The following is a 72,089-nucleotide window of genomic DNA, read 5'->3' as shown; positions in this document are numbered from 1 at the left end:
TTGGCAAAAGTTTTGGGACGCCTGCCTTTACATGCATATGAACTTTAATGGCATCCCATTCTTAATCTGTAGGGTTTAATATGGAGTTGGCCCAACTTTTGCAGCTATAACAGCTTCAACTCTTCTGGGAAGGCTTTCCGCAAGGTTTAGGAGTGTGTTTATGGGAATTTTTGACCATTCTTCTAGAAGCGCATTTGTGAGGTCAGGCAGTGATGTTGGACAAGAAGGTCTGGCTCGCAGTCTCCGCTCTAATTCATCCCAAAGGTGTTCTGTGGGGTTGAGGTCAGGACTCTGTGCAGGCCAGTCAAGTTCCTCCACACCAAAATCGCTCATCCATGTCTTTATGGACCTTGCTTTGTGCACTGGTGTGCAGTCATGTTGGAAGGGGCCATCCCCAAACGGGGATGAAACACTACTGGAGTGATCCTCTTGACCATAAAGGGTTAGTTCACCCCAAAATAAAAAAAATTGTCATCAATTGCTCACCCTCATTTCATTACATCTCTCCATTGACTGTCCATGCAACTACCACTTTGTCACTTCAAAGAGTTCATAAAGAGATCATAAAAGTAATCCATATATGAATCAAGCGGTTCAGTCCAAATTTTCTGAAGAGACACATTCGCTTTTTATGATGAACAGATTGAATTTAGGCTTTTACACACATATAAACACAACTGTACTTGCTTGACGCACGAGAACAAACCTCATTAGCTCTTGTGGAAGCTCAAATGTGCTGCGTAACACACAAGAATGAACCTCATTGGTTCTCATACATCAAGCAAGCATGCTTGAGCTTCTGTCAAATCTCATGTGTGCACTGATAAATGTTTATATGTGAATAAAAACCTAAACTCTTCTTGACTTTTTTTTTTTCTGAGGTGAGAGACTTTTTACTTTTAGGCCACGATCTACAAGTTGAGAAACACTGCACTATATAACTATATTATATCTTTACTTAACCTGTTCTTTAATATTTAATGTATGTTTGATTAAATGTTTTGAAACAAGATTTTAATGCAGACACAGTTTAAGCTATATAACATATTGGAATAATCAAATCACAAGCTGAATTCAAATCAAATCGTAATCATATCATAATTTTTATTAATATCATAATAGCAAAGAAATAAATACAATAATGTTAATAAAAAAATCTTGCTCAACTGCAAAGACAGAACAAACCTTTAAATAAATAATTGTCTCTATTTATTATCAGAATACTCAAACCTGGAGAGAGTTCTTCACACAAGCCTGGCTGGTCCCCCCTTTTCTTCATAAATCATGATAAACCTAAACCATTATATAACTTGAAATATACTGTGTCATCTTATGCACTGTAAAAACAGTGACATTAATTAAATGAAATGAGTTTGTATAATTTTGTATAAATATTATATACATATAATAATAATGAAAGTTTACTTCATAGAAAAAAGTTGCATGAACTTGAATTTGATTGTGTTAAAGGTGCCCTAGATTCAAAAATTGAATTTACCTCGGCATGATTGAATAACAAGAGTTCAGTACATGGAAAAGACATACACTGAGTTTCAAACCCCATTGTTTCCTCCTTCTTATATAAATCTTATTTGTTTAAAAGACTTCTGAAGAACATGCGAATCTCATAACACCGACTGTTACGTAACAATCGGGGTGTACTCCCCCAATATTTGCCTATGCCAGCCCTTGTTCCCAACATTATGAAAAGCATAATAGGAATCAACAGACTAGGTACGCAAGCAAGGAAAATAGCAAAAAATGTCAGATGGAGCAATAATAACTGACATGATCCATGATAACATGATATTTTTAGTGAAATTTGTAAACTGTTTTTCTAAATGTTTCGTTAGCATGTTGCTAATATACTGTTAAATGTGGTTAAAGTTACCATTATTTCTTACTGTATTCACGGAGACAAGAGCGGTCGCTATTTTCATTTTTTAAACACTTGCAGTCTGTATAATTCATAAACACAACTTCATTCTTTATAAATCTCTCCAACAGTGTAGCATTAGCCGTTAGCCATGGAGCACTATCAAACTCATTCAGAATCAAATGTAAACATCAAAATAAACACTGTACTTACGCGATTAGACATGCTGCATGACGAACACTTTGTAAAGATCCATTTTGAGGGTTATATTAGCAGTTTGAACTTTTTTTTATGTTGTTTAAGGCAAGCGCGAGCTCTTTGGGCATGGAGCACCAGATTTAAAGGGCCACACACCCTGAATCGGCTCATTTCTAATTATGCCCCAAAATAGGCAGTTAAAAAAATTAATTAAAAAAAAATCTATGGGGTATTTTGAGCTGAAACTTCACAGACACCTTAGACTTATATTACATATTTTTAAAAAAAAGTTCTAGGGCACCTTTAAGCTGAGCTTAATATGACTGAGTTGCAGCAGATTTTTAATTCCAGTATGCTTTGCGGCAGACTGTATAAGTAAAGTACATGTTACAATTAATGTTATTTTGTGTGTTTTTGCACAAGATTGACATAGGGAGACATAAGTTAGTGTTTAATTTTGTTATGTTGGGATTTACACTAAAAAACAAGTTGAATTTACTTAATTTTCCTTTTGCAGGTTTTTGCACGAATATTTTAAATTTAAAGTAAATTTAAAATATGGAATTAAGTAACTCTACTTAACTAAGCAAAGTAAAATTAACAACAAAATCTTGGCCAGTAAAAGGTTGAGTAATTTAAATTTTTTAACATAGTTAAATAACAAGATTTCAGTACATGGAAAAGACATACATTGAGTTTCAAACCCCATAGACCTTTTTCACACTTCCGGGTTTTTGGCTTCCGGAATGAGCCACGCAGTGTAAAAGATTTTCCGGTTACAGTGATAGATAGCCTCGATCAGAACCAGTTCGGGAATCAAAGTCGTTTTACAAATTAAATGTCTTGAAAATGTTTGAACGGTCTTGGTGAATTATTGGTGAGACTACAGAGCTCTCATTAAGAGCTAAATTTAATAAATAATTTGAAGTGATGGCGGTTAAACTGGTTATATTCTTCGTGTATGTTTGGCGCGGCTGTGCATTATCGCGCTCCATGTGCTGTAAAGACAGTATCTGTGTCTAAACGTGCATACTATGTGACATTATTAATATTCAGTACTATTTAGGGTGGATAGTATGCACATAATGAGATGTATAGAGTGTTTTTAGCGACGTGCTGGGGAAATGATCGACTGGTAGGTCCCTTATCACACAAGCCTGATCCTCTGATTCGTGAAGCAGGACTGCTCGCTCCATGATATTTCTGGATATAAACACTTCAGTCATCTCTCACTCATTTTCCTGTCATCATCATCTTAAAGTGTGTATTATGCGCAGCATTGTTGTGCTATTGCAACATGCAAAGACTGATAGTTGTGTACAGTGTGGTTTTGGAAATTATGTCTTAGTTTAATCATTTTAATCGATCAGGATTAATTATAACATATGCTTGAATGTGGGATGTGATGCTATATGAGACATGCTATATATTTTTTAAAACGTAGCTATTAAACTCACGACAATATTATGTATCTCACGACTTTATATCCCACATTAAAGTATATATTGGGAGTTAATTTTTTTAATTAATAAATTATAGAAATGTTCGTAGTACGTAATACGATCTGGGAAATTGCTGAATGCGTAGCTGCATAGCCTTTGCTGTATGACAGCTGGTGATATAAATCCATCTTCCGGTAAATTCGATCAACGGTCTGAGTGGCTGTATAAGCTACAAACAAGTAGAAAATAATTTATTTGTAGATTATACAAAAGCTATTTGGAAAACAGACAAAACAGAAAAGGTAAGAAGCGATATTTGAGAAAAGAGCATATCAATGTAATAGCCGTAGACGCATAGCGGAACTAACTTTACCCTGCGTCACGTGATTTCCGATTCTTGTGAAAAAGGTCTATTGCTTCCTCCTTCTTATGTAAATCTCATTTGTTTAAAAGACTGAAAGTGTGAACTTTGTAAATGCACTGTAGTATAGTCCAGAGCTCGTGTGGCGGGGAACAGGCGAATTAAAGGGGCGGCGCACTGCCAAAATCAGTGTATGGTTAATGATGCCCCAAAATAGGCAGTTAAAAAAATTAATTAAAGGTGCCCAAGAATGCTTTTTCACAAGATGTAATATAAGTCTAAAGTGTCTCCTGAACGTGTCTGTGAAGTTTCAGCCCAAAATACCCCATAGATTGTTTTTAATCATTTTTTTTTAACTACCTATTTTGGGGCATCATTAACTATACACTGATTTGATTCCCTTTAATTCGTCTGCTCCCTGCCACACGAGCTCTCGACTATATTACAGTGCATTTACAAAGTTCACACAGCTAATATAACCCTCAAATGGATCTTTACAAGATGTTCGTCATGCATGCTGTATGCATGCTTCGAATTATGTGAGTAAAGTATTTATTTTGATGTTTACGTTTGATTCTGAATGAGTTTGAGGCTATGCTCTGTGGCTAACGGCTAATGCTACACTGTTGGAGAGATTTATGAAGAATGAAGTTGTGTTTATGAATTATACAGACTGCACATGTTTAAAAATGAAAATAGTGACGGCTCTTGTCTCCGTGAATACAGTAAGAAACGATCGTAACTTTAACCTCATTTAACAGTACATTAGCAACATGCTAATGAAACATTTAGAAAGACAATTTACAAATATCACTAAAAATATCATGCTATCATGGATCATGTCAGTTATTATTGCTCCATCTGCCATTTTTTGCTGTTGTTCTTGCTGGCTTACCTTGTCTGTGCACAGATCCAGACCTTAATACTGCCTTTCCTTTTCTAATGCCTTGAACATGGGCTGGCATATATGCAAATATTGGGGTTATACATATTAATGATCCCGACTGTTATGTAACAGTCGGTGTTATGTTGAGATCCGCGTGTTTTCCGGAAGTCTTTTAAACAAATGAGATTTACATAAGAAGGAGGAAGCAATGGGGTTTGAAACTCAATGTCTTTTCCATGTACTGAACTCTTGTTATTTAACTATGCCGAGGTAAATTCAAATTTTTATTCTAAGGCACCTTTAAAAAAAAATCTATGGGATATTTTGAGCTGAAACTTCACAGACACGTTCAGGAGACACCTTAGACTTATATTACATCTTGTGAAAAAGCATTCTTGGGCACCTTTAAATACCCAGTCATACAAGTAATATTAAGAATACAAATTATTTCAGGAAAATAAAATATTTTGCCATATGCAATTCATATATGTGTACATTTATTCTTCTGTTACATCATTTTTGATATTCATACTGGCATTAAATGCCACAGTTAAACAGGTAAATGAATTTGAGTAATTCAACACACAGAGGCGCGCGCTATTTAGGCTTTTATATAAGCACGTAACAGCTACGTAACAGAAGCTTTCACTGAGTTTTGGCTACTTTATTTTTTACTAAACACCAGATGGCGCTGATTTCGACACTCTCGAAGCTTTGAATCTTTTACGGAAACAATGAAAGGAAAGCCTCAGTGCTTCAATAGGCTTTATTTGCATATCACTAATGTATATGTCAAGAAAAAATACTTATTAGTAACATTAAAATTACATTTCTTTGAGAGAGTGTGCCTTCGCTTCCTGGAAGTAGGGGTAGGAAGTTGACAGCCTCATGTGGCAGAAAGGAAGTGAATACTTTTTTGTTGTTGTTCTTGAAATCCTTTATTTGGATGTTTTCTTGCATGTCACTGAGAACATGGATAACATCTAGAAAAAATACTTACAAAAGGAAAATGACTATGAGGAAAACTATACACTGCAGCAGCAACTGCCGGTGGGCTGAAATGGGTTAATTGCGATAATTATTACGAGATCTGGCGTGAACTCAACGATCTGCTCCCCTAATCCAAATCAAACACACCTGAACAAGCTAATCAAAGTCTTCAAGATTAGGATAGAGAGTTAGATGCAGGTGAATTTCATCTGGGCTGGAGTTTGTCAGACCTCCTTGGATCTTTAAAAACGCGTTTCTTTTTGTTGCGGGATTCAGTAGCACGTTTTCTGTGCCTCGTTATTCCTCCTGACTCACTAATTCAGTGTGTTTTTTAGCAGAGTGCATTGTGAGCTCGCAGGTCGAGAGGATGGCAGTTCGAGTATTCTGCTCGTTGAGCGCTGTTTTGTTGTGTCTGTCTGCATATTTGAGCACAAAAGACGCTGGAGTCATAGGAGGTGAGAAGTTCTTTTAACTAGACTTCACAGCCTGAAGGAATGCGTGAATGAGTGCCTTTACTATAATATAATAATTTTATTTATATATATAATATAATATAATATAATATATAATATAATATAATATAATATAATATATACACATATATATTATATATATATATATATAATATAGTATAATATAATTAATATTAATATATAATTAAAATATATATATATATATATATATATATATAATTAATATAATATAATATTTTATATAATATAATATAATATAATATTATGTTATATATATATATATACACACACACACACACACACATACACATATATATATATATATATATATATAATTAATATAATATAATATTTTATATAATATAATATAATATAATATTATGTTATATTATATATATACACACACACACACACACACATACACATATATATATATATATATTATATAAATATAATATAATATAATATAATATTATATATACATATATATAATATACATATACATATATATAATAATATAATATAATTAATATAATATATATATATATATATATATATATATATATATATATATATATATATATATATATATATATATATATATATATATATATATATTATAAAAAGATTTTCAAAGCATCTCTACAGTGATAGCAGGAACATAACTTTGTTTGTACAGCAGCTCTAGAAGAAAATGGTGTCATTGTCCAGTGTTTGTGATGTATGCTTGACTAGAAGCAGATAAACGAACCCTTCCCCCTGCAAACAAACTATTACAGAACTCCCTGGTCTCCCCAATATCCTCTTGAGTTGAAGTGTCTGGTCAGTGTCCCAAATACTTGCGGTTATGCTGTCCTGTAAAGAATGTACTTCTGATAGAGCCTGCTCTGTCACTTCGACTGTGGGCCTGTGTGCGTGCTGCCTGTTTTCAGTGAGTTTCAACTAATGATGGAGGGTAGAGGACTTTCAAAAGAAACACACTGAAAATGGTGCATAAACAAGTTTTCACACATTTCTAGTAACTTTCACAAACTGCAAGGAAACAAGTAACTCATTGAAACAAACATGAAACTAGCAAAGGATGAAATGGTATGTTCTTGTAAAACCTACTTTAATATGCTTTGACAACTTCCAACCTTTTTTTTTTTTTTTTTTTTCCTCCAGTTTGTCCTCTTATAATTGTCATACTCTGACAAAAGTACCTGAATTCAGCCCATAATACAGTTTCAAGCAGTTTCCGGTGAACCCTGCCGCCGAGCCTCCCGTGAAGCCTCCGGTGAACCCTGCCGCCGAGCCTCCGGTGAAGCCTCCGGTGAAGCCTCCGGTGAAGCCTCCGGTGAAGCCTCCCGTGAAGCCTCCCGTGAAGCCTCCCGTGAAGCCTCCCGTGAAGCCTCCCGTGAAGCCTCCCGTGAACCCTGCCGCCGAGCCTCCCGTGAAGCCTCCCGTGAAGCCTCCGGTGAACCCTGCCGCCGAGCCTCCCGTGAAGCCTCCCATGAAGCCTCCTGTGAACCCTGCCGCCGAGCCTCCCGTGAAGCCTCCCATGAAGCCTCCGGTGAACCCTGCCGCCGAGCCTCCCGTGAAGCCTCCCGTGAAGCCTCCTGTGAACCCTGCCGCCGAGCCTCCCGTGAAGCCTCCCGTGGTTTTTATTTTTTTATTGTAAATTATTTTTAAAAATGAAACTTTCATATATTCTAGATTCCCTACATGTAAAGTAAAACATTTCAAAAGTTTTCAATTTAAATTTAATCAATTTGTTGATTAGAGTGTACAGCTAATGAAAGTCCAAATTCCAGTATCTCAAAATATTAGAATATTTATATTTGAGTTTCATTAAATGACCATCCCTACAGTATAAATTCTGGGTATCTCTTGTTCTTTGAAACCACACTAATGGGGAAGACTGCCTTCTTGGCAATGGTCCAGGAGACAATCATTGACTCCCTCCACAAAGAGAGAAAGTCACAGAAGGTCATTACTGAATGGGGTGGCTGTTTACAGAGTGATGTATCAAAGCATATTAAATGAAAAGTTGACTAGAAGGAAGAAATTGGGTAGGCAAAGGTGCACAAGCAACAGGGATGACCGCAAGCTTGAGAATACGGTCAAGTAAAGCCAATTCAAACACTTGGGAGAGCTCGACAATGATTCAAAAGTCAGCGCATCAAGAGTCACCACACTCAGACATCTTCAGGAAAAGGACTACCAAGCCACTCCTGAAACAGAAACGTTAGAAGAATCTTACCTGGGCTAAGGAGAAAAAGAACTGTACAGTGAACAGTGGTCGAAAGTCCTCTTTTCATATAAAAGTAAATTTTGCATTTCATGTTGAAATCATGGTCCCAGAGTCTGAAGGAAGAATGGAGAGGCACAGAATCCAAGCTGCATGAAGTCTAGTGGGAAGTTTCTGAAGTTAATGATTTGGGGGGCCGTGACATCTGCTGGTGTTGGTCCATTGTGTTTTATCAAGTGCAAAGTATGCAGCCATCTCCCAGGAGATTTTGGAGCACTTTATGCTTCTATCTGCTGACAAGCTTTATGGAGATGCTGATTTCCTTTTCCAGCAGGACTTTAGCACCTGCCCACAGTGCAAAAACCACTTCCAAGTGGTTTGCTGACCATGATATTACTGTGTTTTATTGGCCAGCCAACATGCCTGACCCCTGAATCTATGGGATATTTTCAAGAGAAAGATGAGAAACAGTTGATCCAACAATATACAGATGATCTGAAGGCTCAATAGTGCCTCAGCAGTGCCACAGGCTGATCACTTCACTGATGCTGTAATTTGTGCTAGGAGCAAGTCATTTGCTGTAATATGTGCTGCCGACCAAGTATTGAGTGTACAAATGAACATACTTTAAAGAACTTGAACTTTTCTGTTTTGAAAATCCATTTCTTTCCAATCTTAGGAAATAGTCTAATATTTTGAGATACTGGATTTTGGACTTTCATGAGCTGTATGCTCTAATCATCAAAATTAAAAAAAATTGAAATGTTTTACTTTACATGTAGGGAATCTAGAATATTTGAAAGTTTCATTTTTTAAAAAAAAATTTACAATAAAAAATGAACTTTTTCACGATATTCTAATTATATGACCAGCACCTGTAGTTTCTCTCTGTTGTAAGGCATATGATCCAGTGATGTCACTCATTCATGTGCACGCGCTCCACAAACTCAGGATCAAAGCCCGAGTTGACAGAGAAAGTTGATGATAAGCATCATGGTACCAACAAAGCCTGATTGGAGTGGTTTGGATTTGTCAACTCAAAACTAATCCTATAAACCTGAGTTTGTTCAACTACCATCATGGTACAGGGCCCCAGGGCCCGTATGTGTAAAGCTGCTCAGAGACAAATTTTAGTCTTAAAGTGTTGAAATTCAAAGTTGTAATTTACTCTTCCTAGACTTGGGATCCTTTTTATGAATCATACTTAAGTGTCAAGATTGGGTTTTAGCTGCTAAATTATTTTGGAAAGCTGGAGAGGTGTAACAAGATGGCAGCAAAGAACAGACACACGCTCTCCAATAAAGATATGAAGTATTGGCGTTAGATGATGACATGGAGTTGACAAAATAATATAAACTTAATTGTCATTTCTTTTTGTAACTGACCTAATAAGAAATGTAATAAATGTAATAAATATTAATGTTTAAAGTTGCTGTACGCGATTTCTCAAATTAGTTGTTGATATTTGAAATCAACCCCTCTCTTCATTGCTTTGCCTCCAAAACTCACACTCCAATCCTGACCACCCTACTCCATGTCGGTCTCGAACCCCGGCCCTATTGCTGCTGGCATGCGAGGCGAATGCACCACCAATGACAATAAACATCTCATTCTCTAGTGTTCATCAGTGTGCAGTGGTTTACCTACAAAACTCTCATTGTAAAACTGAGTGGCTTCTTGGTTTATGTGAATTTGCCGGTTGATGACAAATACACTACAGAGAATCCGGTAAGAGACTTTATCACAGATGGTCAGGTATGCGGGAATAACCCATTTATTGTCACCACATTTGTTGGCTGGCATGTATGTGTGTGGTTTTCTACAAAATAAAGATATAAGAAAAATATATTAGTAACAACAAATAACAGTGGTTACAATAAATATAATAGTACAATTTCTGTACAAAGAATACATTAAATACAGTGAACAATATAAATAGGAAAACAATGTGCCATTATATGAAAGATGCGCTGCTAGAAATTACTGATATTGAGCAGTTTAAATTTGACACCTCTCAGCACTGAGGACAAAGATGTAGCCGCTGTCTAAAATATTAGTGCGTATGCGCCAAAAGAGTGCTCTAACTGTCAGAATTGAAAGATATATATTAAATATATAAATTACATGTAAAGTAAAACATTTCAAAAGTTTTTAATTTAAATTGAATCAATTTGTTGATTAGAGTGTACAGCTAATGAAAGTCCAAATTCCAGTATCTCAAAATATTAGAATATTTATATTTGAGTTTCATTAAATGACCATCCCTACAGTATAAATTCTGGGTATCTCTTGTTCTTTGAAACCACACTAATGGGGAAGACTGCCTTCTTGGCAATGGTCCAGGAGACAATCATTGACTCCCTCCACAAAGAGAGAAAGTCACAGAAGGTCATTACTGAATGGGGTGGCTGTTTACAGAGTGATGTATCAAAGCATATTAAATGAAAAGTTGACTAGAAGGAAGAAATCGGGTAGGCAAAGGTGCACAAGCAACAGGGATGACCGCAAGCTTGAGAATACTGTCAAGTAAAGCCAATTCAAGCACTTGGGAGAGCTCGACAATGATTCAAAAGTCAGCGCATCAAGAGTCACCACACTCAGACATCTTCAGGAAAAGGACTACCAAGCCACTCCTGAAACAGAAACGTTAGAAGAATCTTACCTGGGCTAAGGAGAAAAAGAACTGTACAGTGAACAGTGGTCGAAAGTCCTCTTTTCATATAAAAGTAAATTTTGCATTTCATGTTGAAATCATGGTCCCAGAGTCTGAAGGAAGAATGGAGAGGCACAGAATCCAAGCTGCATGAAGTCTAGTGGGAAGTTTCTGAAGTTAATGATTTGGGGGGCCGTGACATCTGCTGGTGTTGGTCCATTGTGTTTTATCAAGTGCAAAGTATGCAGCCATCTTCCAGGAGATTTTGGAGCACTTTATGCTTCCATCTGCTGACAAGCTTTATGGAGATGCTGATTTCCTTTTCCAGCATGACTTTAGCACCTGCCCACAGTGCAAAAACCACTTCCAAGTGGTTTGCTGACCATGATATTACTGTGTTTTATTGGCCAGCCAACATGCCTGACCCCTGAATCTATGGGATATTTTCAAGAGAAAGATGAGAAACAGTTGATCCAACAATATACAGATGATCTGAAGGCTCAATAGTGCCTCAGCAGTGCCACAGGCTGATCACTTCACTGATGCTGTAATTTGTGCTAGGAGCAAGTCATTTGCTGTAATATGTGCTGCCGACCAAGTATTGAGTGTACAAATGAACATACTTTAAAGAACTTGAACTTTTCTGTTTTGAAAATCCATTTCTTTCCAATCTTAGGAAATAGTCTAATATTTTGAGATACTGGATTTTGGACTTTCATGAGCTGTATGCTCTAATCATCAAAATTAAAAAAATTGAAATGTTTTACTTTACATGTAGGGAATCTAGAATATTTGAAAGTTTCATTTTTTTTTTTAAATTTACAATAAAAAATGAACTTTTTCACGATATTCTAATTATATGACCAGCACCTGTAGTTTCTCTCTGTTGTAAGGCATATGATCCAGTGATGTCACTCATTCATGTGCACGCGCTCCACAAACTCAGGATCAAAGCCCGAGTTGACAGAGAAAGTTGATGATAAGCATCATGGTACCAACAAAGCCTGATTGGAGTGGTTTGGATTTGTCAACTCAAAACTAATCCTATAAACCTGAGTTTGTTCAACTACCATCATGGTACAGGGCCCCAGGGCCCGTATGTGTAAAGCTGCTCAGAGACAAATTTTAGTCTTAAAGTGTTGAAATTCAAAGTTGTAATTTACTCTTCCTAGACTTGGGATCCTTTTTATGAATCATACTTAAGTGTCAAGATTGGGTCTTAGCTGCTAAATTATTTTGGAAAGCTGGAGAGGTGTAACAAGATGGCAGCAAAGAACAGACACACGCTCTCCAATAAAGATATGAAGTATTGGCGTTAGATGATGACATGGAGTTGACAAAATAATATAAACTTAATTGTCATTTCTTTTTGTAACTGACCTAATAAGAAATGTAATAAATGTAATAAATATTAATGTTTAAAGTTGCTGTACGCGATTTCTCAAATTAGTTGTTGATATTTGAAATCAACCCCTCTCTTCATTGCTTTGCCTCCAAAACTCACACTCCAATCCTGACCACCCTACTCCATGTCGGTCTCGAACCCCGGCCCTATTGCTGCTGGCATGCGAGGCGAATGCACCACCAATGACAATAAACATCTCATTCTCTAGTGTTCATCAGTGTGCAGTGGTTTACCTACAAAACTCTCATTGTAAAACTGAGTGGCTTCTTGGTTTATGTGAATTTGCCGGTTGATGACAAATACACTACAGAGAATCCGGTAAGAGACTTTATCACAGATGGTCAGGTATGCGGGAATAACCCATTTATTGTCACCACATTTGTTGGCTGGCATGTATGTGTGTGGTTTTCTACAAAATAAAGATATAAGAAAAATATATTAGTAACAACAAATAACAGTGGTTACAATAATGTCACAGATCCCTTGTCTTCCTGGACTCCATATCCCATGATCCTCCTGTTTCCACACCTGCACTCACTTCCCTCGTCTGCTCCTCATCAGCACTCATCACCTGCACCTGGACTCTATTGTCAGCACTCCCCATATATTGCACTCACTCCCTGCACTCCTGGTCCGTTCTCTGTAGTGTTTAGTGTATGTTTGGTGTTCCTGCCCTTGTTTATATTAAAGTCTTTATACTTTGTGGAAATCCGTATCTGCCTCGTCTCTCTACACCAACATCCTTAACAGAAGAACGGACCATTACCGCTGGATATCCACAAAGGATAAGATGGGAATTTTCCTCATCCCCGAGGCTCCAACTCCTTCTCAGCCTCTCGCAACTACATCTGCGGCCGACCGGCTCATCGGGCTCTTCCAGGTTGGCCGTTCACTGGAGAGGTATGTGGAGGAGTTTGTAGAGCTTGCTTTCCTGACTAACTGGTCAGATGCACTTTTGAACGCCCTGTTTCTGGATGGACTGGACGATGACACTATCCGTTTGGATGAACCTGAAAATTCCTTTTCCTTGAGCGAAACCATTAATCTAATTTTGTATTTAAACGGATCTAATTTCTTTGTCGATGAGGTTCAGGATAAGTGTCAATCCCGTCCAGTCCCTCCAGAAACAGAGGTGGCCAGGCCAGTTGGTCAGACTCCTTCTTCCTCCACATATCCCTCCAGTGAGCTGACTTCCTGGACCACACGGAACCCACACTCCTCCACTGGGTCCCGTAAGCGGAGGAGGAGGAAGCAAGCCGCCCCGGTCTCTCCAGAACCCGCTCCGGTCTCTCCGGGGCCCGCTCCGGTCTCTCCAGAGTCCGCTCCAGTCCCCACAGAGCCAGCTCCAGTGCCTGTGGGGATCTTAATTGTATTTGAGGGAATGAACGAGCCCTCAGCTCCAGCCACCGCCTGCGAGCCCTCAGCTCCAGCCGCCGCCTGCGAGCCCTCAGCTCCAGCCGCCGCCTGCGAGCCCTCAGCTCCAGCCGCCGCCTGCGAGCCCTCAGCTCCAGCCGCCGCCTGCGAGCCCTCAGCTCCAGCCGCCGCCTGCGAGCCCTCAGCTCCAGCCGCCGCCTGCGAGCCCTCAGCTCCAGCCGCCGCCTGCGAGCCCTCAGCTCCAGCCGCCGCCTGCGAGCCCTCAGCTCCAGCCGCCGCCTGCGAGCCCTCAGCTCCAGCCGCCGCCTGCGAGCCCTCAGCTCCAGCCGCCGCCTGCGAGCCCTCAGCTCCAGCCGCCGCCTGCGAGCCCTCAGCTCCAGCCGCCGCCTGCGAGCCCTCAGCTCCAGCCGCCGCCTGCGAGCCCTCAGCTCCAGCCGCCGCCTGCGAGCCCTCAGCTCCAGCCGCCGCCTGCGAGCCCTCAGCTCCAGCCGCCGCCTGCGAGCCCTCAGCTCCAGCCGCCGCCTGCGAGCCCTCAGCTCCAGCCGCCGCCTGCGAGCCCTCAGCTCCAGCCGCCGCCTGCGAGCCCTCAGCTCCAGCCGCCGCCTGCGAGCCCTCAGCTCCAGCCGCCGCCTACGAGCCCGCCGCTCCAGCCGCCGCCTACGAGCCCGCCGCTCCAGCCGCCGCCTACGAGCCTGCCGCTCCAGCCGCCGCCGAGCCCAGTTCTCCAGTATCCGCCGCCATACCAGCTCCAGTATCCGCCGCCAAACCAGCTCCATGCTCCTCCACCCACACATTGACTTTATTCCTTGGACTCCTCAATATGATCCTAAACCTCTCCAAGTATTTTTTGGGGGGGGGGGCAAGTACCCGTGGGTGGGGGACATGTGGGCGCCACACATGTGGGTGGGCCTCTGACATGGCCTGCCAAGGCTCCTGACCCGCCGTGGCCTGCCAAGGCTCCTGACCCGCCGTGGCCTGCCAAGGCTCCTGACCCGCCGTGGCCTGCCAAGGCTCCTGACCCGCCATGGATCATGGATCCGCCCTGGAGACCTCCACTCCAGTCCACTCATCCCCCGGCACCTGCATGAGGTCTCCAGGGCGCCCGCCCCCCCTCCCGGTTATTCTATTTACGGCGCGAGGACGCGCCTACCGGGAGGGGGAGGTACTGTCACAGATCCCTTGTCTTCCTGGACTCCATATCCCATGATCCTCCTGTTTCCACACCTGCACTCACTTCCCTCGTCTGCTCCTCATCAGCACTCATCACCTGCACCTGGACTCTATTGTCAGCACTCCCCATATATTGCACTCACTCCCTGCACTCCTGGTCCGTTCTCTGTAGTGTTTAGTGTATGTTTGGTGTTCCTGCCCTTGTTTATATTAAAGTCTTTATACTTTGTGGAAATCCGTATCTGCCTCGTCTCTCTACACCAACATCCTTAACAAATAAATATAATAGTACAATTTCTGTACAAAGAATACATTAAATACAGTGAACAATATAAATAGGAAAACAATGTGCCATTATATGAAAGATGCGCTGCTAGAAATTACTGATATTGAGCAGTTTAAATTTGACACCTCTCAGCACTGAGGACAAAGATGTAGCCGCTGTCTAAAATATTAGTGCGTATGCACCAAAAGAGTGCTCTAACTGTCAGAATTGAAAGATATATATTAAATATATAAATTACATGTAAAGTAAAACATTTCAAAAGTTTTTAATTTAAATTTAATCAATTTGTTGATTAGAGTGTACAGCTAATGAAAGTCCAAATTCCAGTATCTCAAAATATTAGAATATTTATATTTGAGTTTCATTAAATGACCATCCCTACAGTATAAATTCTGGGTATCTCTTGTTCTTTGAAACCACACTAATGGGGAAGACTGCCTTCTTGGCAATGGTCCAGGAGACAATCATTGACTCCCTCCACAAAGAGAGAAAGTCACAGAAGGTCATTACTGAATGGGGTGGCTGTTTACAGAGTGATGTATCAAAGCATATTAAATGAAAAGTTGACTAGAAGGAAGAAATTGGGTAGGCAAAGGTGCACAAGCAACAGGGATGACTGCAAGCTTGAGAATACTGTCAAGTAAAGCCAATTCAAGCACTTGGGAGAGCTCGACAATGATTCAAAAGTCAGCGCATCAAGAGTCACCACACTCAGACATCTTCAGGAAAAGGACTACCAAGCCACTCCTGAAACAGAAACGTTAGAAGAATCTTACCTGGGCTAAGGAGAAAAAGAACTGTTACAGTGAACAGTGGTCGAAAGTCCTCTTTTCATATAAAAGTAAATTTTGCATTTCATGTTGAAATCATGGTCCCAGAGTCTGAAGGAAGAATGGAGAGGCACAGAATCCAAGCTGCATGAAGTCTAGTGGGAAGTTTCTGAAGTTAATGATTTGGGGGGCCGTGACATCTGCTGGTGTTGGTCCATTGTGTTTTATCAAGTGCAAAGTATGCAGCCATCTTCCAGGAGATTTTGGAGCACTTTATGCTTCCATCTGCTGACAAGCTTTATGGAGATGCTGATTTCCTTTTCCAGCATGACTTTAGCACCTGCCCACAGTGCAAAAACCACTTCCAAGTGGTTTGCTGACCATGATATTACTGTGTTTTATTGGCCAGCCAACATGCCTGACCCCTGAATCTATGGGATATTTTCAAGAGAAAGATGAGAAACAGTTGATCCAACAATATACAGATGATCTGAAGGCTCAATAGTGCCTCAGCAGTGCCACAGGCTGATCACTTCACTGATGCTGTAATTTGTGCTAGGAGCAAGTCATTTGCTGTAATATGTGCTGCCGACCAAGTATTGAGTGTACAAATGAACATACTTTAAAGAACTTGAACTTTTCTGTTTTGAAAATCCATTTCTTTCCAATCTTAGGAAATAGTCTAATATTTTGAGATACTGGATTTTGGACTTTCATGAGCTGTATGCTCTAATCATCAAAATTAAAAAAATTGAAATGTTTTACTTTACATGTAGGGAATCTAGAATATTTGAAAGTTTCATTTTTTTTTTTTAAATTTACAATAAAAAATGAACTTTTTCACGATATTCTAATTATATGACCAGCACCTGTAGTTTCTCTCTGTTGTAAGGCATATGATCCAGTGATGTCACTCATTCATGTGCACGCGCTCCACAAACTCAGGATCAAAGCCCGAGTTGACAGAGAAAGTTGATGATAAGCATCATGGTACCAACAAAGCCTGATTGGAGTGGTTTGGATTTGTCAACTCAAAACTAATCCTATAAACCTGAGTTTGTTCAACTACCATCATGGTACAGGGCCCCAGGGCCCGTATGTGTAAAGCTGCTCAGAGACAAATTTTAGTCTTAAAGTGTTGAAATTCAAAGTTGTAATTTACTCTTCCTAGACTTGGGATCCTTTTTATGAATCATACTTAAGTGTCAAGATTGGGTCTTAGCTGCTAAATTATTTTGGAAAGCTGGAGAGGTGTAACAAGATGGCAGCAAAGAACAGACACACGCTCTCCAATAAAGATATGAAGTATTGGCGTTAGATGATGACATGGAGTTGACAAAATAATATAAACTTAATTGTCATTTCTTTTTGTAACTGACCTAATAAGAAATGTAATAAATGTAATAAATATTAATGTTTAAAGTTGCTGTACGCGATTTCTCAAATTAGTTGTTGATATTTGAAATCAACCCTTCTCTTCATTGCTTTGCCTCCAAAACTCACACTCCACACTGCAAAAAATCAACATGAAAAAATAAGAAAATAAAACCTAAATTAAGAAAAAAAAACTTATATCAAGCAAAATTATCTGCCAATGGGGTGAGAAAATTTTACTTGATAAGACATCTTGAAACAAGACAAAAAAACTTGTGATAAAAGTTTCTTAAAATCTTAAAACAAGAAAAAAACTAAGTAAATTAAGATATTTTAACTAGATTCAAGCAGTACAAATTTCTAGAAACCAATGAAAAAATAGTAAAATCTAGCAATTTTTCTTGTTTTATTTGTGGTTAGTTTTGAAAACTCTTGCTAAAATTGTCTTGAAATAAGAATAAATATACACATTTTAAGAGTGTCAGGCTTATTTTGAGGGTAATATTTGATTTAAAATGTCTTGAAATAAGAATAAATATACACATTTTAAGAGTGTCAGGCTTATTTTGAGGGAAAGATTTGATTTAAAATGTCTTGAAATAAGAATAAATATACACATTTTAAGAGTGTCAGGCTTATTTTGAGGGAAAGATTTGATTTAAAATGTCTTGAAATAAGAATAAATATACACATTTTAAGAGTGTCAGGCTTGTTTTGAGGGAAAGATTTGATTTAAAATGTCTTGAAATAAGAATAAATATACACATTTTAAGAGTGTCAGGCTTATTTTGAGGGAAAGATTTGGTTTAAAACAAGTATTTAAAGTCTTAAAATAAGACTAGCTAATATGGATGTCCCCTCTCAAGACTAGTGCTAAAAACAAGCTCTGAAAAAGACATACAATCAAAAATCAGGTACATCAAACATGCTTTTCTGAGATGCTTTATTAACTCCAATTGCAAAAGGAAAACAAACTATTGTTTGAATTTGACTGCAACGCATCATATCACAGCAACTGGTAAGCCTTTAAAAATGTAGCTTGCCCAAGGTTACAGATACTGTACATCACTGAGACAGTGAAAAAAAAGAAAAGAAAAAAAAAAGAATGGAAAAAAAAAAAAAAGAGAACAAGAATAAAAAGAGCATTTTCATTCCGTATTAGAAATAAAGCAACTGCTGTCTCTAAGAACTTGATGAAAACAACTGCTGTGAACAATTAGTGATCAAAAGACCTAAGTCTGACTTGGTACTTTTTCACTACTCCCCAATGAACTTTTTCCACTCCGAGATAGCTTTTTTGTAGGAGGAAGTTGCATCACGACCATGGATTGCATCTGAAATCACTTCTGTCTGAAGCACAGACAGTAGAGTTGCAACACACTTCGGATACACAAGATGAAGTGCATAATAGTATGCCATTAGGTAGAGCACACCTTCATGAAGGTCTTCTCGTGGGAAAGTAGTAACAGGTGTAGTACCAATGGCTAACATGCAGTTGTCCTCTGACAAGATCAGGACGGGACTGAAGAGTTGTCTCCCCTTGAGGAACGAATCTGGGTTTTCTGTTGGCTAGAAATTCAAACACAAAAATGACTGAGCAAGTACATCTTGATATAAATTACAGCTCTATTTCTCTTGGTCTTGTAGAAATTTAAATAAGGTTATCTCTTACCTCTAGGATATGCAGGATTGCTTCACTTGCATGTCCTGTCTTTTTTGGTGGGGCTACAGGTGATGGGAACATCTCTGGAAGAGCCTTCATCATGGCTATGGAGTGTTTCACTATTGAGGAGGACAAACAGTCTTTTACATTTTAATTTAATTAGTTAGTTAGTTGAGCATGCATTCATAGTTCACCAAAAAATGAATATTTTTTCATTTACTCACCCTCAAGTTGTTCTAAACCTGTATGAGTTTCTTCTGTTTAACACAAATAAAGACAATTTCAATGGGGTCAAAACAGTTGATTGACCCCATTGACTTCCATAAAAAAAATGGTTACTAACATTATTCAAAACATCTTCTTTGTGTTCCACGGATGAAAGAAACTCATACAGGTTTAGAACAACTTGAGGGTGAGTAAATGATGACAGAATTTTCATTTTTGGTTAAACTATGCTTTAAGATTAAAAATCTTAAAGCTTTCTCTCTTTTTTTAAAATTTTAAAATACAATTTATTCCTGTGATCAAAGCTAAATTCTCAGCATCATTTCTCCAGTCTTCACTGTCACATGATCCTTCAGAAATAATTCTATGATTTGCTGCATATTAGAAACATTATTAACATTTATTTTTAATTTCAGTGTTGCAAACAGTTGTACCACTTTTTCAGGAATATTTGATGAATAGAAAAAGCTATTTAAAAGAACAGCATTTATTTAAATTAGAAAGCTTTTTAACATTATAAATGTCTATACTGTCACTTTTGATCAATTTAATGCATCTTTGCTGATTAAAAGTATATAATAATTAAAAAAGAATTCTTATTGAACCTAAACTTTTGAATGGTACAGTATAATGTTAAAGCTTTCTATTACAAATAAACCCTGCTCTTTTGAACTTTCTATTCATCACAAATTCCTGAAAAGAAAAATGGTACAAAACTGTTTTCAACATTGATGATAATCAGAAATGTTTTGGAGCAGCAAATTATCATATTAGAATGATTTGTGAAGGATCATGTGACACTTAAGACAGGAGTAATGATTCTGAAAATTCAGCTTTGATCACAATAATAAATTACTTTTTACTATATATGCACATGGAAACATTATTTTAAATTGTAATACAATTGCAATGTCACTGTTTTGCTGTAGTTTAGATCAAATAAATGCAACCTTAGTGAGCAGAATTTTATTTTTAAATGTACCTTTCTGAAACTTTGCTACTGAACTTCAAATGTGAAAAATATAACAATAGTTATAAGGCAGGTAGTTTACCTCCATCTAGTGTCATTGGTGGCTTCAAAACCTTTTTGTAAACCCCATAGAATTGAGCTTTGCTGTAGAAGCTCTCCCAACGGGCCTTTAGTTTTGAGATGAATCTAGGGTTTCCTTTGTCAAGAATCCGGCCAAGTTCATCCATCACCTGCAATTATCCCACACATACACATTTGTAAAAACAAATTACAAATCACTAGGAAGTCACCCAGGAACTAGAATATATTATCAGATATATTACTTACATGATGTAGTTCTCTGAAACAGGGGTATGCTTGCAATATCTTTGAAGGTCTGTCCTGCTCTTTGAAACAGTCAGACTTGATGAAGGCTCTCCGAGCATCAAACTCAAGGTCAAGTAGTTGAGCAACTGCTTCCTTGTTAGGCTTTGGTCTTTTATAGATCTCTTGGAGGGTGTGATAATGTCTGGCCTGGCTTTGTTGACTATCAGTGTCAGAATCTTCATCTCTTCTACTGTCAGTCTGACTGAATGGTATGTCTTGTTCTGCTGTTCCTCCTTTTAAAAAAAGAAAAAAGAAACCAGTATAATCCCAATATGCAATTTTTAGATTAAAAGGCAACTAATACATGTCCAAACACAGCTCTAATGTCTAGGCTAAAACAAGGCAAAATTTTGGCTTTGAAAATGTAATAGATGTCTAAACCATAGCCCAAGAATAGACAGGTCAATTAGGTAACATATTAAAGAAATGAAACCAAACACCTTGTAATGACTGGTGACTTTGCTTACATAATGAAATACCAAACATCTCGCAAATTATTTTAGCAAAAATGATATGAAACCAAATTCAAAGTTATTCTGGCCAGAAGTAGGTTACTCATAACTGGACTAAACTGGATCTATAGTTAAAGCGGAGCTAAGTAAGATTTGCGAAGCTCCCTCTACAGTTTTCTTCAGTAAATCACACATAATGAGTGAATCACTCATAAATACTCCAAGCCCAGCTCTGGACTACAATGCTCACCAGCGCAGTAGTTTTGCAAATACAGTACAAGAAAGAGGAGGTGGATAATTTGCAAATACAGTACACTCGATGGAGGTGGGTAATTTTCGAAATTGTCTTATAAAGTCATAATATATACATTGTTTTTGAATTACCGTAAAGCATTTTGTCACTCTTGCATGAACATGAGGCGAGATTGTATCGGGTTGGCGCAGCTCAAGTTGCAAGCTCTGTATTCTGGCGTAAACGTGCCAGAGGGGGTTAGTGCTCGCCTCAAACACACCACTACAAGTCAATTAACCAAGTCCATTAACTAAGGACTTAGATAACTATTTATGAAGGTAAAAAAAGTTACTTAGTTCTGCTTTAACTGAGATGGTGAAATGATGTCTATTGCTTGCTGGGAACCTTTTGGTCTACAAAATTTTTTGTAGTATGTTCTGAACGGTATACTTACCAGCAAGTGATTTTGTGCTCACTGATGGTGGTGTGCTGCTCTCTCCTGTGTCCAGTATTACAGTTGAAGCATTGCTGCTTTCTGCTGAATCTAACGTGCAAGAGCTCGAATCACCATCATAGTCCTCAAAATCCAAACGCCTTTTCTTGCTTCGTTGTGGTGTTGGACCCTGTTTCTTCTTTGGGGTTCTTATGTTGTGGAGTCTCTTCATTAATTGCTTGAAGATGGAATCCTGTTTAAAGATGATGTTAAAGGTTGTACAACCAGATGCATTCAAATGAATAAATCATATGGATTAATTCTCAATGCTTTCATTATCAGTTCTTATTAAAGGTGCCCTAGAATGCTTTTTCACAAGATGTAATATAAGTCTAAGGTGTCTCCTGAATGTGTCTGTGAAGTTCAGCTCAAAATACCCCAGATTTTTTTAAATTAATTTTTTAACTGCCTATTTTGGGTCATCATTAACTATACACTGATTTACGCTGCACGCCACCCCTTTAAATCGCATGCTCCCTGCCACACAAGCTCTCGACTATATTACAGCACATTTACAAAGTTCACACAGCTAATATAACCCTTAAATGGATCTTTACAAGATGTTCGTCATGCATGCTTCGAATTATGTGAGTGAAGTATTTATTTTGATGTTTATTTGATTCTGAATGAGTTTGAAGCTATGCTCTGTGGCTAAAGCTAACATTACACACTGTGGGAGAGGTTTATAAAGAATGAAGTTGTGTTTATGAATTATACAGACTGCAAGTGTTTAAAAATGAAAATAGCGACGGCTCTTGTCTCCGTGAATACAGTAATAAACGATGGTAACTTTAACCACATTTAACAGTACATTAACAACATGCTAACAAAACATTTAGAAAGACAATTTACAAATATCACTAAAAATATCATGCTATCATGGATCATGTCAGTTATTATTGCTCCATCTGCCATTTTTTGCTATTGTTCTTACTTGCTTACCCTGTCTGTGCACAGATCCAGACCTTAATACTGCCTTTCCTTGTCTAATGCTTGAACATGGGTTGGCATTATGCAAATATTGGGGTCGTACATATTAATGATCCCGACTGTTATGTAACAGTCGGTGTTATGTTGAGATCCGAGTGTTTTCCGGAAGTCTTTTAAACAAATGAGATTTACATAAGAAAGAGGAAACAATGGAGTTTGAAACTCACTGTATGTCTTTTCCATATACTGAACTTCAACTATGCCAAGGTAAATTCAAATTTTGATTCTAGGGCACCTTTAAGGACCTCCTAAATGTACACACAATGTATGAGTTATGTTATTTTTGAATACCAAGCTCTTAAACACTTACCGAAGTATGTTTGCAGTTCACAGAGTCATCTCGAAGCATGGGATAGTAGTCTACCAGTCGCTTTGCCATTGCAAATACATCATTTTTGGATGGATACATAAAGTCAGTGCTTGATGCTCTCATGATAGACACCATGTTAGTCACTGTGTTCCTCACTAGTCGACAACGAAGTTCTTTGGAAAGTCTGCAACCTCTTTCTTGTCCAACTCGCTGCAGATCAAAATACTCCTTTCTAACATGTTCTAACTCGCTGTCAGTGTAAACAACATATTCAGGGTTGGGCAACTGCAAGGTTCTTGGAGGATCCAATGTATTATGACCCCTGGGCTCTTCAAAGATACTGCGCCTTGTCGCTGGGATTTCAGACTGAGTTTGAGCAGAAGCCAAACCAATGTCATCCTGCTCCTTGTTTTGATTAGAGCATCCTGCCTCATGTCCCTGCTGAATTCAGGTGAAAATTATTACAGTTTACATAATAAAACTGTTAGAACACCCATGAATAATAATTAACAGTCACTGGTTTAAGAGTGGAGCATATTAAGTTACTTACATTAGGAAACTAAGTGTTACCACTGATTTATATAACTGGATTGCTCATGTCGTCATAAAAAGTGAAGCTACTGCACCACCATATTGTTATTACCTAGTAAGCTTACAAGTTCCATTGAATTAATAGGAAATTATACGACTTTACTAAGAAAACATTGCCTTAACGAGACACCATTTTTATATCTGAAGTCTATCTGTACATTCTTACGACGCAAATGTCCTAAGCATGTGAATGATTTAATTGTTTAATGTTGGCAATTTCCCCTGGTTATTAAAAAAATATGTTCATATACAATACAGTAGTGAACATTCAATTCCAAGATGATGCATGGTAAACTTTGAATTTTAATACAATATAGCAACAGATGTTTTTATTAATATTTATTGTACTGGCTATTCGAATCAATTTCTGCAACTAAACACAGATATATGTTCATGTATATTTTTGACAGAAGAGTGCAATAGACACACCCACATTAACAATTTCAATATATGACTTATCCTTTCCGAAAAGACCATAAACATTACAGATAACACCTTAAGTAACAATTAATTTACATAAATATATCATAAAACTAATCGCGTGAGACTGAGATGCTGCAGATCGGGTGATTGTATGTCAATATTTTGGCGGTGAGTCAATGATGGCCTCTGTCGGTAGGGAATAGTAGGATGGCCACTCAAACACTTACGGAAGCTTCACTACCTGATGCCAGTTAAAGGGTTAGTTCACCCAAAAATGAAAATTCTGTCATTTATTACTCACCCTCATGTCATTCCACACCCGTAAGACCTTTGTTGATCTTCAGAACACAAATTAAGATATTTTAGTTCAAATCCGATGGCTCCGTGAGGCCTGCATAGGAAGTAATGGCATTTCCTCTCTCAAGATCCATAAAGGTACTAAAAACACATCTAAATCAGTTCATGTGAGTACAGTGGTTCAATATTAATATTATAAAGCCACAAGAATATTTTTGGTGCACCAAAAAAACAAAATAACGACTTATATAGTGATGGCCGATTTCAAAACACTGCTTCATGAAGATTCGGAGCATTATGAATCAGTGTATCGAATCATGAATCGGATCGCATGTCAAACTGCCAAATGGCTGAAATCACGTGACTTTGGCGCTCTGAACTGCAGATTCGACACACACTGCTTCAGAAAGCATCGGAGCATTGTGAATAAGTGTTTTGAAAACGGACATCACTAAAGTCGTTATTTTTTTTTTTTTTGGTGCACCAAAAATATTCTCATCGCTTTATAATATTAATATTGAACCACTGTACTCACATGAACTGATTTAAATATGTTTTTAGTACATTAATGGATCTTGAGAGAGGAAATGTCATTGCTCCCTATGAAGGCCTCATGGAGCCATCGGATTTCAACTAAAATATCTTAATAGGTCTTACGGGTGTGAAACGGCATGAGGGTGAGTAATAAATAACAACATTTTCATTTTTGGGTGAACTAATTCTTTAAGAACGCAATGAGCAATCCAATCATTATATAGATCAGTGACTGTTATTCAAACAACCCTTTATAAATTAAGATATTTAGTGTTTGGTTGTAAATTACCTAAATATTGCTGTACATAATCTTAACTTAAGTATATAATTGAAATTAATACTGTTCTTTGGAAAAATGGAATAAAGGTCTACCTCCTTGTCAGAATGAAACGTCTCCCATATGGTTTTTCGTCGTAAAAAGTTTTCTGGTCCGGGGAAAAGATCACGAATGTCATCACGTGACAAAGTTGGTAAAACTGCTGTGCTGATATTTGCAGCTAGGATGATTGAAAAACATAGTGATATTATAGATCGATTTTTCATTGCAGAGTAAAATGAACATGTGAAAAACAGAAACTGTTTTAGGACAGTTATTTATATAGCTTCCATAAATGTGTCAGTTTGGTTTGAAATAGGCCTATCTCTTTACATTTCATTAATTTTGGTATTCAGTGATCATTTTTCTATGCACAAGGAATCATAACAGATGATATGAAAGCTGCAGTTCCTGTTTTGGTTTTCTAGTGGTTAATACCAAACCATTCAATACCATTCGCTGTGTCGTGTTAGTGGATTCATTATGTCGGACTCACCGCAGGTAACTCATAATCTGCAGTTATTATTCCTGACAAATACATTGCATGCGGCGCCTGTGGAGTGTGGAAAGTGACTGGAGCGTGCAGCCGTGCACGTCTCTCACAAGGAACGTCACGGCAGTGATTGACAAGCCAGAGGGCCAATCGTTTACGCGATGATCACACAAACGATTGGCTGATGTTTTTAAGGCCCTACCTCGTGCACAGATGATGTATATTGATATTATTCCTTTCAGTGCACCTAATAAATAGTTTTTTTATCAGTTAGTAAAGACATTCTCTATAAACATTCTCTATAGCACCTTTAATACACAGAACTGCATGCGTCTTGCGGAAGAACATTGTAGCCATACTTCTCTCTGCTAATACATGATGAGTCACGCAGGTACTGTGCAACTCCGCAGATCCGAACCAGACTAAAATAGTTCGAATATAATCACTTACTATATACCATAGTGATTTAGGATAACACAAACACACGGTTTGAAAAAACAGATTCATATACCCGCTCATTATTTAAATGTTGAACACAAAAAAAATGTCGGACTGCAGCTTTAATCATCATCGGCTGAGTGTGGGTTTTAATGAAACTGAAAAAAAAATGACTGACTAAATCCACAAGAACTGTGACGTTATAACCCTAAAATCGCAAAAACTATTTGATAAAGCTAACATTACCTTGGATTATTACAATTAACAGCAAAATGACAGTTTGAAAATATATAACGTTAAACGTGTCTGGCACGTGAAAGCATTTTGACGTTAGATAAAAACCCTAATATGCCTAAGAATATGTGCACTAAGCTATGCAAATATAGCCGAGTCTGACATTAAAAACGTAACGTTACCTTGTAAAGTGGACCGTGTCACAGAATCAAGCTGCTCCATAGTAAATGCCATCTGAATGGAATTTAGAAAAGACTGTTTATGACATCAATTATCAAAGAGAATGAAATTATTGTATTAACCTGTAATTTTCTAATAACTAAGATTTACAAAGTCATATTTCCAACGCACTATTTATATACACTCATTATTAGAAAGTGTATCTTTCTTTCTTACATCCATTCAAACATTTATTTGATAAACATGAAATTCAATTTTACAAAAATGTTTAGTCTCACTTACCTCCAAGTGCACTAAATGGTGAAACCGCGAAACTGGCAGAAGTGTTAACGGTCGTTCGTTCCAGTGACGTAAACGGCCGTCTCCATTACGCTACATCCTTAGGGTTTTGTATAAAAGTTATTTAAATTATAATATTTGTAACATTTCACATTGTCATATATTAAAATGTAGTATTGTTTCTTCTAAATGCTGTACTTTACCTGAGTAATGTAGAAAATTAAAACACTCTTAAGGAATAATACTTTATGATTTCACCTATTTCATATCCAATGGAATATTCCGCTACCTTGATTGGATTAAAAGTTTGAATCACGTCATTTCTTCTGATTGCTTTCGGCGGGATAACACGTATGGAGAACAGAATGGAGTAAAAATATGAATTATTTAACTAAATGTTCAGATTTTTCCACTTAACATGATTTGGCGTTGTATTATTTGCTGCCTCTTTGTGGCGTTGTCATTAAGGGCTCTGCTGAGTCACATAAACACTGTGCATAGTTCCAGCCCGGATTTTCATGTGATCTGTGGGATTGATGGTTGCGTTCAGGAATACCGAGTGTACAACTCATTTTACTATCATGTCAAACGGAGGCATTATTCGCATTTCATCAGTCACAAATCGAGGTCAAGTGGAAGTCAAAATGCAGATAATGTTAAAGCTAAAGGGAACAATTCCCGTGCGTGTGCATCTGCAGATGCTGGAATCCAAGTGGAAGAGAGACTTTTCGAGAATTTCGGTATCCCACTTCAGCCAGAATTTCTGCCAAATGAACATGATGTGTCAGGCGATGCAAACTACGAGGAAGATTTTAACTCTAGCGGTGGCCAAGAACCAGACATCGCCGATTCCTCCAGCTCTGCTGATGGCGCTGCGTTTACGCCGTTGACTGAAACAGAACAAGAGGCAATGCACGTAAGTTGACACAAATTTACTAATATAACCTGACTTTCATGAGTGTATCAGAATACTGACACGTAACTTGGCCACTGTCTTGGTCCCAGGAGAAAAGTACCATTTATTTTATTAATGGGGAATTTTAATGGCGACTCGTAGCTTTACTGCTTTTTTTGTTTAGTTTCAGATATCTTAAAGTATGTTTATAACTGGAAACGGAAAGCTTTGTATTGTTTTGCCGTCGATTGACACGACAACGGCGTTTTGGGGGCCTGCAAACGGGTTTGAAAGTGCAAGGCTTTGAAAACTATGCCTTTACCGTCTCCGCGTTAACAACAAAAACGCGTGACGCCATCTGCTTGTGTATTACGTATTCGCGGGGTGTTACTCGACAAAGTGACATCTCCAACTACTGGCATCGCATGCGTAATACAGCCTTTTTAGTCAAATTTGCAGATCCTTGTGAAGGGGGATCAACGTTTACGTCAGTTTTTAGTACCTCGTTGTTGTGTAAATATACTCTTTAGTGAAGAACTACTTGTCATGTATCTCCCATAGATGTTGCAAGTAACGTCCGAACCCAGAGCAATTCGTCACTTTTTTTTTTTTTTTTTTTTAAAAATCGGTACAACATACAGTCTTCCAAACAATAAACAAGTTGTTACATAATAAGAGAAATTATATAAAGTTGTCTAACCTATTAAACACATTTTCGAAGAAGAAAGAAAAAATTAAAGAGAGGGCACAAAAATGAAGATATTAAGCAAGAATATTAAGAATAAGCAAGATAAATAAAGCCTGTGGTAAACATAACTTATTGATTATTTGATGCATAAACTGCACAAACTCACAACTGTATTTAGATACCACTTGTAGTACACTATGGGTTCAAAGGTACTACAAGTAGTAACTATTAACTAAATATATTTTTTAAATACAGAGATAGTATATTAAAAGCACATTTTAGTTCATATTTCATGCTGTCTCAGAATATCACAGTTGAGTACACTTAGATGTTCTTAAGATGATCTTAAGAAGTACTAAAGAAGTATTTTTAGTATATGAAGTACAAAATTAGTGTGTGAAAATAGAGCACTTTAAGTACATTATAGAACTTTACTTTTTTCACTTGGGTTAACTTAATTGTCACTCCGTTAATGTTAGGTTATTAGGTTATTTGAATTTTAAAGTCTTGATATGTTTTTTTTTTTTTTTTTTTTTTTTTCCAGCAAGAGGAAAGTGTCATGAATGATGAGCCTGAAGTTGATGAACTGAGAAAGCATGCTTCTGCATTTGTACTGTCTTCAAGAGTGAAACACTGCCTTTCACAGGTAAGACACTGAAGTTAATTATGTGAAATTACAGTAAAAACTATATTCTTACATTCTGTTCCTTGTGCATGAATTGCTATTTTCTAAATTATTGCTTTTCCTTCAGCGAGCGGTCAGTGACATCATTTCCCGGGTGCAGCAGTATCAAGCCTCACTGTTGGACTGCCTTCGAAACCAAATTACAGATGTTATTCAGAGACAATCTGGAGTCACAGATCAACTGATGAGTGAAGTTATGGATGTTTTTAATAATTTTGAAGACCCCTTTGACTCTGTTTCCACTACATATATGCAAGAATCAAATCTAAAAAAGCAGTTCATGGTAGTTGAAGCAGAAGAAATTGAAATTTCCCAGACTGCAACCTTGAGGAAAAGGGGAGCCTCACAAGCTCTAGCAATAAGAACAAGATGTTTTTACTATATTCCTTTAATCCAAAGTTTGGAACAACTACTTTCACATCCAATGATTCTAGCAATGTTTGACAGTGGACCAAGCCAAAGCAAGGCTGGCTTTATCAATGACATTATTGATGGGGATATTTTGAAGTCACACCCGCTATTCTCTGTGAGACCCAATGCTCTGCAGCTTATCCTGTATACTGATGAGATAGAACTTTGCAATCCTCTGGGGTCTCATGCCTCAAAAAACAAACTCCTAATGGTGTACTATACTTTGGGCAATATAAATCCTAAACAGAGGTCTAAGTTAGATGCCATCCGTCTACTCGCCATTGCAAAATCAAGTGACCTCTCTCAGTGTGGTGTAGATGTAATTTTGCAGAGAATACAAGATGATTTGAATTTGTTGTATAATGGAGTGAACATCAAATCTGCACACGGAGAGAGAACAATATACGGTGCAGTAGTTTCTCTCTGTGGTGATACCCTGGCTCAGCATGAGCTAACAGGCTTTAAAGAGGGAGTTGGATTTGCATTTTGCAAATGCAGACACTGTGAGTGTAGTTTTGAGGATATGCAAGTTTACTTTGATGCAGAAAACTTTGTCAAACGGTCTTTAGATAGACATGTCAGACAGTGTAATGCAATTGAGAGGGCCGCCACAGACTTTTTGAGAAGCAGTTTGAAAACCACCTATGGAATTAATAGGAAAAGCAAACTGATTGATTTTCCAGCCTTTGATCTCATCAGGCAAACACCTCAGGATATTATGCATGTGATATTAGAAGGTGTGGCACCACTGGAAGTAAAAACTGTACTAAAACATCTAGTGCTATCAGGGCAACTGGAATTGGACAAATTTAACAGTGCTATTCTAGGATACCCATACTCAACTGATGTCCGAGACAAACCTTGCCCTATTACTGTCACCACATTATCATCAAATGATAACAGACTAAAGCAATCAGCTGGGCAAATGCTTGTCCTACTGAAGATCCTACCATTCATATTAGACAGCTGTGAAAGAAATGAATACTTTCAAGTGATTATTGGGTTAATAGAGATTGTTCAGATCCTATTTGCACCAGTTATTTCTTTGGCCACTGTAGCAAAGCTTAAGTTGCTTATTAAGCAACATTTGAGCAATATGAAACGGTTATTTCCTGAGAACAACATAACACCAAAGCAACATTATTTGATACATATTCCTGAACAGATTAAAGATTTAGGTCCAATGATCAGACACATGTGTATGAGATTTGAATCTAAACACTGTTTTTTCAAACAGTGGTCTTCCAAGCTAAATTTCAAGAATGTTTGCAAGTCCTTGGTTAAACACAATCAGATGTTTGAGAGTTGTCAAAATATCAGCCGTGTGAATCACCCAATTTTTTCAAAAGACATTCTATTGGGTCCTGCATCTGAAGTGGAAAATATAAAGTATGTGCAGGATAAAATGAGAGATTTTTTGGGTGTAGAAAATGTGCAACATGTGGTATCAGTAAAATGGCTTGAGCTATGTGGCAACAAGTACTTGTGTCAGAAGTCAGTGATTGTAATAAGTGTAACTGAAGATGTTCCTGTATTCGGGCTCATAAAGAACATATACATTGCAAATTCCTCATTGTATTGCTTTGAATGCCAGGTCTATAACACAGTGGGTTTCAGTCATGAGTTTGCTTCTTATGAAATCGATGTCCCAAACCTTGCTCAAGCCACTGAGATAGTGGAGGCAGACACAATTGTAGATTATACATCATATTATGCACTCAGTTTTAAGAACCGTACTTATATTCCTCTGAAGTATTATCTCGGAGATGTGTGTGCAATGTACAAGTGCACCAGTGACTGCTAAAATGAGAACAAAGAAAAGTGAAAAAGCACAGTCAGTTTCCTCTTTTATTTATTTTTTAAATTTTTTTTATTCCCATTTTGCTTACTGACTGTAGAGATTTAAAGATAAGACATTGTTAAAATGAAATGTGTTCAGCACCTTATGTGTACTTGGCTACTGTTAAAAAAAAACTCTGCATGTTGAATTTATGAGATACTTTTTGCTGTACAAGACATCTCAAAATAAATTCACATTGTTGTCTGCACAGAATAAAATATGCTTCTCTGATTTGCTATTTTCTTGTTTCTCATTTGGTTCAAATGAAGTTAAACAATGTATAGTATAATTAAAAAAAAATCTTTGTGTCAGATTATCATAACATTGTTTTCTAAAAATAAGAAATATCATGCTCTTAAAATAAGAAAGTATGGCTTGAAATTTCTGGTTTCAGGATGGACTATGTCAAAATATACTATACACTTTACAAAAATACTTAATTCATTTAAATAAATCACCAGAATTAGCCATTTTTTCTTAGTAAGAAAATTTAAGTTACATTTGCTCAAAACAAGCAAATTAATCTTTTACTTTTAATTCTAGGCTAGTTTATTTATCTTAGAAGACAAAAAACAAGATTTATTGGCTTATTTCAAGATATTTTGACTCATCAAGATTTCATTTTTTGCAGTGCAATCCTGACCACCCTACTCCATGTCGGTCTCGAACCCCGGCCCTATTGCTGCTGGCATGCGAGGCGAATGCACCACCAATGACAATAAACATCTCATTCTCTAGTGTTCATCAGTGTGCAGTGGTTTACCTACAAAACTCTCATTGTAAAACTGAGTGGCTTCTTGGTTTATGTGAATTTGCCGGTTGATGACAAATACACTACAGAGAATCCGGTAAGAGACTTTATCACAGATGGTCAGGTATGCGGGAATAACCCATTTATTGTCACCACATTTGTTGGCTGGCATGTATGTGTGTGGTTTTCTACAAAATAAAGATGTAAGAAAAATATATTAGTAACAACAAATAACAGTGGTTACAATAAATATAATAGTACAATTTCTGTACAAAGAATACATTAAATACAGTGAACAATATAAATAGGAAAACAATGTGCCATTATATGAAAGATGCGCTGCTAGAAATTACTGATATTGAGCAGTTTAAATTTGACACCTCTCAGCACTGAGGACAAAGATGTAGCCGCTGTCTAAAATATTAGTGCGTATGCGCCAAAAGAGTCAGAATTGAAAGATATATATTAAATATATAAATTAAATAAACCAAATGATGATCAAATGGCATATAGCATTTGTCTTATAACATTGATATATGTGAGGAAACTAGTATGTAAATATACACACAAACATCTTTACACGCTAGTTCGTCTTTGTCACTCACATACATTAACTTATAAACACTTGGGCGGTTAAATGTTCACAAACAATGTATGAACAGACCGTTACTCACTTTATAGTCACACACACAACTTTAGCAAAGATATAAATCGCTAGCTAGCATCCGTTCCAGACTGTTATGACTCAGTTCAGTGGGCAGGACCGCTGATCTGCAAATCCTACCCGGAGCGGTGATCAGCTCGCTGGATGGATGCTGCGTGTGAGTTAACTTTAGTGTATCGCAAGGGGAACTAATGTAAGTGAATATAACCTGTGTGCGGCCTGTTTTACATATTATGTGGCCACTGTTAAACACGTAATGCGTGGATGTCTGTTTATCACAGCTGACATGCAACAAAATGCTTCATGAAAGATAAAGTGCAGATGATGAGCGAACGACAAGGAAGCACAAAAAAATGAAAGTTCAGTACACAAGAGTAAATACAAACAAGAGGTTTTTTGTTAATCACCAACCGAACAGCAGCTCCAGACCATCAAAACCCACTGTTACTTACATGATAAGGAATCAAAGCAGCCTCTTCATCTGTTTTCAGGCCTTCCTGCTTAGCTCTCTCCAGTGCTGGAGTGCTTACCCAGTCATAAACCTTCATTCCGGTGAAATTCTTTTGAGCTCTTTTGTATTGTGTAAACTTACCACACCAAACACAGTGGCCAAAATTGATGTGCAAAGGTTTTTTTTTTTTTAAATTACCCTACAATTTTGCTTAAACCATCAAAATATGAGCAAAAAAATATTTTTAATTTTATGTTTATATTATTTAAATGTTTTAAAATATGACTTTGACTAACATAATCCGTTTTTAATATTTCATTGGTTCTCTCTTATTTTTGCATGTTCATAATTTCTTTGCATGACATCCTGGCCAGAAATAATTTGAAATTTAATTTAATTATCACACATAAAACAATTGACTCCAAAAACAGCTACACAATATGCTTACATCTTTTACAATATTTGAATTAAGGTTGAAGATGTCCATTTTCATATGGCTGCATATCACATTTGGCCACTACTCTATGGCAGTTCATTGAATTTCCAACTGACAATCAAACCATATGGCAAAAGCAAGGCACTTTTATGTTGATAGCGGGCTTCCCTGGAGTTGTCTGATGAAACTCGTGTTCACATCAATGCTCTGTAAACTGTAAATGAGGAGACATATATCAATAGAAAAAGATTCCACACTAATTTGTCATTATTTTTGCACAATGCAAAGTAAATTAAAATATTAAAACGGTTCAGTGTCTTTTTTAGTTTTTTTTATAATAACATTAAATTATTGGCGTTGTGCTGCTGTGAGTTCACCCTTGCAGGCTTATATACAGATAATAAGAACACTACTTCACCTCTCAGATTCATGATGAATTAAAAGCAAATCACATACAGTATGCTGAGAATATTCTGCAGTTTCTTCTCTTTCCACAGACATGTCCATACCAGTGGCGTGCAGTGGTGTTCTGAAATGAGGAGGCACAATTTTTTATTTATTTATGAATCAATATAAATTCAAATTTGATTTTGACATAAAGCAGCGATATCTAACTGGGTGATCTGTTTACTTACTTTTTGATTAGTCTTCCCATTGACGCCATCATTTGTTCATGCAAACTGATGCACGGAACGCACCCGTCAACAAGAGGTGGGATTTAATCGCAGAAACCAATCAAATCCAATCATAACCAATTACATCCAATCATAGCGTGATGGAGACATTGCCTCCTCTCACATGACTTTCCCCAATTCATTCTCAATTACCCCCCAAAAAACCCACTTCACGCCGAGGGTCTGATGATTTTCTATGGTTTCCTTTGAGAGCAAAGGGAGGCATGACTCCTACTGAAACTTTACCTGCAGGTGTTGCTGTTGGGCAGTGTTCCTTTTGAAATACGTGCTCTTTTTAATGTCATAATTTGTAATATTTGTGTTGTTTTATATGTAATATGGGTTATTTTCTCATCTTATTTTTTTTTTAAGGGGAGACACTGCCTCCCTTTCCTCCTCGGAGGAAACGCCCATGGTCCATACTGTATACTTGGAGCCGTTCACGTCCTCAGATTCGGATTTACTTACAGTATTATACTTTTCTTTTGCACTATTACCTCGAAAAACAAATTTACAGCGGTCAAGTCGTAGCTTTCAGAAATTTCTGGCCTGCATCCCAATGTGCATATTATCCACCCGTTCCGCCATAAATGGTATTGAAAATTACTAATGTCACATACTATTTAGTATGGATAGTATGCACATTAAGACGCAGACTAGTTCTAAGATCAAATAAATGCTTTTACATGTCAGAATTATGGTAATTAGGACATGACATGAACGCAACCCAACTTCGATTTGTAAAACGTGATCACTGTACCACCTGACCACTGCAAATGAATTTAGGTGTTAATATTGTTGCCATAGAAACACTCGATCATATCTTAACCCATTTGTGCCCAAATTTTTCTCAATGGTTTCATGCATATAGTTGTGTTAAAAGTGTCCCATGTAAACATGTTCTGCATTTATTTTCCCCAGGTTTTTTTCTTTTTCTTAGAAATCGTATTTGAATGTGCAAATATGGGGAAAGCCTCAGTGCTTCATGAGACTTCATTTGCAGAAAAGTTGAGTAGTTTTACTTAATTTTATAATGTTCATATTTACGCTTTAATTTCTACAAGCTTAAATTGAGTACTATTATAGAATTTACTTTGTTTTTTAAATTATTGCCTGAACTAACTTTTTCATGTAGTATTTACTTCATCATAAAATATTTTTTACAGTGCAGAGGGTTCTGTTATGTTAGTTTTGTAGGGTTGCCATTGTAGAGTGCCATAAAGCCATAAAGAGAGTAGAGAATGATGCTGAGAATGATGCTGGTGATGATGATGAGAATGATGCTGTGAAGCTGTGTGATTGTTAATGAGAGTCACCTGTGTAACAGACTGGCCTTGCTCCGCTTCCACAGCTCTCGGCCCCGTCCCACTTGTTACAAAAATTTTAAGTTCGATAAACTTAACGTTAGTTTGTTAGTTGTGCTTAAAGTTAGTTTGCTTAAATTTTTAGAGTATTCTGATCTTATTGAGTTTTACAGTGCTCCTGTTCTGTCATCATTTTGTGCCAATGTTAGGTTTCGCTTAGTCTTATGTAACTTTATTACTTTGAGTTTGATGAACTTAAACCATTTACGGCAATCGGTTTCCTCAAACCATTTAAGTAACGATATGATTGTTAAGACTCAGATTTGTTTCCTGAATTCAAACTAAATTAATAAAATAAACTTAAAATCTTTGTTGCTACTCTAATGATTGACTAAACCAACACTAAAATATAAGTTTAACTCAATGTATATGAGTTTACGGTACTCATACTTATTGGTTTTAAAACTTTAATGATTTACGGTAATCGGTTTCCTCAAATGGCTTGAGTTACTGTAATTTTTCGGGTTTTACAGTGTGTAGATTCCTTTGCTTAACATAATATATATTTCACTTCCTTCCTATTAGTTGGCTTTTTCTTTCCTTATTTTACTTCATTTATCTATACTGTGTCATTGTGTTTTGTTTCTTTTCTGTGGTGTTCTGAACCAACTCCCTAGTTTAACGTCTGCTAGGTAACAATGAGGTACAAGCTGTCATGCATTAAAATATAAAAGGCAGGACATCAGTCATACATGTGTTAAACTGAATGAGAGGAACATCTCAGAATCTCTTGTATGTTATTTTATTATTCACTGATTAGAAATTCTAATATTTTTATAGATCTCAGGAGGAACACCTATAAAGAATAAGACTAGAAATGATTCTATTCATATTTATTATTTATAATGATTGAAACTCTTTTTGTATTTCTTCTGAAACTATACTTCAACATTCACAGTTTTCAACACCTTGCAGATATAGACGCTGTCTGCATCTTTCTGCCATTTTCCTTCATGGGAGCATTTTTTCTGTGCATATATGAGTACATCAAGACTTTAATTGATTTTGACTTGTCACCCTTTATATAGTGTTATATATACTTGCATCTTTTTGCATCTTTTTGCTTAGCAGTGGACTGAAAATGGCAAATTACACTGTAAAAAATGTAGACAGCTTTATAATCACTGGATTTGATCACCTGCAGAACCAAAAGCTCCTCGGATTCCTCATCTTAATAACCTACATGCTCATATTGCTTGGGAACGGCATCAATCTGTGTATCATCATGACTGACAGACATTTACACAAACCAATGTACATATTAATTTGTAATCTAGCTGTTGTTGACATAATGTTCTCCTCTACCTGCAGCACAACTATGATCTCAGTGCTGCTGGCTGAGATTAAAACTGTCTCATACTACTCTTGTATCTCAAGGATGTTCTTCTATCATGTTGGGGATTTCACAGAGTGTATGGCCCTGACATTAATGGCAATTGACAGACTTCTTGCAATTAGGCTTCCTTTGAGGTATCACAGCATTGTAACAAATTCACAAACATTTGGGCTTATAATACTGACTTGGCTCATTGCTTTCACTCTAATGGTTGTTTTGACATTAGTGGTAGACAGTGTCCCATACTGTCAGCCTGTTATCAGATATGTGTTCTGTGATTATCCTTCCATGATCAGAGCTGCTTGTGTCAATCCTGAACTATATTTTTTCTTGCCTGCGATGATTAATCTTTGGTGGTTCTGTGGACTGTTTCCCTTTGTTATGTGCACTTATGCTGTTCTGGCATATAGTGTGACCAAACTTTCCAGTAACTCAAGCAGAAAGCAAATGATCAACACTTGTTTGAGTCACCTCATTGTCCTGCTCAGTTTTTATGCACCAAAGCTAGTCTCTAACTTACTAACTCGAATAGGAGTTGTGCTTACTTTAACTGAGAGAAATGCAATATTGATAATTGCCTCTCTAATTCCTCCATTAATAAACCCCACTGTTTACTGCACCAGGACTAAAGAGATCAGGAAACGATTAGCAGACGTATTTTTGCACAAAAAAATTGTACCGAGTCATTTAAAGATTTTATCGTGATGGATTATTCTGTTTATTTTCATGGATAACTGTAATGATGTTGGTTGTTTGATAATGTGTTTTTGGTGCTCTCGCTCATCTTCGAGACTAGACCAAAGCATAAACATGTTGATATGTTGTATGTTCAATTTGTTTTCAAAATGTCAGTATTCTACAAAAATAATGCTACAATGTACAAAGCTTAGAATATTGCTAATCTCTTTAAAAAATGATTTAGAACTGTCAATCTTAATTATATTTGAACTTTTTTTGATCTTTAAAAAATAATGGTAAGGGTAAAGGTTATAGACAAATTTGGTTTGATTGATGTGTGTCAATATAAACGACAATATATCACACCTGTTTGATAATTTTCTCAGGTTTCCTATCCTTATAATCTTCAGGGTCTGTCTAGTGACTCCAGAGAACAAATTAAGTGCATGTAGCAAGTATGTTGACACTCCTCAGACAAACAATGTTACATGGAAACCCTTGACATCTGATCTCTAATGCCTTACTCACTGAGGACCTCTCCTCTCAAAACAGATAATAATCAAACTGTATTAAAAGATTATGTAAGATGTAAATTATGAAAGAATATAGGCTAGTGTTTCTACAAGCTTAATCATTCATTACATCAGCTCTTGCATATTGATTTGCGATTTGCCAGATTATTGTCCTATACCAATTTTTAAAAGTTCTTGAGTTTGAATGCATGACTAATTGTGTTGCAAGGTAATCAGACTTTAAAAAAATGTCTAAATTAACTTAGATTACATAAACTGTACATTAAGGTATATTAAAATTTCGGAATGTTAAGAAATTTGTAATAGTGTAAAAGTAAACAATTAGCTTCTGCTCACTGTGATTGCTTTGCTTAGGCCACAATGCTTCCACCTTATTAATATACACAAGAGCCCTCCTAATGATCCATTAATAGCAGAGCAGATAATGTTCCCTGTTGAGATCCCATTACACAAATGTTTTAATAAAATCGTAAGTGATATCACTGCTGGGACCCAGGGACAACTTTGTTAATATTCTTATTATTCTATATGACTCCTCTTTACATGTCAGTGAGTCAAGTATGACAATTTTTAAAATGGTTCCTCCTAGGTCCCTCTAATATCTAATGTAACCTTTAATTCTAGGAGGTCCAGCAAAGTAAAGACTTTTTCACCATAAATGGCGAAATCAAAGAGAACAAATTATAATCAGATTATAATCAGCAATATGATTCACAGACAGTAAAGGCCCCGATACACTTCAAGCAAAATCGAAGAATGAACCGGTGTGACGTCATTTCGAAAAAAATCAGGCCAAAACAAAGTTCGTTTGGTGTTAGAAACGACTTGCCAAAGCTGTTCAAAGGTGTTTACCAGCCAGAGTGAACTTTTCCGGCAAAGTTCGCTCCAGCTGATAAACAACTCCAAACAACCATTGGTCTGTGGCATAATCTTCCCCAGTTAATTTCTTCTGTTCAGTCTGTCAAGGTCAGACATCGAGATGTGAGTAAAAACGTGAATACACTGGATAGCCACTTTATAGAACAAATTCTACTTGAAAGAGATACTGACTCTGTTTTTCATGGTAAATACTGTAAAGCTGCTTGATTTTAAGCAATCTATTGTATAAGTGAAGTTCACAACGTAATTTCGGGAGGAGTGAACCCATCTAATCTTTAAATTAGTGAAACTCAAACATAATCTCAAGAGGAGGGAACCCTAATCTTTCAATTACATCCAGAGCATATAAGCAGCTACTCACCCTGCTCTGGCATCAGTTGTTTCGATATCCCTCCACCTCCCCAACTCCACCACATAAATTAAGCATCTCATCTATCGTACTCCTCTTTCATGCAATAGTAGTCCCTGAGGGGTATATGCAAGCTCGAGTTGAAGCTGCTTCCTCGAGCCCCTCCACAGCGGACAGCAAGCCAAATACGCTTAACCTTATTAGCTTAAAGATTTTAGAGGAAACGAACTTCTGAAAGTGCTATTTAAATAAATGTGACGTGTGACTTGACTGGAGTGCTGAATTGCAGAGCTTGTGCAAATATATTCACATCGCTATGATCTGATGCTTTCTTAACTGCTGTTTTCTCGCTGCTGTTATTTTTGTTGTGTGTTCATTTTGTTATTGAGAGGAAAGCACATATTTCCATATTCATATAAATGCCACTCTCAGCAATGTGGACAGCGTTGTGATGTTTTCTAACAGTATACCGCTGCTCACATATTTCGAACTTCTTTTAACCACAAAGCAAAGAACTAAAAACAACTTCGACATGAGTATATCGGGCCTTAAAGTTATGCCGTTCTTTTATTGATGAACTCAACATGTCTGTGCTTCTTCAGACTTGAAAAGCAAACATATTTGCACTGGTCACTCATTAGACAGCCTCAAGCAAATGTTGAAACAATCAATGTTACAAATGATAAAATAAAAACAAATCAAAATAAAACACTTACTAAAAAAAGATTATATAAATTTTTTTCCCTATATGTGACCACCGACATCAGTGAACATGCAAATGCGTTGTTAAATCACTATAATATTAACTTAAAATCTCAGGGCTACTTGCTTCTTGTTTCAAAGGATTCCATGTAGCAAAGTCTAAACTTTACACTGTTAAAATCAATAAACATTTTGTCATCATTTACATTTACAAACACATTATTTATTATTTTATTTTTTTAGCAGGGACAATTAAGGCAAAACATGACAACGTGGCATAAAATTGTCATAAACAATCCATTCATGCTTCATATTACAAGTATTTAAAAACCATATCTGTGTTTTTTTGCGTTTAAACTGCAAGGCTTAATGCACAGATCCTAACTTTTGACCATACAAATTAACTTAAGACACAGCTCATATCTGATATTGGTGTTTATATTAAACTTTCGCCCAAAGTGAATTCTATTTTGCCACAATTGATAAGTAGTGGGTACAAAATTTTCACTTCAACAAGAGAAGCTTTTTGTGTGTGTGTGTGTGTGTGTGTGTGTGTGTGTGTGTGTGTGTGTGTGTGTGTGTGTGTGTGTGTGTGTGTGTGTGTGTGTGTGTAGTTTATTTTAATTCAGGACTCCATAGTCCAGGTTTTATTCATCTGTACTTAATCTGTGTTTCAGAAAGCCATTTTTTAAGCCACAATTAACTATTCTAGATTAAGGCCTATCCTGGCTTAATTTAAACCCTGTATGGGAAACCTCCCCTAGATGTCACAGGCTGATGGGTCTTAATGGGTATTTGCTCCCACTAGGTTCAATAATCAGGAAGCATGGCATGCCTTTCCACTTTTATGTAGATGATAGCCAGATTTATGTGCCTCTTAAAAGGAACGACACTGTCAGACCGTGTCATGATCGCCCTGGTTAGCCATTAGAGGGCACTCCAACATGGACTATTGTTCACCTCACTTGGACTTCAATTCCCATAACCCACTTCCCAGACTCATTATCCCGTTCATTGCACCCAGCTGTTTTGTGTTTCATCATTAGTGTCTGTCTATTTATTCCTGGTTTGTTTCTGCTTTTGTTATTGTGGTTTCATTTATGGTCACTGGCTTCTCTGTTTGTTTTGTTTTGTTTTGTTTGTTTTGTATGGACTGTTTCTCTGGATTTTGACCATTGCCTGTTTGGATTACGTTTTTGGATTACCCCATTAAAGCTGCATTTGGATGTTACCTTGTTTGAATCTGGCAGTTATGTGACGTCGCTGAACGTTCAAAATCCCATATGTGGGACCGTACGCCCAGGGGCACTGAAATAAAAATCCCATATGTGGGACCGTACCGCTCAAAGGGTTAAGTGACAGAAACCACAATCATGCCTAGATCCAGCAGCGGAAGGAGCCGGCCATCTGCTGGGGTTGCGGAGGTCAGGCCTATTTGATTACACTTCGCCAGAGGAGAATGGAGGTGAGGGCCTTCACCCAGAAGTTCTGGTCACGGGCGGAGAGGTTTAATCTCCCTGATGTGGTCCTCAAGGACATATTCAACAATTGTCTCGATGATCCTCTGCCGCAGTGGGAGATGGAGCTGGTTGGGAGGTTAAATTTCTGGAATTTTGCCAATTACCTGTATCTGCGTAAGAATGGGAAGATTCGGATACCCCCAGCACAAAGGCACAAAGTCACCGCCTCACCCGCGTAAAAGGAGGAAGAGGAGGAGGAAGGCTTCCTTCATCTCTCAAGACCTGGAGGCCTTCCCAGAGCCCGCTCCAGCTCGTGAGTCCGCTCCAGAGTCGCACGCTTTTCCTGTCAGACCTGCCATGGCCAAGAAGGCTGCCTTCACCTTCTATGTTTTGGTTGTCCTGCATGCCTGGAGGATGCATTCAGGCTCCTTTGACCATGGACCAGTCTGCCAGCCCAAGCCCGCTGGTGTTCCGGAGCAGCCCGAGCCCGCTGCCATCTTAGAGCAGTCCACTGTCGTCCCAGAGCAGCCTGCTCTCCGTGTCAGTCCGGTCATGGCCAAGAGGGCTGTCTTAACCTTCTACGTTTTGGCGGTCTTGCATGCCTGGAAGATGCACTCAAGTTTTTTTGACTCTGGACCAGTCTGCCAGCCCGAGCCCGCTGCCGTCCCAGAGCTGCCCGCTCTCCTGATACGGCCACGGAGGCCGTCACCAAGCAGCCAGCTCTCCATGATACGGCCTAGGAGTCCGCCAACAAGCAGCCCGCTATTTTTGATAGGTTCTCTGAGCTCCCTTGGTCCGCCCTCTCGCCGTTGTCCAGGCCGTCTGCCCTGCTGCCGCTGGCGCCTTCCAGGCCATCCGACCTGCTGAAGCCCTCCTGGTCAGTTCCTCCAGCACCGCCCTTGCACTCAGCCAGGACTCCAGACCTGCTGGCACCCGCCTGGTCAGTTCCTCTCAGTATTGGCAGTAGCAAGTTCCTGTACTTGCTCTGCAGCAGCAGCAATAATTAGCAGCAGCAATAATCTACAACAATAGAAATAATCTACAGAAGCAGATTTGTCTTGGCAGAATAGCAAATCTGTTCCGCCATGACCACATACATTAGCATTGTCATATACATTACCATGCTTAACAATCTTCAGAGAGTTTTCATGAGATATATAATATAATATAATATAATATAATATAATATAATATAATATAATATAATATAATATAATATAATATAAATAAAAATTACAAAACAATCTTAGGTATATGTTGAACTATGGCTTGCCTATTATCAGTCTGGAACTGTTTTGAAAAATATTGTTTTGAACAAATTCCCATGTTTAATCATGGCTGCTAAGAAACCATGAAGTATCTGTCACACAATGAAAATATAAAAGGCAAGACATCAGTATGTGCTGGATGAGAAGAACATCTCAGGATCTCTTGCATGCTATTTTAATATTCACTGATTAGAAATTCTAATTTTTTTAAGGATCTAAAGAAGAACGCCTAAAGAACAATAAGCCTAAAATGTTTTACATTATTCATATTTACTCTTTAACATGACTGAAACTCTTTTTGTATTTCTTTTGAAACTATACTTCAGCTTTTACAGTTTTCATCATCTTGCTGTTACAGACGCTGTCTGCATCTTTTCATTCACAGGAGTTTTTTTTCTGTGCATATATGAATACATCAAGACTTTAATTGATTTTGTCTTGTCCCTTGTAGATAGTGTATTTTAACATTACATAGATAGTTTGTCTGTTTTAGCAGTGGACTGAAAATGGCAAATTACACTGTAAGCAATGTAGACAGCTTTATAATCACTGGATTTGATCACCTGCAGAACCAAAAGCTCCTCGGATTCCTCATCTTAATAACCTACATGCTCATATTGCTTGGGAACGGCATCAATCTGTGTATCATCATGACTGACAGACATTTACATAAACCAATGTACATATTAATCTGTAATCTAGCTGTTGTTGACATAATGTTCTCCTCTACCTGCAGCACAACTATGATCTCAGTGCTGCTGGCTGAGATTAAAACTGTCTCATACTACTCTTGTATCTCAAGGACGTTCTTCTATCATCTTGGCGATTTCACAGTGTGTATGGCTCTGACATTAATGGCAATTGACCGACTTATTGCGATTAGGCTTCCTTTAAGGTATCACAGCATTGTAACAAATTCACGAACATTTTTGTTTATTTTTCTGACCTGGCTCATTACTATTACTCTAATGGGTGTTTTGACTTCTGTGGTAGACAGTGTCCCATACTGTCAGCCTGTTATCAGATATGTGTTCTGTGATTATCCTTCCATGATCAGAGCTGCTTGTGTCAATCCTGAACCATATTTTTTCTTGCCTGCAATGATTAATCTGTGGTGGTTCTGTGGACAGTTTCCTTTTATTATGTGCACCTATGGTGTTCTGGCATATAGTGTGACTAAACTCTCTAATAATGCAAGCAGAAAGCAAATGATCAACACTTGTTTGAGTCACCTCATTGTCTTGTTTAGCTATTATGCACCAAAAATGGTTTCTGGATTATTAACTCGAGTAGGAGTTGTGCTTACTTTAACAGAGAGAAATGCTATATTAATAATTTCCTCGTTAATTCCTCCCTTAATAAACCCCACTGTTTATTGCACCAGGACTAAAGAGATCAGGAAACGATTAGCAGATGTATTTTTGCATAAAAAAGTTAAACCAAATCATTTAAAGGTTTTATCATAATAGATTATTTTCATTCTCATGGCTGATTGTGATCATGTTGCTTTTTAATGTCTTTTGTAATGCCCTTGTTCATGTTAGAGATTAAGCCAAAGCATACATGTGTTGATACATTGTAGTGTAATTGACAGTATTTGATGAAATTAATGATGTAAAGTTTTTTTTTTTTTAGAGGATATTGCTCTGTACAGTAGCTGCCACATTAAAAAAAACTTTGTTACATACTTGTACTTTGTCCCACATCTTAAATATTATTGAAAAAATATCATAATTATAATAATAGCAACTTTACTTTTTAACTATACAGTATACTATGTCAGATTTGTTGTGTCATGTATGTTACAATAATACAATAAATCTAAAGCCCAGATACTGCAGTTAAATTACATTGTCAGTTCACCCTTTTAGTGCTCAATCCTGTTGTGCACACACAGTTCAGTGATCTATTAATAGTTTTAAAAACCTTTTAAAGTCATCTCTGACTGAACAGTGCAATTGTTTTTAATTAGGTAATTTATACAATTGTATGTTTGTATTTGCTGACGTTTTTGTGTGTGTATAATGTAATTTATGTTCTGTCTTTTATGTATTGAAACTTTTGGCCGCTTGTCTTGGCTAGGACTCCCTGGGAGAAGAGTTATTGTAACTCAATGGGACCTTTCCTGGTTAAATAAAGGTTAAATAAATTTACAGGAGTGACAACCACATTGTACAACCAAATTTACTCCTGATAAATGCAGGTAGTGACAATCGCAATCGCATACAAAAATTCTATGCATGTGTGTACCGAACCGAACTGAACAACATTTATAATGCTGTACTTTGTGTTATATTACCATGGTAACAAATTACAAAACACAAATTAACACTGCTGCAAGTGTGCTTCTAATACACCGGCTGAGGGAGTGACAGCTAATTTGACATTTGACATTCTCTCTATATTTTTCTCTATTTTGGAAAGTCAAAAATGCTATCATGGATTTTTTTCTTTTCATATTTGAGCAAATGGGAATACAAAAATTTGTTGTCCTCTCCCATTCACATTTACCAAACTATGATGCCTTCCGCTTCTGAGAAACCCTGGAAATGTGAAAAAGAGACATTAAGAGATGGCACTCGTGATGTTCTCGGAGCTTTCACAGAGCTTTCACATCCTCAGACTTTGATTTATGCATTTCTATAGCAACACTATCAACGGTGAAATGAATCTGCAGCAGTCAGGAGGAAGTAAGGTGGAATCTTCAGGAAGTCAGAGCTCTTTAAGATATTTATGTTCATTATTGTTGCAATGTCATGTGCTTTGAGCGGCACTGGTTCCAGAAGTATTTTTTCCATTCATTTTTCCTATAGGCATTTTTTTTTTAAGAAGACAAAGGTACAAGACTGTGTGCTTAACGGCTTTACAGGGGGAAAGAACTTCAATCCCGTGAAGCATTGCGAACAGCATAAGCTGACGCATGTTCATGTGAGCAGCACAAGGTATGTGTGTGATGCTGATGCAGGAGCCAGCCAATAATGAGCAAATGTTCTGACGTAAACACTGAAACGCAGCACTGCGGCAACTGTGTAACAGATTGACAGGAAAGAAGAAAAAATGTTGAATAAAGTCATTATTTTTGTTTCGATTTTGTGCACAAAAAGTATTTTTTGTCACTTTTTTAACATTATGGTTGAACCACTGTAGTCACATTGACTATTTTAATTATGTTATTACTACTTTTCTGGACACTGAATGTGGTAATATCGTTGCTTTCAATGGAGGATAAAAAAACGTTTTAAAGGGTTAGTTCACCCAAAAATGAAAATTCTGTCATTAATTACTCACCTTCATGTCATTCCACACCCGTAAGACCTTCGTTCATTTTCGGAACACAATATTAAGATATTTTTGATGAAATTCGATGGCTCAGTGAGGCCTCCATTGACATCAAGTTAATTTACACTTTCAAATGCCCAGAAAGGTACTACAGACATATTTAAAACAGTTCATGTGACTACAGTGGTTCAACCTTAATGTTATGAAGCAACGAGAATACTTTTTGTGCACCTAAAAAACAACTTTATTCAAAAACATCTAGTGATGGGCAATTTTAAAACACTGCTTCATGTATTTTAATACTTCTTTGTCTTATAAAAAAGTGAAAGACTACCAGCCTGAAAACAAGATTTCACATATAAAGGAAGCTGCAAGTATAATAATGAGAAAGAGTCAAAGGTCGTTACCCATGAAGGCTGCCTGGTCATGATTTTATGAGAAATGTGCCATACAATTATCATAAATGTAATCCATTCAATTTGTGCATTATATTCCAAGTTTTCAAAGATGAGTAAAAAAGACCTAGGGCTGAGCGAACTATCGCATGCAATTGTCACGCGCATTTCGTCAGTAAAGCCGGTTCCCTGATTACCGCTAAATCGCCATCACCTGCTTTCAAATGAAGCGGCATTTAATAGACAGAGCTGTAGTTCACTGACAAGCTACGCAATATCGCGTTCATTATCGAAGGCGATTCATCTGCGATAATGAACATGATATTGCGTGGCTTGTCAGTGATCTACGGTTCTGTCTATTAAATGCCACGCCATTTGAAAGCAGGTGATGGCGATTTAGCCCTAAAAAGACCAAATGTTACTTTCATTTAAAAATTCAAAAACATCCACCTCAAGGGTTTCAACACAGGTTCAACGTCTGCAACGACAAACATTATTTGCTGTTACTTGTCTTGTCAAAACAAATCATACTGAATGACATGTTATAATGTGAAAATAGGTAAATAAATATGATATGATTTAATTAAATACATTTCATGAAATACATACAATCAAATTAGCTTATTAGTTCTATGAAATTAATATATGACCATAAATTAACCAAACATTTATGCATCTCTAAAGTTGCTCATCACTAAAATGCTTTCCTTGATGTTGTCAATATATTAATAATGTATGTCTCAATGTCTATTCACAATATGAAAGCTGTTAATAAAAAAATAAAACATTTGTCAATCATAGGTTGATTCAATTTGATGAACTAAAGTTTGTGTATTATCAACCTTGAACTGTTATAGGAAAGACTTTGGTGTTCTGAACGAACTCCCAAGTTAAATCACAGCTGCTAAGAAACTGCGACATATCAGCCAGACTATAAAAATAAAAAAGGTAGGACATTAGTCACACATCTGTTAAACTGAATGAGAAGAACATCGCAACCTCTTGCATGCTATTTTAATATTCACTCATTAGACATTATGGTAACATTTTACAATAAGGTCCTATTAGTTAACATTAGTTAATGCATTAATTAACTACCTAACAATGAACAATACATTGTTGCAGTATTTATTCATCTTTGTTAATGTTAATAAAAATACAACTGTTCGTTTTTAGTTCATGTTAACTAATTTCAGTTAAGGGGGTTACCAAAGTTCGAATAATTCTTAGGGTCTAAAGAGGTATGGCGAAAGAAGAATAAGACAAGAAAATGTTTTAAATATTATTTATATTTATTCTTTATAATGACTGAAACTCTTTTTGTATGTCTTCTAAAACTATACTTTAACTTTTACAGTTTTAATCACCTTGCAGTTACAGACGCTGTCTGCATCTTTCTGCCATTTTCCTTCACAGGAGCTTTTTTTCTGTGCATATATGAGTACATCAATGATCTAATTGATTTTGACTTTTTATTTGTATATAGAGTATTTTAATGTGCTTGCATCTGTTTGTTTTAGCAGTGGACTGAAAATGGCAAATTACACTGTGAGCAATGTAGACAGCTTTATAATCACTGGATTTGATCACCTGCAGAACCAAAAGCTCCTCGGATTCTTCATCTTAATAACCTACATGCTCATATTGCTTGGGAACGGCATCAATCTGTGTATCATCATGACTGACAGACATTTACACAAACCAATGTACATATTAATCTGTAATCTAGCTGTTGTTGACATAATGTTCTCCTCTACCTGCAGCACAACTATGATCTCAGTGCTGCTGGCTGAGATTAAAACTGTCTCATACTACTCTTGTATCTCAAGGACATTCTTCTATCATCTTGGCGATTTCACAGAGTTCATGGCTCTGACATTAATGGCAATAGACCGACTTATTGCGATTAGGCTTCCTTTAAGGTATCACAGCATTGTAACAAATTCACGAACATTTTTGTTTATTTTTCTGACCTGGCTCATTACTATTACTCTAATGGGTGTTTTGACTTCTGTGGTAGACAGTGTCCCATACTGTCAGCCTGTTATCAGATATGTGTTCTGTGATTATCCTTCCATGATCAGAGCTGCTTGTGTCAATCCTGAACCATATTTTTTCTTGCCTGCAATGATTAATCTGTGGTGGTTCTGTGGACAGTTTCCTTTTATTATGTGCACCTATGGTGTTCTGGCATATAGTGTGACTAAACTATCCAATAATTCAAGCAGAAAGCAAATGATTAACACTTGTTTGAGTCACCTCATTGTCTTGTTTAGCTATTTTGCACCAAAACTGGTCTCTGCATTATTAACTCGAGTAGGAGTTGTGCTGAATTTGACAGAGAGAAATGCATTATTAATAATTTCCTCGTTAATTCCTCCCTTAGTAAACCCCACTGTTTATTGCACCAGGACTAAGGAGATCAGGAAACGATTAGCACATGTATTTTTGCACAAAAAAGTTGCACCAAATCATTTAAATGTTTTATCATAATAGATTATTTTGTTCATTCTCATGTCTGATGGTTTTGATGTTGCTGTCGCATTTAATAATATATTTTGTGATGCTTTTGATCATGTTAGAAGATAAGCCAAAGCATAGATGTGGTATTGGACAGTATTTGAAGAACTTGATGTAATGTACAAGAAAAACAATTTCACATACTTAAATAATGATGAAAATATTTTTTTACTTTACTTTGTAACTATACATATACTTTGTCAGATTTGTTGTGTAATGTTATGATTCAGTCATATTTAATACACTGATATTCATAATGATTCAAATGCTACCAACAAGAATGAACACATAACCATATGTACAAGAGTATATTTTAATTACAATATTGGAAATGCTTATCCAAAATGTGTTTTTTGTGGGTTTTTCCTCACTCAAGGTTTATTTGTATTTTCATGAGAACAGATGTCTAAAGAAATTGAAAGGGCAAACACATAATACAGTTTTTGCTTGTTTATAAATCACTCAATGGCCTAGGACCTCAATACATTGCAGATATGCTCATAGAATATAAACCTAACAGATCACTCAGATCATCAGGATCAACTCACTTAAAAATACCAAGGGCTCACTCAAAGCAGGGAGAGTCTGCTTTTAGCTGTTACGCCAGCCGCAGCTGGAACCAGCTTCCAGAAGAGATCAGGTGTGCTCCAACTGTAGCCACATTCAAATCCAGACTCAAAACACATCTTTTTACCTATGCATTTGCTGATTGAGCACTGTGCTATGTCCGAACTGTTTGCACTTTATTTTATACGTATTATCTTTTTATTCTTTTCCTGTTTTTATTTCATTTTTAATGTATTTTTATATATTTTATGTATCATCATGATTCTGACTTTTAATGCATTTTAAATCCAAATAGCAAAATTATCTGTTTTTACTGTTATTTCTATTCCTTATGTTCTATTTATATTCTTCTTCTTTATGTAAAGCACTTTGAATTACCATTGTGTATGAAATGTGCTATACAAATAAAATTGCCTTGCCTTGCCTTACACAACAAAATAAATCTAATCAAATATAAAAGAAATTTTACAGTTTTAGTCATAAAAGTCTATGATTACATTTCACCAGTGATCACCATGAGATGCATGCTTGTTAGAAATGTGTCAGAGTTTGGCCCGAATTGCTAACGTGTCTAAAACAATTTCATAAAGATGAGGTGGCCATGAAAGGCTGCACTGGATATTTGCTCTCCCACCAACTGCACTAACTAAAACTAGTTAGTGTAGTTACAGTATGATTTTCAGACCCACCGGTTATGGTATAAGGGCCATTACATTCCTGACAATAGACCAATCACAACAGAGCTGACTAGCTTTTTGGACAGCTTTTAGACAGAGGGTGAAAGCACAGATGCAGATACAATGGACATTTAAATTTTTAAAAAATACCCTAAATAAAATTATGAACATGCAAATGATAATAATAGAGGCCCTTTTATAGTTATAGTATCATTAGTGTATAGTTATAGTATCATTGGTGTGAATAGTAGACAATAAAGAATCTGCTGTCTGATAGCCTAAATTATGAACTAGCTCTCTCTAATGAGCAAGCATGGCTATATTAATAAACAGCAAATTAATTGTTTTCATTCAGTCTTTTCCCAAAAGAGACATTATTGGCCTAATCTATTATTCAATTATCTTAGATAATCAGTGTATTAAACCCTTGGCACAATTGTGCACTTGAGCAAGCAATGTCACGCAAATCGAGCGCAGCGTTAGTTCAGTCAGGCCACGTAGGCATAGTGCTGCAACCAGCTGATGCGGTCGGCTGTCAAATCGCTCCAATCACTACCATTCTCCTATTAGGCCGGGGACATATATATGTGGCATTACTGCTCGCAACCCTCCCTCCCTCCCCATTATATGCATGAGCATATTACTGTGCATTTTTTCTGGTTGTCGTCTTCTTTTGTTTCAGAACACTAAGCCTTTCAAGTCCTAGTGTTTCAAGTCCTAGGTGTTGTCCTTTGTCTGTCCCTTTGCTGAGACCAATCCAGCATGGTTGAACCTGCCACGAACCTGAGTTCCCACTGATGTAGCTCCAAGGGTCACCAGGACATGCAAATCCCTCCATGATAGCAAAGTGACAACACACAAGGGGGGCTTGATTCAAGGTACCAGGTGCAAACTAATTTCTAACACATACATTTTTTTTAATAAGGCAGCAATATTGTGGCACAGTTAGGCCCAAGAATCATGTTACAAACTGGTGTGTCATGGGAAGAGAACAAGCTGGCAAATCACGACAACATAAATAAGAGCTGATGTATTTGACTTTATTTCTAAATGCCTGATTAGGTTAATAAAAAAGCTGCCTATAGCCTTACATAATTTACATGTTTGTGTTTTGAGAGGAGAGATGCTGATGTCATGAGTTTTCATGTAACCAAGAGCAACAAACCTTGTCACTGTTATTTGTCTGAAGAGTGTCAACATACTTGCTACATGCCGCTAATTTGTTCTCTGGAGACACTAGACATACCCTGAAGATTGTACTGTTGGGAAACCAGACCTGAGGGAATTGTCACTCAGAGATGAAGTAAATAAGTGACAACACCCATGTAGACTATTATGAAAAACTGTCTACATAACAAAGATTATGTAGACAATGACACTCAAACTAAGATGTCTGTGACCTTTAACCTTCATCATGAATTATAAAGATCAATAAAGGTCAAAACACATTTATGGATTAATTTTGGATTTAAAATCTAATTCAACATTAAGGTAGAGTTTAGGGTTCCTTTAAGTTTAGTTAGACAAATAAAATAATAGAATATTTTTAGAATTTTTTTTTGAAAACACGTTTTTAGCACCACCCAGAGGACATTTCATATGGAAATTACAGTCAAACAGCATTTTTGTTCATATTTTAGTAAGTTTTGTGTAAAAATGTATGCACACTATGTTTTTCTCATGCAATCAGGCTTATTTTTCACACACAATAAAGTATTTTACAAAAAATAACACCTTTAAAAACGTCTCGGGTTACAGATGTAACACTGGTTCCCTGAGTAGGGAACGAGACGCTGCGTGACAACGCATTGGGAACCTTCTGCGTGATGTCGTCACTGAAGCACTCATGTATCTGACCAATCGCGTAGCGAGACGTCAGAGACGGGTGACGTCACGGACCAGGAAACTATAAAGCACACCTGGATGCAGAGCACGGTAGCTTCTGGATAAGTCTGAAGCAAGCACTCACAAGTGTGCAGGGGTACGGCAAGAGACGCAGCGTCTCGTTCCCTACTCAGGGAACCAGGGTTACATCTGTAACCCGAGACGTTCCCTTTCGTGGGAACTATCGACGCTGCGTGACAACGCATTGGGAACGCAATCCCAACTGAGCCGTAGCTCAAACACTTGTCAATGATATCGGCTCCACCCTAGGGTCCTCCGGGTTGTCAAGATAACTAAGTTATAATACTTAATAAATGTGTGCTGGTATGACCATCCAGCTGCATCACATATATCACCCATGGAAACTCCTGACATCAAAGCTTTTGATGCCGCCATACCCCTAGTTGAATGGGCGCGAACATTCAAAGGAGAAGGCTGTCCGGCCGCTTCATAGGCAAGTGAGATGGCCTCGACCACCCACTTGCTCATTCTCTGCTTCGATGCTGGGCCACCTTTTTTTAGGGGACCAATAACAGACAAACAATTGATCTGACTTACGCCACAGGGCAGCTCTGTGGACATAAGCATCCAAAGCCCTTACTGGGCACAGCAGATTAAATTTTTCCTGATCCGCAGATTCAAATGGAGGAGGATAGAAGGCCTGAAGCACAATGGGGCCTGGGACATTGGTAGGGACCTTTGGGACATAACCCGGTCTAGGATACGGGAATGCTTTCACCATTCCCGGAGCAAATTCAAGAAAAGAAGGAGCAACAGAAAGTGCTTGTAAGTCTCCTATCCGCTTCAGAGAAGTGATAGCCAATAAAAGAATCGTTTTAAGAGTGAGGAACCTCTCAGGAACCTCCTCTAGTGGTTCAAAGGGAGCCTCAGCTAACCCCTGTAAGACCACGGCCAAGTCCCAGGCCGGAACCCTTGTGCGCACTGGAGGCCTCAACCTCAATGTGCCACGGAGGAAGCATGTGACGAGGGGGTCTCGACCTACCGAGATATTCCCCTCAAGAGGAGCATGTTATGCTGAAATTGCTGCAATGTAAACCTTCAAGGTTGAGTGAGATAGGCCCTCCGAGAATTTTTCCTGGAGGAATTTTAGCACACAGCTAATAGAAGAAAGGACAGGGTCCGTATTATTGTTTCTACACCAGGTAGAAAACAAATTCCATTTGTAGGCATGCAACTTCCTCGTGGCGGCAGCATGGGTCCCTGGGACAGGAATCAAGGCTTTTTCCACATGACCCGAGCACGAAGGCATCGCTGCGTGACTTCGATCATGCGAAAAGGGTTTCCCCTCAGGGAAAACCCCTTGGTCCTGTGCCACCACTGTAAGGGTCTCATGTGCAGAAGGCCAATAGTAATCACGTTGGACGCAGCTGCCATCAGACCCAACAGTCTCTGAAACTGTTTTAAAGTGAGAGAGGTTCGAAGGGAGCCTCAGCTAACCCTTGTAATACCACAGCCAGGTCCCAGGCTGGCCTCAACCTCAGTGTGCCACAGAGGAAGCGAGTAACGAGGGGGTCTCGACCCACCGAGAAGCCACCCTCAAGAGAAGCATGAAAGGCTGAGATAGCCGCAACGTAAACCTTCAAGGTTGAAGGCGATAGGCCCTCCGATAATTTTTCTTGGAGAAATCTTAGCACAAAGCTGATAGGAGGGTGGACAGAGTCCATATTATTCTGTCTGCACCAAGCAGAAAATAAATTCCGTTTATAGGAATAAAGCTTCCTCGTGGCGGGAGCTCTGGAGTTAAGGATGGTCTCCACAACCTCAGTTGGAAGACCAGCATCTATGAGCTTGGCCCCCTCAGAGGCTAGGCCCATAGCTTCCACAGTTCTGGGCGGGGATGTATTATCGAGCCGCCCGCTTGCGACAGGAGGTCCTGTCTAAGGGAAAGCTCCATTGGGGAGCCGTCTAGTAAGGACACTAGGTCCAAGAACCATATTCTGGTTGGCCAGAAGGGGGCTACCAGTATTAGGCTGACCCCTTCCCGGTGTACTTTCTCCAGAACTCCCGGGAGCAAGGTGATCGGGGGAAATGCATACAGACGTAGCTTCGGCCACGTCTGTACCATGGTATCCAGACCCAGAGGTGCTGGATGTGTTCGGGAGTACCAGAGTGGTCACTGGGTTGACTCTCCCAAAGCAAATAGGTCGACTTCCGCTCGACCGAAATTTTTCCATAGGAGATCCACCACTTCTGGGTGGAGTCTCCACTCCCCGGGCCTCGGCCCCTGCCTCGACAGGGCGTCTGCTCCCTTTATACCCCAGGATGAAAGCTGGCTTCAGAGAGAGCAGCTTCCCTAGGGACCATCGGAGGATCCGACGGGCCAAGTAGTAAAGTTGGCAAGACCGCAGACCCCCCTGATGGTTTATATATAAGACCACTGCCGTGTTGTCCGTGCGGACCAACACGTGATGGCCTCTCTGGTCTGGGAGAAAGTGTTTTAATGCTAGAAACACCCCCATCATCTCCAACCGATTTATGTGCCGGCCTGGTATGCAGAAAGGCTTTCACCATACCAGGTGCAAACTGCTGACAGCGCTTGTAAATCACCAATTCTCTTCAAAGAAGAGACGATCAGGAGAAAGATAGTTTTAAGTGTCAAGAACTTGTCTGACACCTTCCAGGACCTCCCATAGACCCTGAGCTGAGCGACCACTCATGATCGCCCCCCAGCCCGTGAGGGAGGCATCTGTCGTAAGCATTACATGACGACCAGAAATCCCCAGCATGGGTACCTGGGACAGGAACCAGGGTTCTTTCCACATGGCCAGAGCACGAAGGCATTGCCGCGCGACTTTTGATCATGCGAAAAGGATTTCCCCTCGGAGAAAATCCCCTGGTCCTGAGTCACCACTGTAAGAGTCATATGTGCAGAAGGCCAAAAAGGTATGACGTTGGACGCAGCTGCCATAAGACCCAACAGTTTCTGGAACTGTTTTACAGTGAGTGACTGGCCTAACTTCACCCCTTTCACGGCTGCGAGAATGGAACTCACCTAGATAAGTGGTAGTCTGAGCCGGAACTAGCACACTCTTTTTTTTTTTTTTTTTTTGGCATTGAGCCTCAGCCCGAGCCTTTTCATGTGGTACAGAGCAGCATCTCGATGCTGAACTGCTAGTTGCTCTGATTGAGCTAGAATCACTTTCTATGTAATTCAGTACGCGGATGCCCTGGAGTCTCAGTGGAGCCAGCACTGCATCCACGCACTTCGTGAATGTGCGTGGTGATAATAACAGGCCGAAAGGAAGAACCCTGTATTGGTAAGCTTTGCCCCCGAAAGCAAACCTGAGGAACTTCCTATGGGAAGGATGGATGGACACCTGAAAGTATGCCTCTCTCAGGTCTATCGCCACAAACCAGTCCTTGGACCTGATCTGTGGGATAATCTGTTTAAGTGTAAGCATCTTGAATTTGAGCTTTCGTATTGAGTGATTTAACACATGTAAATCTATGATAGGACACATCCTTCTTTGGAACAATGAAGTAGCGGCTGTAGAAGCCTGACAGCTTGCTGGGAGGAGGAACCCTTCTATAGCTCCATTTCGCAAGAGTGTCATAACCTCTTGTTCCATAACCAGAGACTGCTTGGGGGTCACCACTATGGGAAAGACCCCATTGAATCTGGGCGGGCGAGACCCTGTAACCCTCTGATGAGCAGCATCCATTTTGATATATTCGGTAGAAGTTTCCATTCTACCATAAAATCTACTAAGGGAACCAGTCTCTCGAGACTGACCTCTGGTGTTTTTGAGCACTCGATTCAACGTTCTGGAGCGGCGCACCGGCAGAAAACAGACGAATCAAGTCATAACCGGCTCTCCTCGGAGAGTCGGTGGAGACCGTTGTGCCCTGACGCACACTGGGTGGCAGGGTTAGCATAACGGCCCCCTGAGGGAGCCAAAGGGGGACGGGTGTCAGATATTCTAACACAGGACCCCCTCCGGAGGGGGCTGCCCTCATGGATCCTGGCCCACAGATGTCAGGACCTCTTTGAAGCCTTCTTGGTGGTAATAACAGTCCGCAGATCTGTCCTACTTCACAAGGACTTCAGCTGTGTCACCTGTCCCGGTCCCCAAGCTTTCTGCGGGGGAGCAAGGGTGGTGACACCCTTTTTTTCCTTTAAATTCCTCAGAATTTAATGTATTCAATATTTCATTTAATCATTAAATTAAATGCAGCCCAAAACAGTCAAAAATGACAGGCTGAATATATTAGAATACAAAGAGAATTATAGCTCGTAATAGTTTGCAAGGTATTATAGGGAAAGAGAGAAAGGGAAACTCCCGTCTGCTCAGTTCCCTCCAGATATATATATTATGTATAAACATTATATACAATATATACTACGTGCACGCAATCTATGCGCAGCCTTGGCAAACGCAAGATCCGAGCGAGCCGTATATTTTTTTGTTGCACACTTAATCTACGCGCTGCCTCGGCAAACGCGAGATTCGAGCTATATATTCCTTATTGCAGGCTTAATCCACGCGCTGCCTCGGCAAACGCGAGATCTAAGCCTCGTGTTAGACTTTTATTCCCTCGAGAATAAAGCCAACAGGAGTGGAGATAAAAACTCCCGCTAGTTCATTTCTTTTACACTCCGGGACATTTTTATGAATGAACCGTCAGCTGCTTTGTTTTTGAACTGACGTGCATGCTCCACTCCCTAACACGATGTGTGTGAGGTGGCGAGTCCTCAGATCGATATCACAATATCCACCTCCTCAGAGCTGGCATGTGAAATACCGGTGCCTCAACCCGGGGAAGAAACCGCAGATCGTGCTTCCACCTGGGAGACGGCACTGAACCTGGCAGGTAAGGGCAGAGAAAGGGCAACGCCCGTCTCTAACCCCTCTGTCAGATCCATTTGTGAACCCCACGAATGGCTTCTTTTCCGCGATCCGCGGGGAACACTGGAACACAGTATTCTGAGAGCGAGTTTTTTTATTTTTTATTATAGTGCACACAGACGGCTCCCTCGAGAGCTGCCCAGGCTTACTCAACTCCCATTCAACTGCTGTTTCTCGCCATAATACGTGTCTTTTTTATATATATATATATATATATATATATATATATGGATTGGTGTGAGATACTCTTGTCCTCAGACAAAGATATCGTGACTTGTTTATATGAAATAAGACAAACAACACCAAATAAGACACACGATAACATAGAGTGCTTGCTGAAGACACAGAAGCTACCGTGCTCTGCATCCAGGTGTGCTTTATAGTTTCCTGGTCCGTGACGTCACCCGTCTCTGACGTCTCGCTACGCGATTGGTTAGATACATGAGTGCTTCAGTGACGACATCACGCAGAAGGTTCCCAATGCGTTGTCACGCAGCGTCGATAGTTCCCACGAAAGGGAACAGTCCATATGACTCAAGGCTTTCAAATCTTCTAAAGTGACATGATACCTTTGTGAGGAACACATTAAAATTTAAAGTAACAATTTAAAGTAACAAAACACTATAAGTTATAATTAATAAAGATATCTTAAATATATGTATGTACATGTATGTATAACGATTAAGTAACTTTATTATTGTTTTATTGTTTATTGATTTAGCATTTTTATTGAATTGTTGTTGTGGATCTCTTCCTGCGCATTTTGAAACAGCATTAAGACTGCAGACAAATCCACAAATAGATCGATTCCACCCACCGACTACTCAAGCCAGTCAGATAACGGCTACATTGCGCTTACCAATCACGGCACCTTCTCGCTACCAATCACGTTTTGCTTTACAATCGTGGGCGGTCTCATCCTGCATTGGCTTAGATAGGAAGTATAGGGTTCTTAAACATTGGTACAGTAAAAATATGTTTAAAATTTAGATTTCGTCAGACAATTAGACCGTCTCAAGCCAAACATGATTGGTCAGCACAATGTGGTCATTATCTGCTTGAGTAGCCGATGGGTAGAGTCGACCTATTTGTGGATTTGTCTGCAGTCCTGATACTAGAATTGTTTCAAAATCCACAAATTTGCAGGAAGGGATACAGAAATGTGTGCTGCAATTCACAAATATACAGAAAGCGATTCACAAATGAATGCCAGGCAGAGTTGTGCTTGTGACATAAAAACATATTTGTGATTTTTATTAGCAAATCTCATTTTGGGTTTTTTTGTAACATATTTTTGACGATCTCATTCTATATATTTGTGCATATGATAATTTTTTTGTGAATCTCTTTACATTTATTTGTGGGTCATAATCTATTTATTTAGAATAATGGAACAAAAATGCCCCCTTATGACTAGTCCCAGTTATAAACAGATGGAATAATAAGTGTTAGAACTGAAGTGTTGATGAAAAAGATGCGTTTTTAGCTGTTTCTTGAAACGGCATGGAATAGTCAAGGTAAAGGTCAGTGAAAGTGATTTTGTGCCACTTTGGGATGGCATCACAAGGCGCTGTTCACTTGGAGAACGCAAGCTTCTGAAGGGAATATAAGTCTGAAGTAGTGAGTTTAGGTATAGTGGTGCAGAGCCAGTGGTTGTTAGGCAAACATCAGTGCCGATAGGTAGGGTCTGATCTTCCTAATGTTGTATAAGGCAAATATGCACGACAAAAGCTCAACCAAACCTGAATCACGCACAAGAAACCTCTTCCAGAAGCTTAAAAGTTTGGGGTGAACTAACCCTTTGATCTGAACTGATTATCAATCATAACTCCAAATTCAGAGGCAGACAAATCAATTATAATACTATATTTAAAAAATGGAACTCAGGAATCACAATCTTGCTATGCTCTCAACATTTATCAGACAAAAACAATAAGGATCGCTGCTGTAGAAATTCTAATTTGTACATAATACATAATTTCTTGTGTTATCCCATGTGAATACATTAGGGGGTGTTAATCAACTACATTAACTTTTTTGTTTTATTTTCCCAGCAGAGCAATGAATATATTATTCAATTATATCATTAGTGTATTATTTGCTTGGTACCACTGAGCCCTTGAGGCTGAAGGGGGGTTTGGTTTTAATAAACATACTATATGAAGCTTTGGTCCATACTGATTTTAAACACCACAGGTGAATAGTGTAAACATTTTAACTAATATATATCATTACACTTTCCCAGTTTATTAATCACAGTACATTAAGTGGTTTGGTTTATATTTTTTCTGAATGGTCATGTTTACATGTTTATTTCCACAAGTGAAAATTATTCTATTTCATGTATGTAAATTCCAGCATTACAACATGAGTAAAAAGTTGAAAATAAATAACAAACATTTCACAATTCTTAGTATTTGGCATGTCATCATTTTGCTTTGAAGGCAGCAGAACTTGAGCTGACACAAGGCCTGTAGAAGCATTCATGAGCTATGAGTGACATCCAATCCCTAAAGCCACCCTGGCCCCGTCACCTTCTAAAGGAAAAAAAAGTTGTGTGACTGATTCCCAACGACACTGTTCATATCAATGAACGCTACAGTACAGTATATAAGTGATACACAATCATGTATTTGTCATCATTTAGAGCACAGATTCAGGTGCAAATTCACTATTGTCTGATGTCCAGCTGTTTTTTGTAATGAATTTATTGACATACTCACTGACTGTACAACTAACTGATTTATAATCCAAACTGCCATTAACATTTATCCTTAATACCTTTTTAATTTGTTTTTAATAACCTTTTTTAAAGGTGTCCCTGTTTGAAATTAATATTTCATTTAGATTATACTATAAATATTATTATTATGCAATATTTATCACATTTGTCCTACAATCTCTGCAGATTTGCAAAATGCTACAGAAGAACTGGACGACAATCACTGAGTTTATCATTGTGGGCTTCCCTGGACTCCATCCAGACTACTATGGCCTGGTCGCTGCTATTTTCTTCATCGTCTACACGACCACAGTGGCTGGGAACACTGTTTTTCTGGTGCTGTTTGTCACTTCACGGACCACTTCTGGGTGGAGTCTCCACTCCCCGGGCCTCGGCCCCTGCCTCGACAGGGCGTCTGCTCCCTTTATACCCCAGGATGAAAGCTGGCTTCAGAGAGAGCAGCTTCCCTAGGGACCATCGGAGGATCCGACGGGCCAAGTAGTAAAGTTGGCAAGACCGCAGACCCCCCTGATGGTTTATATATAAGACCACTGCCGTGTTGTCCGTGCGGACCAACACGTGATGGCCTCTCTGGTCTGGGAGAAAGTGTTTTAATGCTAGAAACACCCCCATCATCTCCAACCGATTTATGTGCCGGCCTGGTATGCAGAAAGGCTTTCACCATACCAGGTGCAAACTGCTGACAGCGCTTGTAAATCACCAATTCTCTTCAAAGAAGAGACGATCAGGAGAAAGATAGTTTTAAGTGTCAAGAACTTGTCTGACACCTTCCAGGACCTCCCATAGACCCTGAGCTGAGCGACCACTCATGATCGCCCCCCAGCCCGTGAGGGAGGCATCTGTCGTAAGCATTACATGACGACCAGAAATCCCCAGCATGGGTACCTGGGACAGGAACCAGGGTTCTTTCCACATGGCCAGAGCACGAAGGCATTGCCGCGCGACTTTTGATCATGCGAAAAGGATTTCCCCTCGGAGAAAATCCCCTGGTCCTGAGTCACCACTGTAAGAGTCATATGTGCAGAAGGCCAAAAAGGTATGACGTTGGACGCAGCTGCCATAAGACCCAACAGTTTCTGGAACTGTTTTACAGTGAGTGACTGGCCTAACTTCACCCCTTTCACGGCTGCGAGAATGGAACTCACCTAGATAAGTGGTAGTCTGAGCCGGAACTAGCACACTCTTTTTTTTTTTTTTTTTTGGCATTGAGCCTCAGCCCGAGCCTTTTCATGTGGTACAGAGCAGCATCTCGATGCTGAACTGCTAGTTGCTCTGATTGAGCTAGAATCACTTTCTATGTAATTCAGTACGCGGATGCCCTGGAGTCTCAGTGGAGCCAGCACTGCATCCACGCACTTCGTGAATGTGCGTGGTGATAATAACAGGCCGAAAGGAAGAACCCTGTATTGGTAAGCTTTGCCCCCGAAAGCAAACCTGAGGAACTTCCTATGGGAAGGATGGATGGACACCTGAAAGTATGCCTCTCTCAGGTCTATCGCCACAAACCAGTCCTTGGACCTGATCTGTGGGATAATCTGTTTAAGTGTAAGCATCTTGAATTTGAGCTTTCGTATTGAGTGATTTAACACATGTAAATCTATGATAGGACACATCCTTCTTTGGAACAATGAAGTAGCGGCTGTAGAAGCCTGACAGCTTGCTGGGAGGAGGAACCCTTCTATAGCTCCATTTCGCAAGAGTGTCATAACCTCTTGTTCCATAACCAGAGACTGCTTGGGGGTCACCACTATGGGAAAGACCCCATTGAATCTGGGCGGGCGAGACCCTGTAACCCTCTGATGAGCAGCATCCATTTTGATATATTCGGTAGAAGTTTCCATTCTACCATAAAATCTACTAAGGGAACCAGTCTCTCGAGACTGACCTCTGGTGTTTTTGAGCACTCGATTCAACGTTCTGGAGCGGCGCACCGGCAGAAAACAGACGAATCAAGTCATAACCGGCTCTCCTCGGAGAGTCGGTGGAGACCGTTGTGCCCTGACGCACACTGGGTGGCAGGGTTAGCATAACGGCCCCCTGAGGGAGCCAAAGGGGGACGGGTGTCAGATATTCTAACACAGGACCCCCTCCGGAGGGGGCTGCCCTCATGGATCCTGGCCCACAGATGTCAGGACCTCTTTGAAGCCTTCTTGGTGGTAATAACAGTCCGCAGATCTGTCCTACTTCACAAGGACTTCAGCTGTGTCACCTGTCCCGGTCCCCAAGCTTTCTGCGGGGGAGCAAGGGTGGTGACACCCTTTTTTTCCTTTAAATTCCTCAGAATTTAATGTATTCAATATTTCATTTAATCATTAAATTAAATGCAGCCCAAAACAGTCAAAAATGACAGGCTGAATATATTAGAATACAAAGAGAATTATAGCTCGTAATAGTTTGCAAGGTATTATAGGGAAAGAGAGAAAGGGAAACTCCCGTCTGCTCAGTTCCCTCCAGATATATATATTATGTATAAACATTATATACAATATATACTACGTGCACGCAATCTATGCGCAGCCTTGGCAAACGCAAGATCCGAGCGAGCCGTATATTTTTTTGTTGCACACTTAATCTACGCGCTGCCTCGGCAAACGCGAGATTCGAGCTATATATTCCTTATTGCAGGCTTAATCCACGCGCTGCCTCGGCAAACGCGAGATCTAAGCCTCGTGTTAGACTTTTATTCCCTCGAGAATAAAGCCAACAGGAGTGGAGATAAAAACTCCCGCTAGTTCATTTCTTTTACACTCCGGGACATTTTTATGAATGAACCGTCAGCTGCTTTGTTTTTGAACTGACGTGCATGCTCCACTCCCTAACACGATGTGTGTGAGGTGGCGAGTCCTCAGATCGATATCACAATATCCACCTCCTCAGAGCTGGCATGTGAAATACCGGTGCCTCAACCCGGGGAAGAAACCGCAGATCGTGCTTCCACCTGGGAGACGGCACTGAACCTGGCAGGTAAGGGCAGAGAAAGGGCAACGCCCGTCTCTAACCCCTCTGTCAGATCCATTTGTGAACCCCACGAATGGCTTCTTTTCCGCGATCCGCGGGGAACACTGGAACACAGTATTCTGAGAGCGAGTTTTTTTATTTTTTATTATAGTGCACACAGACGGCTCCCTCGAGAGCTGCCCAGGCTTACTCAACTCCCATTCAACTGCTGTTTCTCGCCATAATACGTGTCTTTTTTATATATATATATATATATATATATATATATATGGATTGGTGTGAGATACTCTTGTCCTCAGACAAAGATATCGTGACTTGTTTATATGAAATAAGACAAACAACACCAAATAAGACACACGATAACATAGAGTGCTTGCTGAAGACACAGAAGCTACCGTGCTCTGCATCCAGGTGTGCTTTATAGTTTCCTGGTCCGTGACGTCACCCGTCTCTGACGTCTCGCTACGCGATTGGTTAGATACATGAGTGCTTCAGTGACGACATCACGCAGAAGGTTCCCAATGCGTTGTCACGCAGCGTCGATAGTTCCCACGAAAGGGAACAGTCCATATGACTCAAGGCTTTCAAATCTTCTAAAGTGACATGATACCTTTGTGAGGAACACATTAAAATTTAAAGTAACAATTTAAAGTAACAAAACACTATAAGTTATAATTAATAAAGATATCTTAAATATATGTATGTACATGTATGTATAACGATTAAGTAACTTTATTATTGTTTTATTGTTTATTGATTTAGCATTTTTATTGAATTGTTGTTGTGGATCTCTTCCTGCGCATTTTGAAACAGCATTAAGACTGCAGACAAATCCACAAATAGATCGATTCCACCCACCGACTACTCAAGCCAGTCAGATAACGGCTACATTGCGCTTACCAATCACGGCACCTTCTCGCTACCAATCACGTTTTGCTTTACAATCGTGGGCGGTCTCATCCTGCATTGGCTTAGATAGGAAGTATAGGGTTCTTAAACATTGGTACAGTAAAAATATGTTTAAAATTTAGATTTCGTCAGACAATTAGACCGTCTCAAGCCAAACATGATTGGTCAGCACAATGTGGTCATTATCTGCTTGAGTAGCCGATGGGTAGAGTCGACCTATTTGTGGATTTGTCTGCAGTCCTGATACTAGAATTGTTTCAAAATCCACAAATTTGCAGGAAGGGATACAGAAATGTGTGCTGCAATTCACAAATATACAGAAAGCGATTCACAAATGAATGCCAGGCAGAGTTGTGCTTGTGACATAAAAACATATTTGTGATTTTTATTAGCAAATCTCATTTTGGGTTTTTTTGTAACATATTTTTGACGATCTCATTCTATATATTTGTGCATATGATAATTTTTTTGTGAATCTCTTTACATTTATTTGTGGGTCATAATCTATTTATTTAGAATAATGGAACAAAAATGCCCCCTTATGACTAGTCCCAGTTATAAACAGATGGAATAATAAGTGTTAGAACTGAAGTGTTGATGAAAAAGATGCGTTTTTAGCTGTTTCTTGAAACGGCATGGAATAGTCAAGGTAAAGGTCAGTGAAAGTGATTTTGTGCCACTTTGGGATGGCATCACAAGGCGCTGTTCACTTGGAGAACGCAAGCTTCTGAAGGGAATATAAGTCTGAAGTAGTGAGTTTAGGTATAGTGGTGCAGAGCCAGTGGTTGTTAGGCAAACATCAGTGCCGATAGGTAGGGTCTGATCTTCCTAATGTTGTATAAGGCAAATATGCACGACAAAAGCTCAACCAAACCTGAATCACGCACAAGAAACCTCTTCCAGAAGCTTAAAAGTTTGGGGTGAACTAACCCTTTGATCTGAACTGATTATCAATCACAACTCCAAATTCAGAGGCAGACAAATCAATTATAATACTATATTTAAAAAATGGAACTCAGGAATCACAATCTTGCTATGCTCTCAACATTTATCAGACAAAAACAATAAGGATCGCTGCTGTAGAAATTCTAATTTGTACATAATACATAATTTCTTGTGTTATCCCATGTGAATACATTAGGGGGTGTTAATCAACTACATTAACTTTTTTGTTTTATTTTCCCAGCAGAGCAATGAATATATTATTCAATTATATCATTAGTGTATTATTTGCTTGGTACCACTGAGCCCTTGAGGCTGAAGGGGGGTTTGGTTTTAATAAACATACTATATGAAGCTTTGGTCCATACTGATTTTAAACACCACAGGTGAATAGTGTAAACATTTTAACTAATATATATCATTACACTTTCCCAGTTTATTAATCACAGTACATTAAGTGGTTTGGTTTATATTTTTTCTGAATGGTCATGTTTAAAAATGCAAATTAGGCATTATCTAATTAAATATACACTAATTTGCAGATATTTCCAGAACAGAAATCTAAACAATGGATAAAGCCAGGTTCAAAATTCTTCTTTCATTATTAGAGTTAAAGATTTTCACAGATGGGATTTAGTGTATCTCTTTTTAATCACTCCATAAATCAGAAAATTGTATAAAACTATTTTTTATGTACTGCTGAATTGGAGATTTCTATAGGCCTATAATGATTGTATATCTCATTGAATTCTACAGATGCAAACAGATAAAGTGTAATAAAATAAAAAATTCTTTTCACTAGTCTGAAGGAAGGTATGCTTTGGAAATAGCCCAAAATCTCAAAATTTTAATAAAAGAAAAGGGGGGTAAAAAAGAATCTATTTGGGCCTATTTTAGTTTTTCTGTTTGCAAAATACAGTACTAGATTACATCCATAAGGATTAGTGGAGACAGCAGGAACATAATTTCTCACTGAGGAAGATGTCGAGGGTTTCCATGTAACGTAGTACAGTAAACACTGTCACCATTGTTTGTCTGAAAAGTGTCAACATTCTTGAACCATGTCCTTAATTTGTTCTCTGGAGTCACCTGACAGACCCTGAAGATTGTACTGATGGGAAACCAAACCTGAGAGAATTATCACTGAGGAATCCAACAGATAAGTGACAACACCAATTAATGTAGGTACTGACACACACAAACACTGAAACCCCCATGAGATCTGATGAAAGAGGCAGGAAAAAAGTTATCAATCTATCACTCCAAAAGATGACGCCAACTTTAAGAGTGAAGATGTATTGATATTTTAACTATCACCTATAAAATTATATAATATGATAGTAGCCTTATGAAATTTGTGTAGAAGTACATTTCAGTTGGTTCTATTGATAATACAATAACCTCAGGAATGGTTAACTGAACTGAACTACTACAATTTGATTAAAATAATGACAAAAAAAAGAAAGAAAAAGAAATGGTGACCGCAGGGTGGCTTGAGACCACAAGTGAAAATTATTCTATTTCATGTATGTAAATTCCAGCATTACAACATGAGTAAAAAGTTGAAAATAAATAACAAACATTTCACAATTCTTAGTATTTGGCATGTCATCATTTTGCTTTGAAGGCAGCAGAACTTGAGCTGACACAAGGCCTGTAGAAGCATTCATGAGCTATGAGTGACATCCAATCCCTAAAGCCACCCTGGCCCCGTCACCTTCTAAAGGAAAAAAAAGTTGTGTGACTGATTCCCAACGACACTGTTCATATCAATGAACGCTACAGTACAGTATATAAGTGATACACAATCATGTATTTGTCATCATTTAGAGCACAGATTCAGGTGCAAATTCACTATTGTCTGATGTCCAGCTGTTTTTTGTAATGAATTTATTGACATACTCACTGACTGTACAACTAACTGATTTATAATCCAAACTGCCATTAACATTTATCCTTAATACCTTTTTAATTTGTTTTTAATAACCTTTTTTAAAGGTGTCCCTGTTTGAAATTAATATTTCATTTAGATTATACTATAAATATTATTATTATGCAATATTTATCACATTTGTCCTACAATCTCTGCAGATTTGCAAAATGCTACAGAAGAACTGGACGACAATCACTGAGTTTATCATTGTGGGCTTCCCTGGACTCCATCCAGACTACTATGGCCTGGTCGCTGCTATTTTCTTCATCGTCTACACGACCACAGTGGCTGGGAACACTGTTTTTCTGGTGCTGTTTGTCACTTCACGGAGCCTCAGGAAGCCCATGTACATTATCCTCGCGAGCCTGGCGATATCTGATATGTGTTTCTCCACTGTTGCCTTACCTAAGATCATATCCAGGTACTGGTTTGATGCGGGAGCAACCCCCTTCCACACTTGCTTCTTCCAAATGGAACTAATCCACTATTTTGGGACATTAAACTCACTGATAATGATGATCATGGCTCTTGATCGCTATGTGGCTATTTGTTACTCTCTGAGATATCAGGCTGTTATGACTAACCGCATCACGTACATCCTAAACATCACGGCTTGGGTAACTGCTTTTATCGCCCCCACAGTAGCCACCCTACACACTCAACAGCTTCCTTACTGCGGCCCTAAACTGATCATTCAGTGCTACTGCGACCACATCTCTATTACCAACCTGGCCTGTGCTGACAACAGCAAGCAGATTTTGGTGGCCCTGTGCGTTGCCCTACTCGTGCTTCTTCTCCCTCTAGCCTTCATCATTTACTCTTACTGTCACATCATAATGTCTCTAATGAGGCTGTCGAGCTCTCAGAGTCGCTGGAAAAGTTTTGCCACCTGCAGCACGCAGCTGTGCATCATTGCACTGTTTTACTTGCCTCGCTGCGCAGTGTATATAGCCAGTTTCCTGCAAATCCAAATCAGCAAAGATTTCAGGATAGTTCTCATACTACTCTACAGTCTCGTTCCACCACTGATAAACCCCTTCATTTACTGTTTACGAACACATGAAATCAGAAACATTGTGAGCAGATGGTTGAGCAGGCAAAGGGCCATGGGAGAAACGTCCAGAATTAATGTGATCACACTGTAGAATATTGTCATGATCTGTGGAGTTTTAAAAGAAAAAAAATACAACGATTCATTTTTTAGAGTTTTTTTATGTTCAGCTTAATTGCGTATTGTGACGTATTCCAGTGAAATCTGGTGGTGACAATGCAAGAAAAGCAACACAAAATCTCTGCTCTGTTATGAATGAAAGCATTAAAACTGGCACCTTTTTATGTATAACAGACATGTTAACTATCCGTTTGTCTTTACACACTCCAAAAAATATTTGGGCCTAAATTTAAGGTTTATGCATTTGAATTTCATGTAAAATTTTCATCCATGTGGTTTACACAATTTTAACAAACAAACTAATAAACGTAATGTGAGGCATATTTGTCAGTCATGAGATTTCTGCACTTTAAAAAATTATGACATAGCAATTCAAAAGCAATTTTGAATTAGTTGAAATGTTTGAGATTTAAACAAATTGGATTTATTGATGATAAATACCTGTATTAAAACCTGGTTATTGTTTATTTAAAACAGCGAGTTTATTAGTACTGTTACAGAAATGTATGTATGACAAATATGCATTTAATTAAGTCTATTATATTATTTTAAAACTGTGTAATTCAAATGAATGGAAATTTTATATGCAATTCAAATACATAAATATTAAATTTAGGCCTAAACACTTTTTTGAGTGTAGAAGTGCCATAATATGCCATACCCATGCAGCAAAGCATTTAGTATGGAAAAGTGTCACAATGAAATGAGCTGTTGAAAAGCTTGAAAAACTTGTCTGTGCATTAAATTAATGACCGTTAAACTGATAAACTTTTCAATCATAGTCATGATTGTCCTGTGATTTTTTAACAGAGTGGCCAGATTTCTTTTTCCTGAGGTCAATGAATCACTGCCAGGGATTAGCTGTGAATCCTAGTTTGGGAAACCCTGGCCTATGTAATGTAAAATGATTAGTCATCAAAAATTATGAAGGTGGTGAAACTTTGTGAATAGCAAAGCTAATAATAATCAGAACATAATCAAACGGGGGGGAAAAAAAACATTGGTAAAAAGTATAAAATTGAAACTATTATTTAATTCTCAGATGCTGCTGTCCACTTTATGGGCAGATCTTTAAAAGGCATTAACCTTTTTTGACCTCTGACTGACCTGTTTATTATATGTCATTATGCACTATAGGGCTGTCACTATTATTTTGGTAATTGAGTAATTATTCTGATGTCCACCCAAGTAATTGAATCCCCTGAGCCAGTGACAGATGCACTCAGTGCTTGGCATTTATAACAACTATTCAGCATTTTCATCCACATAAAGTTTATTTTAAGTTTCAGACATTTAAATACACATAAGTACTAGTAACAATAGAGTTCCCTTTCGTGGGAACTATCGACGCTACGTCGGATGACGTGATGGGAACCCTCTGTATTTTGTGTTCGTGAAGCACCTCTGTATCCAACCAATGAAAAGATGCGACGTCAGAGGCGGGTGACGTCACGGATCAGGAAGCTATAAAGCACACCTGAACACAAAGCACGCCAGCTTCTGTTGTCTTCAGCAAGCGCTCTCTGTATCTCGTTTGTCTTATTTATTGTTGTCTGTCTGATATACTCACACAGTGATCTCTTGCACAATATAAAGCACAAAGCACAATATAAAAAGACATATAAAGAGAAATATTATGGCGGAAAAGCAGCAGTTCAGAAAGTGTGTTCCTCCCTGCCCACGCTTCATTGTGGAAGGGGATACACACAATATGTGTGTTAAATGCCTGGGGGTTGAGCACGCACTGGCGGCTCTCGAGGGAGCCATCTGTGTGCACTGTGAGCGGCTCACCCTCAGAGTGCTGCGATCGCGTCGAGCGCTCTTCGAGGAGGGCGCCAAGGCGAGTGTTCCCTGCGGGTCCGGTCCCGCTGCTGCCGAGGCACAGCGCAGGCTGCACTTGTGGGGTTCACAGATGGATCTAGCGGAGGGGGAAGAGACGGGCTCTGCCTTATCGCTTCCCTTACCCGCTAGACCCAGTGTCTCTCCTTTGGTGGCGGAAGCACGCGTAGCGGTTTCTTCCCCCCGAAGAGAGGTACCAATGCTCAATATATCTTCCTCCGAGGAGGTTGATGTAGAGAGTGTCGATGATGTACCGCCATCAACTTTACCAGCTTATGAGGAGCTATTAGAGGTAGTGACCAGGGCTGTTGAAAAGTTAAACATAGAATGGCCTGCGGAGAAAGCCGGGCCAGAGTTAAAAGTAAACTGGATGAACGCTTTCTTCCCCCTCGGTCACTGCCTCAGCGCCGGGGTCTCCCGTTCTTTCCTGACCTCCATGCCGAGGTGTCGAGGTCGTGGAAGAGACCCATGCAGTATCGGCTGTACAGCCCGCAGACATCGCTGTACAGCAATATTGTTGGCCTAAAAAATCATGGCTATGGGGCGATGACTCGGGTAGAGGAGACGCTTGCAAGCTATCTCTCGCCCAAAACCGCGTCGTCCCTTAAAACCCCAGCGCTGCCCACCAAACCTTTGAAACTACATCCAGCTTGGTGGGCAAGGCTTACTCGGCAGCAGGTCAGGCGGCGGCATGCCTTCACACCATGTCCATCCTCCAGGCATATCAAGCCGACCTGCTGGGGAAAATTGACCGGAGCGGGAAAGCGTCCTTCGAGGCGATTCACGAGCTACGTAAAGCCACAGACTTAGCTCTCTGGTGGCCACGGAGAGGCACCTATGGTTGAAACTGTCCGACATTAAAGAACGTGACAAAAACACGCTCATGGACGCGCCGCTGTCTCCTGGTGGCCTGTTCGGCGACGCAATGTCAACAGTCGTCAACAGGTTCCAGGAGTCACACAAACAAACGGCGGCGTTTTCTAAAATCATTTCCCGCCGCGCTCATCCAGCCAGCTCCTCAGCAACATCCGCGCACAGAGCGCAACAAAAAGCCAGTGTCGCCTCCCATACTCCCCCACGCAGTGCCTGGGGACCGGGATGGGCGGCACAGTCGAAGCCTTCCGGAGGTAGAGCGGATCTGAGGACCGTCATTATCTCTCGGAAGGCTTCAAAGAAGAAGTCCTGACACTAGTGTCGCAGGATTTCTCGAGGGCAGCCCCCTCCGGGAGGATTCGGATATCGGGTCCTCTTCGGTGCCCTCAGGGGACCGTTCTGCCAACCCTGCCACCAAGTGTGAGTCAGGGGGGTCGGTCAGCACATGATTCGCCTGTCTGCCGGTGCGCCGCGTCAGATGGACGAGCCAAGTGCTCAAAAAACACCAGAGCAGCAGTTCAGAAAGTGTGTTCCTCCCTGCCCACGCTTCATTGTGGAAGGGGATACACACGATATGTGTGTGAAATGCCTGGGGGTTGAGCACGCACAGGCGGGGTCTGTGGGAGGACCATCAGCGCTCCTGGCACATAAATCGGCTGGAGATGATGGCGGTGTTCCTTTGCAATAAAACACTTAGTAGAATATTTGGAAGAGTGGAAGAATCTCCCGAATGTTTCGAAGTGGGTGCTGCTCATGATAGAACAGGGCTACAGAATTCAGTTCGGTTCACGACCGCCCAGGTTCAACGGGGTGCTTCCTACGATGGTAACCCCAGAGCAGTCTCTGGTGATGGAGCAAGAAGTAACGACGCTTTTGCAAAAAGGGGCTATAGAAAGGGTTTCCCCTCCCAGCAAAATGTCGGGCTTTTACAGCCGCTACTTCATTGGTCCGAAGAAGGATGGAGGGTTGCGTCCGATCATAGATTTACGTGTGCTAAATCGATCCGTAAAGAAGCTGAAGTTCAAAATTCTTACACTCAGACAGATCATCCCTCAGATCAGGTCCGAGGACTGGTTTGTAGCGATAGATCTGAAAGACGCATACTTTCATGTATCCATCCATCCTTCACACAGGAAGTTCCTCAGGTTTGCTTTCGGGGGCGAAGCTTACCAATGTAGGAAGGGAAGACCCCTACAGTGGTGGCTCAGGACCAAGGGGTTTTCCCCGAGGGGAAATATGTATACAGTCGTCTCGTATATCAACCATCAGGGGGGTTTGCGGTCTCACTCATTATCAAAGTTGGCCAGTCGCATCCTCCTCTCGTTGAGAGCAGCTTACATCCCCGGGCGGTTGAATGTGGGAGCGGACGCCCTGTCGAGGCAGGGCGCGAGACCGGGGGAATGGAAACTCCACACCGAGGTGGAGGAGTTGATATGGAAAACTTTCGGTCGAGCTCAAGTCGATCTTTCTGCCACAGAGGAGTCAGCTCAGTG

The 72,089-nt window shown here is 39.0% G+C and overlaps 4 protein-coding genes and 1 pseudogene across 4 annotated transcripts; all 5 read left to right on the top strand.

The window, feature by feature from the left end:
* The window catches only part of LOC137028329 (olfactory receptor 10G4-like), a 10,234-nt pseudogene extending 2,348 nt beyond the window's left edge, over window positions 1-7,886 (top strand).
* A 29,028-nt stretch (window positions 7,887-36,914) lies between these two features.
* On the top strand, window positions 36,915-37,874 carry LOC137029548 (olfactory receptor 6N1-like). Its single transcript, XM_067399159.1, has one exon. It carries the CDS (start codon window positions 36,915-36,917, stop codon window positions 37,872-37,874), a length of 960 nt encoding a protein of 319 aa, XP_067255260.1.
* Window positions 37,875-43,544: 5,670 nt separating this feature from the next.
* On the top strand, window positions 43,545-44,504 carry LOC137029547 (olfactory receptor 10G4-like). Its single transcript, XM_067399158.1, has one exon. It carries the CDS (start codon window positions 43,545-43,547, stop codon window positions 44,502-44,504), a length of 960 nt encoding a protein of 319 aa, XP_067255259.1.
* A 3,741-nt stretch (window positions 44,505-48,245) lies between these two features.
* On the top strand, window positions 48,246-49,205 carry LOC137029546 (olfactory receptor 10G4-like). Its single transcript, XM_067399157.1, has one exon. It carries the CDS (start codon window positions 48,246-48,248, stop codon window positions 49,203-49,205), a length of 960 nt encoding a protein of 319 aa, XP_067255258.1.
* Window positions 49,206-66,880: 17,675 nt separating this feature from the next.
* LOC137029545 (olfactory receptor 1E16-like) lies at window positions 66,881-67,858 on the top strand. Its single transcript, XM_067399156.1, has one exon. The coding sequence runs from the start codon at window positions 66,881-66,883 to the stop codon at window positions 67,856-67,858; it is 978 nt and encodes a 325-aa protein (XP_067255257.1).
* Window positions 67,859-72,089: the final 4,231 nt, after the last annotated feature.

This window comes from Chanodichthys erythropterus, chromosome 10, assembly GCF_024489055.1.
Source record: "Chanodichthys erythropterus isolate Z2021 chromosome 10, ASM2448905v1, whole genome shotgun sequence".
Classification (NCBI taxonomy): domain Eukaryota; kingdom Metazoa; phylum Chordata; class Actinopteri; order Cypriniformes; family Xenocyprididae; genus Chanodichthys; species Chanodichthys erythropterus.
This window is presented reverse-complemented; position numbering and strand designations above follow the sequence as displayed.

Coding starts and splice junctions, on each gene's coding strand:
- LOC137029548 (XM_067399159.1), top strand. CDS start 36,915: ATGGCAAATTACACTGTAAAAAATGTAGACAGCTTTATAATCACTGGA.
- LOC137029547 (XM_067399158.1), top strand. CDS start 43,545: ATGGCAAATTACACTGTAAGCAATGTAGACAGCTTTATAATCACTGGA.
- LOC137029546 (XM_067399157.1), top strand. CDS start 48,246: ATGGCAAATTACACTGTGAGCAATGTAGACAGCTTTATAATCACTGGA.
- LOC137029545 (XM_067399156.1), top strand. CDS start 66,881: ATGCTACAGAAGAACTGGACGACAATCACTGAGTTTATCATTGTGGGC.